This window comes from Aegilops tauschii, chromosome 7 (genome assembly GCF_002575655.3).
Source record: "Aegilops tauschii subsp. strangulata cultivar AL8/78 chromosome 7, Aet v6.0, whole genome shotgun sequence".
In the NCBI taxonomy this organism is placed as follows: Eukaryota; Viridiplantae; Streptophyta; class Magnoliopsida; order Poales; family Poaceae; genus Aegilops; species Aegilops tauschii.
Genome location: NC_053041.3, coordinates 536,842,588 through 536,914,122, shown reverse-complemented (window position 1 = coordinate 536,914,122; position 71,535 = coordinate 536,842,588). Strand labels below are relative to the sequence as shown.

General features: G+C 48.0%; 5 protein-coding genes across 5 annotated transcripts; 2 read left to right on the top strand and 3 right to left on the bottom strand.

Moving 5' to 3' along the window:
- The first annotated feature begins 35,613 nt into the window (after positions 1 to 35,613).
- Positions 35,614 to 36,693, top strand: LOC109774746 (L-lactate dehydrogenase B-like). Its single transcript, XM_020333509.2, has one exon. The coding sequence runs from the start codon at positions 35,614 to 35,616 to the stop codon at positions 36,691 to 36,693; it is 1,080 nt and encodes a 359-aa protein (XP_020189098.2).
- Positions 36,694 to 36,783: 90 nt separating this feature from the next.
- LOC109774745 (lipid transfer protein EARLI 1) lies at positions 36,784 to 37,362 on the bottom strand. Its single transcript, XM_020333507.3, has one exon. The coding sequence runs from the start codon at positions 37,300 to 37,302 to the stop codon at positions 36,919 to 36,921; it is 384 nt and encodes a 127-aa protein (XP_020189096.1). The 5' UTR covers positions 37,303 to 37,362; the 3' UTR covers positions 36,784 to 36,918.
- A 1,331-nt stretch (positions 37,363 to 38,693) lies between these two features.
- LOC141027352 (uncharacterized) lies at positions 38,694 to 44,105 on the bottom strand. The gene is made up of 6 exons (XM_073504352.1): positions 43,829 to 44,105; positions 42,888 to 43,042; positions 40,957 to 41,555; positions 40,536 to 40,742; positions 39,883 to 39,901; positions 38,694 to 39,770 (listed from the first exon to the last, which is right to left on the bottom strand). Exons 1-6 carry the CDS (start codon positions 44,103 to 44,105, stop codon positions 38,694 to 38,696), a joined length of 2,334 nt encoding a protein of 777 aa, XP_073360453.1.
- A 1,944-nt stretch (positions 44,106 to 46,049) lies between these two features.
- On the bottom strand, positions 46,050 to 46,541 carry LOC109774737 (uncharacterized). Its single transcript, XM_020333501.1, has one exon. The coding sequence runs from the start codon at positions 46,539 to 46,541 to the stop codon at positions 46,050 to 46,052; it is 492 nt and encodes a 163-aa protein (XP_020189090.1).
- Positions 46,542 to 63,423: 16,882 nt separating this feature from the next.
- On the top strand, positions 63,424 to 64,020 carry LOC109774736 (uncharacterized). Its single transcript, XM_020333500.1, has one exon. It carries the CDS (start codon positions 63,424 to 63,426, stop codon positions 64,018 to 64,020), a length of 597 nt encoding a protein of 198 aa, XP_020189089.1.
- Positions 64,021 to 71,535: the final 7,515 nt, after the last annotated feature.

Genomic DNA, 71,535 nt, shown 5'->3' with positions numbered 1-71,535 from the left:
ATATATATATATATATATATATATTATCATATCATCATCATCATTTTGCATATCATATCATCTAGTTTGGGGTGGCCTCGAGAGTTTGTCGGGTAGGGGCGGGAGGGGGTAGGAGATTGACAACGCTTTTTTCTAGGGTTTGGGTGGCCTCGAGAGATCATCATGATGAAGTAACCACATTGGTCATTTGGTCACCCAACTCCTCATTTTATTATTTTGTTATTTGGTTATTTTAACATTTTAACCACATTTTAAAATTTCTCTAAAACAATGTCTTTGGTGAACTTTGATAATAACCAATGATCATCTGTGAACACAAAATTTCATCATATAATATGAACAAAAAAATTATGAAAAATTATGTAAAAATACATCATATGATCATGTAGCTAGACATACATATCATCATATACACCACATGTACATACATATCATCTATATATGAACAAAAAGAAACATGCATATATGAAAAAAAATAGGGGCACAGGAGGGAGGAGGACACGGAGGGTGCGGGCCGGAACAAGGTGAGGAGCGGCAGGGGCGCGGGGTCGGCGGCGAGGACGGCGACGACAACGACGTCGACGGGGCAGGGGAGACTGCGACGATGGGGGCGGTGCAGGGGCGCGGGCTCGGGGCAGGGGCGACGACGACGATGGGGGCGAGCCTCGGCGACGACGGGCGCGGGCGACGGCGTCGGCGACGGCGGTGGTGGCGGGCGGCGTCGGGGCATCCTGGCGGCGTCGACGTCGTCGGCGTCGTTGGGGGCTACTGCGAGATGAGAACTGAAAATTTCTAAGTGCTATCTTATATACCCAGAGCATTGGTCCCGGTTCGTGGCACCAACTGGGACCAATGCCCCCCTTTAGTCCCGGTTGGCGCCACCAACCGGGACCAAAGGTCTCTGTTTCCCGCCCTTTACCAAAGGTGGGATTTGGTCCCGGCTGGTGGCACGAACCGGGACCAAATGGGGGTATTCATCCCGGTTTGTGCCACCAACCAGGACGAAAGGTTGGTGCTGCCCGGGGCCAAATGTTTAGTCCCACCTCGCTAGCTGAGAGAGCTCGAGAGTGGTTTATAAGCGCTGCTGCGCCCACCTTCTCGAGCTCCTCTCAACTGCAAGCTTGCGGGCCTAATCTGACACTCCTTTGCCTGTGGGCCTACTGGGCCTGCTGCGGGCCTGAATCCTGGCCCAACAAGCTGGTTGGGTTTCTAGTCGTATTCTGGCCGTGGTGGCCTAGTAGGCGGCATTTTTTTATTTTTGTTCCAGTTTTTTTGTTTTGTTTTCTTTCTTTATTTTATTTTGTTTTTACTTACTATTTTTTAGTGATTCTTTTTGCTTTTAGGTCACAAAAATTATAAACTTTCTGTTAGTGCCATTAGTTTTCAAATTTGAATTCTTTGAAATTTGTGTGAATCACTAGTTTCTGAATAACTTTACTATAAAAAAATATTTTTCTAGTGATTCTTTTTCCTGCTATTTAATATTACTGAGTTTTATCATTAGACTCAATTTGGTAATTTTTAGGTTATTTTAAATGTCTATTTTAATCAAAAACATATTTTGTTATTTTAGTTTGCTATTAAAGTTTCTAACAAAAAATTCTTTATGAAAATTCTTTTTGCTATTAATATTTTGAACAAAAAAATACTTTGATAATTTTAGTTGCATAAATCTTATATAATTTTAGTTTCAAAAATACTAGAGGTTTATAAAATCTTCTTCGTTGATTCCTTTTGCTATTAGAGTTTTTATATAAGTTTTTTAGTTGATTCTTTTTGCTATTGAAGAATATTATAGTTTTGTTTTAGTTGATCATAACAGAATATTTTAATTGATTATTTTTATTTCATTCATTTTGATATTAGAGTTTCATAAAAGTTTTCTTGTTCATTCTTTTTGCTATTAGTTCATTCTTTCAGCTAAATGACCCTGAAATTGAAAAGCGCTACAAATGAACTCTGAAAAGGTTGAAAGTTGGAATGGTATCATCATTTCACCCACATAGCATGTTCTAAAAAGTTGAGAGGGTTACGGCAAAAACTGGATGCACTTCTTGTACAAAATGGACAATCTCTTTCGAAGTATTAGGGTTTCGGACAAAAAAACTCATGTGTTACAAAGGGATTTCATTTTTTGAACTTATTTGAACTCCAGACTTTTTGTGCATTCAAAATGCACCATTCAAAGCCACATCATCAATTTTCAACCATTTCTGACTTCATTTGGTATTTTTCATGCATTTACTGATTTTTTGAGCTAAATGACCCTGAAATTGAAAAGCACTACAAATGAACTCTGAAAAGGTTGAAAATTGGCATGGTATCATCATTTCAGCCATATAGCTTGCTCTAAAAAGTTGAGAGGGTTACGACAAAAACTGGATGCACATCGTGTACAAAATGGAGAATCTCTTTCGAGGTATCAGGATTTCGGACGGAAACTTATCTTTTACAAAGGGATTTCATTTTTTGAACTTATTTGAACTCCAGAATTTTTGTGTGTTCAAAATGTTACAAAAGGCATTTCATTTCTTCACATGTAACTGCAGTGACAGTCTTCACTTTTTCTTCGCTTGTGTCCTTTGCTTATTCCGCCGTAACCATGGATAATCTTCATCGTTTAACACGGTGCTTGAGTCAGCCTTGAATTTGAAGGGAGGAATTTCATGAAACTTTTCATAATCTTCAGACATGTCTATCTTGCCCTCCACTCCCATGATGTCTCTTTTTCCTGAAAGAATGATGTGGCGCTTTGGCTCATCGTATGATGTATTCGCTTCCTTATCTTTTCTTTTTCTCGGTTTGGTAGACATGTCCTTCACATAGAAAACATGCGCCACATCATTGGCTAGGACGAATGGTTCGTCTGTGTACCCAAGATTGTTCAGATCCACTGTTTTCATTCCGTGCTATGGGTCTACCTGTACCCCGCCTCCTGACAGATTGACCCATTTGCACTGAAACAAAGGGACCTTAAAATCATGTCCATAGTCAAGTTCCCATATGTCCAATATGTAGCTGTCGAGGAATTGTCACGACAGATGTCCTCGTGCAAGGACTTAGTCATGGAGCCATTGCAGCTAGGAAGCTTAAAGGGGTTAAACGGGATAAAGGACACGAGGATTATACTGGTTCGGCCCCTTACGCTGAAGGTGAAAGCCTACTCCAGTTGAGGTGGAATTACTTAGGGTTTCGATGACCAGGAGCTAAACCGCTCTACCTGGCTATCGATCTGATCTTACTTGTCCTGAACCGCCGCCGGGTCGTCTCTTTATATAGAAAGGTTAACGCCCAGCGGCTCTCAGAGTCCCGGCCGGCTCATAAACTGTGTCTGGCTCGGACTCTTAACTATTCTTGCCTTACACTACAAGTCATGCCACAACGGCGGTTTACCACTATGGGCCTTAAGCCGCCTCTGGGCCTTAGACCTATTACTAAACCGCCATCCTTAACCTGTCCTTGGGCTTCTGAACGAAGAGCTGTCGCAATGTAACCCGGCTCATCGAGACGGCGGGTTACACCAGTAGCTATATCCTCAACATTAGGCCCCAGATCGATTTGAACCGGTTCATGTCAATCTTCAATACCTTAAGAAAAAATCTTCCGGCTTCTGTTTGCGCGAAGGTTATAACCCGCCATGACGTCATCTTCTGGATTCTTGGTAACCCGCCATGACGTCATCTTCTGGATTCTTGGTAACCCGCTGTGACGTCATCCGCCATTAATGCACGTTCTGTCCAACATATCTCAATGGATCCTTATCTTAATAACTATCCCGAAAATCGAGGCGCCTCTGCAGCTGGATAATCATGTCTTCAGCCTCCTCGTTTCTCGCGCCCACTTAACAGCCGTCCCTTATAAATAGGCCCGGCCCTCAGGTCTTCATCACTCTTCCCTTTCCGTCGTCTTCCTCCTCTCGACACCCCAGAGCCTGACCTCCGCCGCCGCCGCCGTGCATCCCGTCTGCACCAACCAAGGCCGCTGCATCAACCTGTCTTGACCAGAGAAACGCGACGCATCTCCGCTGCTCATCAGCACTAGTAAGTCCTCGCCGTCCCGTATACTAGATCCACATTAGGGTTCGCAAGTTCTTCTGTGTTCTTCGTGGTTCCTCGCGATTCCTTCGCAGTTCTTCCACAACGGCCCCCTTTGATCCAAGAGTAATGCATAACTTCGGCGGTAGTCATTTCACGCCCATTTTCAATACTAGCAGATCCCTTTTGCTTGCAAAAAGACCTCATTTAGAGCTTATGAACTTCTCCGTATCAGTTTTTAGGTCTAGAAATTTTTCTTTTCTAGATGATCGTTTGATCCAAAATAATCCCTGTAATCTGTGAAACTTGTTTGTGCAACACTTACGCAAAAACTGCATCTGTCAACCATGGCGGGTCATATCGCCGGCTTAAAAGAGGCCATGCTTTGTGAAATTTCTGGATCATTCATAATAGAATTAAATAACTTAATTGCTCATGATATCCACGGCAGCTTAAATAACCTGACACAGTTAACCATATATCATTAGGCCCTTTCATAAGCCGCCATCTTGAATACTGAACTGAAATTTTCCTCTGGCTTAAATTTGAACCGGAAACTTTATTTTGTCATAGGCTTCTATCTTTCACAATGCCGCCTAAGGCTCCCAAAGCACCCATCACATGCAACTGGGTTAGATCCAACGTCACCGACAACATCTTAGCTGATTTCGTGAAAACGGGTTACCTGCCAAAGAAAGAGGTCATGTCCTATCGTGCTCCTGACCAGTCAGAAGAGAGGCCTCAACCCAAGGATGGGGAAGTTGTCATATTTACTGATCACATGAACCGGGGCTTTGCTCCTCCCGGCTCAAAATTCTTCAGAGATGTCCTGCACTTCTTTGATCTGCGACCTCAAGACATCGGACCCAATTCCGTGTCAAACATCTGCAACTTCCAAGTGTTCTGTGAGGTGTACCTAGGAGAAGAACCCAGCTTGCTGCTCTTTAGGGAGTTATTTTACCTGAACCGCCAGAATGAATGTGCCAACGGGCCTAGCTTGGAACTTGGTGGAATTTCAATCCAACGACGGAGAGATTGTCTCTTCCCTTATGCTGAGCCGCCAAGCCACCCAAAAGATTGGAACCAAACATGGTTCTACTGCCAAGATACTTTTCCGGCTGATGAGAACCCTCTGCCCGGCTTTCGCGCCCTGCGTCTGGAGTCAAATCACCCCCTGCCAGAAAAACTATCTCAAGCTGAACGTCAACCACTTATTCCTACCATCAACAAAATCAAAGCTCTTATTTTAATCAAGCAGTTGAGCAACCTTATGCATTAGCCCCCAAGTGCCAAGTACCATTGCCTGCAAAGTGCTTGGGACTTATTTTCATGAACCGGTACTGTAAATAGAGCTTTTCAGCATACATTAGCCCCCAAGTGCCAAGTGTCTTTGCTTGCAAAGTGCTTGGGACTTGATGTTGTATTATAATCACCCTAACTGTAACCCGAAATTTGTACAGGCTGCCTGTAAGAAATTTTAATCGGAAATCTCTGATCTGAAGAACCGCCTGAAGACTCAGGAAAGTGAAACTCAAAAGGCCAACTCCAAATTTGAATTCAGTGTATCTGCACAAGAGAAACTGAAGAAAAAGTTTGAAGCAGAAAGAAAAGCCTGGGCGGATGAAAAGACTGCTTTGCTCAGCCGGGCCGAACAAGCGGAGGCCGCTCTTACTGAAAGAACCGCCGAACTATCCGGCTTAAAACGCCATGTATCTCAGATGGTCTCCGCAATCTTTGGTAAGTTACTGTGTAAGTTTCTAACTAGTTTACATCGTTCATTTCCCATAAGTATCGCAATCGCCATCAGCTCACCTGACTTTGTAATGCAGGTCCCAGGAGTTCCAATCTCAACCAGAACGTGCTGACCAAGCTGAAGGCGGTTTACACCTTGGTAGAACAACTTTACACCGGGTCACAACGTGCCTTAGCCGTTGTGGATCTGTCAAACGAAGTTCCCACTCATCTGGCGGATGTACTCAGGCGGCTTGCCGTGCTTCCTCAATGCTTCCAAGAGTTAAGACGAGCTTCTGCAAGAGCCGGACCATAGTCGCTCTAAGCCGGGCCAAGGCGTTTCTACCAGAGCTAGACCCGCCGACATCGCCCTTGGGTATCCTAGCTTGAAGGAAGATGGCACTCCCTTTGACCAGAAAGACTTCGCCGCTTGTGTGAAGAGTGTACGCCCGGTGGCCACCTTGATTGGTAATGACACAGACCTTACCAAATATCAACCGGGCTATGACACGGAGAATCAGAGGATCCCAACACCACACTATGAAGCAGTCAGCCTGATTCCTCTGACTCGTAAGCATACCTTCGCCCCTGAAGTTGACCCGGCCGGGTTAATTGATGATGAAGCTCAATTTGAAGCCTTGAGTGGCATTGACTGGAAATCATCAACCTTCCAGGACATGGAAACAGTTGGAGGAGCGGAGAGGGGTGAGCCGGAAGCTTCAGCCCAACAAGCACCTTTGATTTCTTAGGCGGCTCATGGTTATGTCTCAAAAACAATGCCTCACCTTTTGGACTCGGGGAGTCCTGTGATAGAATAGGACGAACACTTAATTTTGTCGTGCCATCGCACATGTGTGTAGCGCTCAACATTGTTTAAGCTGCCCTTTTATATTCTTCCGGGTTATGCTTGATCCTCTGTTTTCCTTATGTTTAAAGAGCTGTCTTTAATTGTCCTGCATAGAAAACAAATCACAAGTCTCTAGCCGGCTTACCGCATGGAGAGTCATATATTTTACATATAACCCGGAATATGAATCAAAGTCATAGTAAATCGACTCTCAATTATATCTTCGAGATAATCATAAAAGCATACCTGCGAGCATTCAAGTATACTTCCGGTTTATGTAACCCGAATAATGAGGTTGAAAACTCAACTCCGGTTCATCAGCACATATAATGCTTATTATGTGCTATCAACATTATTAATCAAGGTTAAGCCGATGGAATAAGAACCACCCTTAAATACTTTTCATATGATCAAAAGAACTTGTTTGCAACAAAAAGATTTCAAAAATTTAGAGGCTTCTGATTCGAATACGACCAAAGAACCGTCCCAAAGGAGTTAAGCTAAGATTCGAATACGATCATATAGCCCCCAGTGGCTTTGGCGTTGCCGATCAAGAGGGTACCGACAGCTATGTTCTCTTTGGTTCAAATACGACATATGTTTGAACAGGAAGCCCCCAAATGACCTTGAGAGTTGTTTAACAACGCTGATTCGAATACGATCCACGTCGGTTCCCAAAGGGGGTTGAGCTATGATTCAAATATGATCAAGAAACTCCCCAATGAGCTCGGCAATATGCCAATCAAGTGGGTATCGACAGCTATGTTCTCTTTGGTTCGAATACGACCTATGTTTGAACAGGAAGCCCCCAAGTGATCATATTTTTAACGGCTAGATTCGAATGCGATCATAAGCCGGATCAACCTCCAAGTGACCATGTAATATTACATGTAACATTACAATGGAAATAACAATGATATATTTACCTTTGGAGGAAAAAAGGACAGAGGTCCTGCTTTATTATTTATCACAATATATACATGGCTATAGAAATATGTACATTATGAGAGCCGGTGGCTCAAGTGTAATATGGCCGAAGTTGAGCTATGTTCCACGGCCGGCGGGTCTCCTCCTCCGATTTACGTGAATCTTTGTGCTCCCGAACATCGGTAAGGTAGTATGACCCGTTGTGCAAGTTCTTGCTGACCACAAAGGGCCCTTCCCAAGGTGGGGATAGCTTGTGTGCATCTGTTTGATCCTGGATGAGCCGGAGCACCAAATCACCTTCCTGAAAGACCCTGGACTTAACCCGGCGGCTGTGATAGCGGCGTAGGTCTTGTTGGTAAATCGCCGAGCGAGCTGCTGCCATGTCACGCTGTTCATCCAACAAATCAAGAGCATCTTGACGCGCTTGCTCATTATCCGCCTCGACGTAAGCCGCCACTCGAGGTGAATCATGACGGATGTCGCTAGGGAGGACCGCCTCAGCTCCATAAACCATGAAGAAAGGCGTGTAACCAGTAGACCTGTTAGGAGTAGTATTGATGCTCCATAATACGGAGGGTAACTCCTCCACCCAACAACCCGGCGTCCGTTGCAAAGGGACCAAAAGCCGGGGCTTGATGCCCTTCAAGATTTCCTGATTGGCTCTCTCAGCTTGACCATTAAATTGAGGGTGAGCCACTGATGAAACATCAAGCCGAATATGCTTTCGCTGACAAAATTCCTCCATGGCGCCTTTAGACAGATTGGTACCATTGTCAGTTATAATGCTGTGTGGAAAACCAAAGGGAAATATCACCTTTTTCATGAACTGGATGTTGGAAATATGCCCTAGAGGCAATAATAAATGGTTATTATTATATTTCTTTGTTCATGATAATTGTCTATTGTTCATGCTATAATTGTGTTATCCGGAAATCGTAATACATGTGTGAATACATAGACCACAACGTGTCCCTAGTAAGCCTCTAGTTGACTAGCTCGTTGATCAACAGATAGTCATGGTTTCCTGACTATGGACATTGGATGTCGTTGATAACGGGATCACATCATTAGGAGAATGATGTGATGGACAATACCCAATCCTAAGCATAGCACAAAGATCGTGTAGTTCGTTTGCTAGAGCTTTTTCAACGTCAAGTATCATTTCCTTAGACCATGAGATCGTGCAACTCCCGGATGCCGTAGGAGTGCTTTGGGTGTGCCAAACATCACAACGTAACTGGGTGACTATAAAGGTACACTACGGGTATCTCCGAAAGTGTCGTTGAGTTGGCACGGATCGAGACAGGGATTTGTCACTCCGTATGACGGAGAGGTATCTCTGGGCCCACTCGGTAATGCATCATCATAATGAGCTCAATGTGACTAAGGAGTTAGCCACGGGATCATGCATTACGATACGAGTAAAGTGACTTGCCGGTAACGAGATTGAACAAGGTATTGGGATACCGACGATCGAATCTCGGGCAAGTAACGTACCGATTGACAAAGGGAATTGTATACGGGATTGATTGAATCCTCGACATCGTGGTTCATCCGATGAGATCATCGTGGAACATGTGGGAGCCAACATGGGTATCCATATCCCTCTGTTGGTTATTGACCGGAGAGGCGTCTCGGTCATGTCTGCATGTCTCCCGAACCCGTAGGGTCTACACACTTAAGGTTCGGTGACGCTAGGGTTGTAGAGATATTAGTATGCGGAAACCCGAAAGTTGTTCGGAGTCCCGGATGAGATCCCGGACGTCACGAGGAGTTCCGGAATGGTCCGGAGGTGAAGAATTATATAATGGAAGTCCAGTTTCGGCCACCGGGAAAGTTTCGGGGGTTATCGGTATTGTACCGGGACCACCGGAAGGGTCCCGGGGGTCCACCGGGTGGGGCGACCTATCCCGGAGGGCCCCATGGGCTGAATTGGGAAGGGAACCAGCCCTTAGTGGTCTGGGGCACCCCCCCTTGGGCCTCCCCCTGCGCCTAGGGTTGGAAACCCTAGGGGTGGGGGGCGCCCCACTTGCCTTGGGGGGCAAGCCACCCCCTTGGCCGCCGCCCCCCCTCAGATGGGATCTCCAGGGTGGCCAGCACCCCCCCAGGGGCCCTATAAATAGTGGGGGGAGGGAGGGCAGCAACACGACAGCCCCTGGCGCCTCCCTCTCCCCCTGCAACACCTCTCCCTCCCGCTTGTGCTTGGCGAAGCCCTGCCGGGATCCCCGCTACTTCCACCACCACGCTGTCGTGCTGCTGGATCTCCATCAACCTCTCCTTCCCCCTTGCTGGATCAAGAAGGAGGAGACGTCGCTGCTCCATACGTGTGTTGAACGCGGAGGTGCCGTCCGTTCGGCGCTCGGTCATCGGTGATTTGGATCACGACGAGTACGACTCCATCAACCCCGTTCATTAGAACGCTTCCGCTCGCGATCTACAAGGGTATGTAGATACACTCCTTCCCTCTCGTTGCTAGTAGACTCCATAGATGGATCTTGGTGATGCGTAGAAAATTTTAAAATTCTGCTACGATCCCCAACAGTGGCATCATGAGCCAGGCCTATGCGTAGTTACTATGCACGAGTAGAACACAAAGCAGTTGTGGGCGTAGATGTTGTCAATTTTTCTTGCCACTACTAGTCTTATCTTGTTTCGGCGGTATTGCGGGATGAAGCGGCCCGGACTGACCTTACACGTACGCTTACGTGAGACAAGTTCCACCGACTGACATGCACTAGTTGCATAAGGTGGCTAGCGGGTGTGTGTCTCTCCCACTTTAGTCGGAACGGATTCGATGAAAAGGGTCCTTATGAAGGGTAAATAGAAATTTGCATATCACGTTGTGGTTTTACGTAGGTAAGAAACGTTCTTGCTAGAAACCTATAGAAGCCACGTAAAAACTTGCAACAACAATTAGAGGACGTCTAACTTGTTTTTGCAGCATGTGTCTTGTGATGTGATATGGCCAGAAGATGTGATGAATGATATATGTGATGTATGAGATTGATCATATTCTTGTAATAGGAATCACGACTTGCATGTCGATGAGTGTGACAACCGGCAGGAGCCATAGGAGTTGTCTTTATTTTTGTATGACCTGCGTGTCATTGAATAACGCCATGTAAATTACTTTACTTTATTGCTAAACGCGTTAGCCATAGAAGTAGAAGTAATCGTTGGCGTGACAACTTCATGAAGACACAATGATGGAGATCATGATGATGGAGATCAGGGTGTCATGCCGGTGACGAAGATGATCATGACGCCCCAAAGATGGAGATCAAAGGAGCAGAATGATATTGGCCATATCATGTCACTATTTGATTGCATGTGATGTTTATCATGTTTTGCATCTTATTTGCTTAGAATGACGGTAGTAAGTAAGATGATCCCTTATAATAATTTCAAGAAAGTGTTCCCCCTAACTGTGCACCATTGCGAAGGTTCGTTGTTTCGAAGCACCACGTGATGATCGGGTGTGATAGATTCTAACATTCGCATACAACGGGTGTTGACGAGCCTAGCATGTACAGACATGGCCTCGGAACACACGCAATACACTTAGGTTGACTTGACGAGCCTAGCATGTACAGACATGGCCTCGGAACACGGAAGACTGAAAGGTCGAGCATGAGTCGTATAGAAGATACGATCAACATAGAGATGTTCACCGATCTTGACTAGTCCGTCTCACGTGATGATCGGACACGACCTAGTTAAGTCGGATCATGTTTCACTTAGATGACTAGAGGGATGTCTATCTGAGTGGGAGTTCATTGAATAATTTGATTAGATGAACTTAATTATCATGAACTTAGTCTAAAATCTTTACAGTATGTCTTGTAGATCAAATGGCCCACGTTGTCCTCAACTTCTACGCGTTCCTAGAGAAAACCAAGCTGAAAGATGATGGCAGCAACTATACGGACTGGGTCCGGAACCTGAGGATCATCCTCATAGCTGCCAAGAAAGATTATGTCCTAGAAGCACCGCTAGGTGAAGCACCCATCCCAGAGAACCAAGACGTTATGAACACTTGGCAATCACGTGCTGATGATTACTCCCTCGTTCAGTGCGGCATGCTTTACAGCTTAGAACCGGGGCTCCAAAAGCGTTTTGAGAAGCATGGAGCATATGAGATGTTCGAAGAGCTGAAAATGGTTTTCCAAGCTCATGCCCGGGTCGAGAGATATGAAGTCTCCGACAAGTTCTTCAGCTGTAAAATGGAGGAAAATAGTTCTGTTAGCGAGCACATACTCAGAATGTCTGGGTTACACAACCGCTTGTCTCAGCTGGGAGTTAATCTCCCGGATGACGCGGTCATTGACAGAATCCTTCAGTCGCTTCCACCGAGCTACAAGAGCTTTGTGATGAACTTCAATATGCAGGGGATGGAAAAGACCATTCCTGAGGTATATTCGATGCTGAAATCAGCGGAGGTGGAGATCAGAAAGGAACATCAAGTGTTGATGGTGAATAAAACCACTAAGTTCAAGAAAGGCAAGGGTAAGAAGAACTTCAAGAAGGACGGCAAGGGAGTTGCCGCGCCCGGTAAGCCAGTTGCTGTGAAGAAGTCGAAGAATGGACCCAAGCCTGAGACTGAGTGCTTTTATTGCAAGGGAAGTGGTCACTGGAAGCGGAACTGCCCCAAATACTTAGCGGACAAGAAGGCCGGCAAGACCAAAGGTATATGTGATATACATGTAATTGATGTGTACCTTACCAGTACTCGTAGTAGCTCCTGGGTATTTGATACCGGTGCGGTTGCTCATATTTGTAACTCAAAACAGGAACTGCGGAATAAGCGGAGACTGGCAAAGGACGAGGTGACGATGCGCGTCGGGAATGGTTCCAAGGTCGATGTGATCGCCGTCGGCACGCTACCTCTGCATTTACCTACGGGATTAGTTTTAAACCTCAATAATTGTTATTTAGTGCCAGCTTTGAGCATGAACATTGTATCTGGATCTCGTTTAATTCGAGATGGCTACTCATTTAAATCCGAGAATAATGGTTGTTCTATTTATATGAGAGATATGTTTTATGGTCATGCCCCGCTGGTCAATGGTTTATTCTTGATGAATCTCGAACGTGATGTTACACATATTCATAGTGTGAATACCAAAAGATGTAAAGTTGATAACGATAGTCCCACATACTTGTGGCACTACCGCCTTGGTCACATTGGTGTCAAACGCATGAAGAAGCTCCATGCAGATGGAATTTTGGAGTCTCTTGATTATGAATCATTTGACACGTGCGAACCATGCCTCATGGGTAAGATGACCAAGACTCCGTTCTCCGGAACAATGGAGCGAGCAACCAATTTATTGGAAATCATACACACCGATGTGTGCGGTCCAATGAGTGTTGAGGCTCGCGGAGGATATCGTTATGTTCTCACTCTCACTGATGACTTAAGTACATATGGGTATGTCTACCTAATGAAACACAAGTCTGAAACCTTTGAAAAGTTCAAGGAATTTCAGAGTGAGGTTGAGAATCAACGTGACAGGAAAATAAAGTTCTTACGATCAGATCGTGGTGGAGAATATTTAAGTCACGAATTTGGTACGCACTTAAGGAAATGTGGAATCATTTCACAACTCGCGCCGCCTGGAACACCTCAGCGAAACGGTGTGTCCGAACGTCGTAATCGCACTCTATTGGATATGGTGCGATCTATGATGTCTCTTACCGATCTACCGCTCTCATTTTAGGGCTATGCTTTAGAGACTGCCGCATTCACTTTAAATAGGGCTCCGTCGAAATCCGTTGAGACGACACCGTATGAATTATGGTTTGGGAAGAAACCTAAGCTGTCGTTTCTAAAAGTTTGGGGATGTGATGCTTATGTCAAGAAACTTCAACCTGAAAAGCTCGAACCCAAGTCGGAAAAATGCGTCTTCATAGGATACCCTAAGGAAACCATTGGGTATACCTTCTACCTCAGATCCGAAGGCAAGATCTTTGTTGCCAAGAACGGGTCCTTTCTGGAGAAAGAGTTTCTCTCGAAAGAAGTGAGTGGGAGGAAAGTGGAACTTGATGAGGTGATAGTCACCCCTTCCGAACCGGAAAGTAGCGCAGCGCGGGAAGATGTTCCTGTGGTGCCTACACCGACTGGGGAGGAAGTTAATGATGATGATCATGAAGCTTCGGATCAAGTTACTGCTGAACTTCGAAGGTCCACAAGGACACGTTCCGCACCAGAGTGGTACGGCAACCCTGTCCTGGAAATCATGTTGTTAGACAACGGTGAACCTTCGAACTATGAAGAAGCGATGGCGGGCCCGGATTCCGAGAAATGGCTAGAAGCCATGAAATCCGAGATAGGATCCATGTATGAAAACGAAGTATGGAATTTGACTGACTTGCCCGATGATCGGCGAGCCATAGAAAATAAATGGATCTTTAAGAAGAAGACAGACGGGGATGGTAATGTGACCATCTATAAGGCTCGACTTGTCGCTAAGGGTTATCGACAAGTTCAAGGGGTTGACTACGATGAGACTTTCTCACCCGTAGCAAAGCTGAAGTCCGTCCGAATCATGTTAGCAATTGCCGCATTCTATGATTATGAGATATGGCAAATGGACGTCAAAACGGCATTCCTTAACGGCTTTCTTAAGGAAGAATTGTATATGATGCAGCCGGAAAGTTTTGTCGATCCTAAGAATGCTAACAAGGTATGCAAGCTCCAGCGCTCCATCTATGGGCTGGTGCAAGCATCTCGGAGTTGTAACATTCGATTTGATGAGATGATCAAAGTGTTTGGGTTTACACAGACTTATGGAGAAGCCTGTGTTTACAAGAAAGTGAGTGGGAGCTCTGTAGCATTTCTCTTATTATATGTGGATGACATACTATTGATGGGAAATGATATAGAATTCTTGGAAAGTATAAAGGCCTATTTGAATAAGTGTTTTTCAATGAAGGACCTTGGAGAAGCTGCTTATATATTAGGCATCAAGATCTATAGAGATAGATCAAGACGCCTCATTGGTCTTTCACAGAGTACGTACCTTGACAAGATATTGAAGAAGTTCAATATGGATCAGTCCAAGAAGGGGTTCTTGCCTGTATTGCAAGGTGTGCAATTGAGCACGGCTCAATGCCCGACCACGGCAGAAGATATAGAAAAGATGAGTGTCATCCCCTATGCCTCGGCCATAGGGTCTATTATGTATGCCATGCTGTGTACCAGACCTGATGTAAACCTTGCCATAAGTTTGGTAGGAAGGTACCAAAGTAATCTCGGCATGGAACACTGGACAGCGGTCAAGAATATCCTGAAGTACCTAAAGAGGACTAAGGATATGTTTCTCGTTTATGGAGGTGACGAAGAGCTCGTCGTAAAGGGTTACGTCGATGCTAGCTTCGACACAGATCTGGATGACTCTAAGTCACAAACCGGATACGTGTATATTTTGAATGGAGGGGCAGTAAGCTGGTGCAGTTGCAAGCAAAGCGTCGTGGCGGGATCTACATGTGAAGCGGAGTACATGGCAGCCTCAGAGGCAGCGCAAGAAGCAATCTGGATGAAGGAGTTCATTACCGACCTAGGGGTGATTCCCAATGCGTCGGGCCCGATGACTCTCTTCTGTGACAACACTGGAGCCATTGCCCTTGCGAAGGAGCCCAGGTTTCATAGGAAGACCAGGCATATCAAGCGTCGCTTCAACTCCATTCGTGAAAGTGTTCAAAATGGAGACATAGATATTTGTAAAGTACATACGGACCTGAATGTAGCAGATCCATTGACTAAACCTCTCCCTAGAGCAAAACATGATCAACACCAGAACGCTATGGGTGTTCGATTCATCACAATGTAACTAGATTATTGACTCTAGTGCAAGTGGGAGACTATTGGAAATATGCCCTAGAGGCAATAATAAATGGTTATTATTATATTTCTTTGTTCATGATAATTGTCTATTGTTCATGCTATAATTGTGTTATCCGGAAATCGTAATACATGTGTGAATACATAGACCACAACGTGTCCCTAGTAAGCCTCTAGTTGACTAGCTTGTTGATCAACAGATAGTCATGGTTTCCTGACTATGGACATTGGATGTCGTTGATAACGGGATCACATCATTAGGAGAATGATGTGATGGACAAGACCCAATCCTAAGCATAGCACAAAGATCGTGTAGTTCGTTTGCTAGAGCTTTTTCAATGTCAAGTATCATTTACTTAGACCATGAGATCGTGCAACTCCCGGATGCCGTAGGAGTGCTTTGGGTGTGCCAAACATCACAACGTAACTGGGTGACTATAAAGGTACACTACGGGTATCTCCGAAAGTGTCTGTTGAGTTGACACGGATCGAGACTGGGATTTGTCACTCCGTATGACGGAGAGGTATCTCTGGGCCCACTCGGTAATGCATCATCATAATGAGCTCAATGTGACTAAGGAGTTAGCCACGGGATCATGCATTATGATACGAGTAAAGTGACTTGCCGGTAACGAGATTGAACAAGGTATTGGGATACCGACGATCGAATCTCGGGCAAGTAACGTACCGATTGACAAAGGGAATTGTATACGGGATTGATTGAATCCTCGACATCGTGGTTCATCCGATGAGATCATCGTGGAACATGTGGGAGCCAACATGGGTATCCAGATCCCGCTGTTGGTTATTGACCGGAGAGGCGTCTCGGTCATGTCTGCATGTCTCCCGAACCCGTAGGGTCTACACACTTAAGGTTCGGTGATGCTAGGGTTGTAGAGATATTAGTATGCGGAAACCCGAAAGTTGTTCGGAGTCCCGGATGAGATCCCGGACGTCACGAGGAGTTCCGGAATGGTCCGGAGGTGAAGAATTATATATAGGAAGTCCAGTTTCGGCCACCGGGAAAGTTTCGGGGGTTATCGGTATTGTACCGGGACCACCGGAAGGGTCCCGGGGGTCCACCGGGTGGGGCCACCTATCCCGGAGGGCCCCATGGGCTGAAGTGTGAAGGGAACCAGCCCTTAGTGGGCTGGGGCGCCCCCCTTGGGCCTCACCCTGCGCCTAGGGTTGGAAACCCTAGGGGTGGGGGGCGCCCCACTTGCCTTGGGGGGCAAGCCACCCCCTTGGCCGCCGCCCCCCTCAGATGGGATCTCCAGGGTGGCCGGCGCCCCCCCCAGGGCCCCTATAAATAGTGGGGGGGAGGGAGGGCAGCAACACAACAGCCCCTGGCGCCTCCCTCTCCCCCTGCAACACCTCTCCCTCCCGCTTGTGCTTGGCGAAGCCCTGCCGGGATCCCCGCTACTTCCACCACCACGCCGTCGTGCTGCTGGATCTCCATCAACCTCTCCTTCCCCCTTGCTGGATCAAGAAGGAGGAGACGTCGCTGCTCCGTACGTGTGTTGAACGCGGAGGTGCCGTCCGTTCGGCGCTCTATCATCGGTGATTTGGATCACGACGAGTACGACTCCATCAACCCCGTTCATTAGAACGCTTCCGCTCGCGATCTACAAGGGTATGTAGATACACTCCTTCCCTCTCGTTGCTAGTAGACTCCATAGATGGATCTTGGTGATGCGTAGAAAATTTTAAAATTCTACTACCATCCCCAACACTGGACCGCCGTGGCTGCGTCACACTTACTAACTGGCTCTACCTCTACCCACTTTGTGAACTTGTCAACCGCCACCAAGAGGTGGGTCTTCTTATCCTTGGACCTTTTGAAAGGCCCAACCATATCAAGCCCCCAAACTGCAAACAGCCAAGTGATCGGAATCATCCTCAACTCTTGAGCCGGCACGTGACCCCGTCTTGAGAACTTCTGACAACCGTCACATTTACTGACCAAGTCCTCTGCATCAGCATGAGCTGTCAGCCAATAAAAACCATGACAAAAAGCCTTGGCCACAAGGGATTTTGAACCGGCATGATGGCCACAATCCCCCTCGTGAATGTCACGTAAAATTTCTTGACCTTCCTCGGAGGAAACACAACGCTGAAAAGCTCCAGTGACACTGCGATGATGCAGCTCGCCATTGATAATTATCATTGACTTAGACCGCCGGGTTATTTGTCTGGCCAAAGTTTCATCCTCAGGCAATTCTCCCTGGGTCATGTAAGCCAAGTATGGTACTGCCCAATCTGGGATAACGTGGAGAGCCCCCACCAACTGTGCTTCTGGGTCAGGAACAGCCAAGTCTTCCTCTGTAGGCAACTTGAGAGAAGGGTTATGCAGAATATCCAAGAAAGTATTAGGCGGCACCGGCTTTCGCTGAGAGCCCAGCCGGCTTAATGCATCAGCCGCCTTGTTCTTTCTGCGATCAATGTGCTCTACTTGGTAACCCTGAAAATGTCCAGCAATGGCATCAACTTCACGGTGATAAGCCGCCACGAGGGGGTCCTTGGAATCCCACTTGCCTGATACTTGTTGGGCCACTAAATCTGAGTCGCCAAAGCACCTTACCCGGCTTAAGCTCATCTCCTTATCCATCCGAAGACCATGGAGCAAGGTCTCGTACTCAGCTGCATTGTTGGTACAGGGAAACATCAACCGTAGTACATAACAAAACTTGTCACCTCGAGGGGAAGCTAACACAACTCCAGCCCCCGAGCCCTCCAATTGCCTGGACCCGTCAAAGTGAATAGTCCAGTATGTATTATCCGGTTTCTCTTCAGGCACCTGCAGCTCTGTCCAATTGTTGATAAAATCCACCAATGCTTGAGATTTGATAGCAGTGCGTGGCACGTACTTTAAACCATGAGGCCCAAGTTCTATAGCCCACTTAGCAACTCTTCCTGTGGCTTCTCTGTTTTGGATGATATCTCCTAGGGGAGCAGAACTGACCACAATGATAGGGTGGCCTTGGAAATAATGCTTAAGCTTCCGGCTTGCCATGAATACCCCATAAACAAGCTTCTGCCAATGTGGATACCGTTGTTTGGACTCAATGAGTACTTCGCTGACATAGTAAACTGGCCGCTGAACCGGATGTTCCTTACCCGCTTCCTTACGCTCCACCACCACAGCCACACTGACGGCTCGTGTGTTAGCGGCTACGTACAACAATAAAGGCTCCTTGTCGACAGGAGCAGCAAGGACTGGCGGCTCAGCTAGCTATCTTTTCAAATCCTCAAAAGCAGCATTAGCAGCATCATTCCAGACAAAGTCATCTGTTTTCTTCATCATTTGATACAGTGGCATGGCCTTTTCACCCAACCGGCTTATAAACCGACTCAAAGCAGCGATGCGACCCGCCAGACGCTGGACGTCATTTATGCACGCCGGCTTAGCCAGAGAGGTGATTGCCTTGATCTTCTCCGGGTTAGCTTCAATGCCTCTGTGAGAAACCAGGAAACCCAAGAGCTTGCCTGCAGGAACACCAAAAACACACTTGGCCGGGTTAAGCATCATCTTGTTGACCCGGAGATTATCAAAGGTCTGTCTCAGATCATCTATCAAGGTCTCCTTCTCTCTGGATTTGACCACGATATCATCCACATAGGCATGAATGTTGCGCCCAATCTGATTATGAAGACAATTCTGCACGCAACGCTGGTAAGTCGCCTGTGCACTCTTGAGCCCAAAAGGCATAGACACATAACAGAAGGCTCCAAAAGGAGTAATGAACGCCGTCTTCTCTTGGTCCTTAACAACCATTTTGATCTGATGGTAACCAGAGTACGCATCCAAAAAACTCAAACGCTCACAACCCGTCGTAGCATCAATAATTTGATCAATACGAGGGAGAGCGAAAGGATCAGCCGGACAAGCCTTGTTTAAATCCGTATAATCCACGCACATACGCCAGGTGCCGTTCTTCTTGAGCACGAGCACCGGGTTAGCCAACCACTCTGGATGAAAGACTTCAACGATAAACCCGACAGCCAAGAGCCGGGCTACCTCCTCACCAATGGCTTTCCGCCTCTCCTCATTAAACCGCCGGAGGAATTGCCTGACTGGCTTAAATTTTGGATCAATATTAAGAGTGTGCTCAGCGAGTTCTCTTGGTACACCCGGCATGTCAGAAGGTTTCCATGCAAAGATGTCCCTGTTCTCACGGATGAACTCGATGAGCGTGCCTTCCTATTTCGGATCCAGATTGGCACTGATGCTGAACTGCTTAGATGAGTCACCTGGAACAAAGTCAACAAGTTTAGTCTTATCAGCTGACTTAAATATCATTACCGGCTCATGCTCCGTGGTTGGCTTTTTCAAAGACGTCATATCTGCCGGGTCAACATTATCCTTGTAAAACTTCAATTCCTCTGTCGCACAAACAGATTCAGCGTAAGCAGCGTCACCTTCCTCACACTCCAAGGCTATCTTTCAGCTGCCATGAACCATAATGGTCCCATTGTGACCCGGCATCTTGAGCTGCAAATACACGTAACACGGCCGTGCCATGAACTTGGCGTAAGCCGGCCGCCCAAATAAAGCATGGTACGGGCTTCTTATTTTAACCACCTCAAAGGTCAGTTTTTCCGCCCTGTAGTTGTACTCATCTCCAAAGGCTACTTCCAGCTCGATCTTACCGACTGGATATGCCGACTTACCGGGCACCACCCCATGGAAAACAGTGTTGGACTGGCTGAGGTTTTTATCAGTTAACCCCATACGACGGAAGGTCTCATAATAAAGGATGTTGATGCTACTGCCTCCGTCCATGAGCACCTTAGTGAATTTATACCCCCCCGACCTGAGGAGCCACCACCAAGGCCAGGTGACCCGGATTATCAACCCGGGGAGGATGATCTTCCCTAATCCATACAATAGGCTGCTCAGACCATCTTAAATAGCGTGGAACCGCCGGCTCAACAGCATTCACAGCCCTTTTATGAAGCTTCTGATCTCGCTTGCACAGGCTGGTAGTAAACACATGATACTGTCCACCATTGAGCTGCTTTGGATTGGTCTGGTATCCCCCTGCTGCTGCTGCTGATTACCCTGGCCAGATTGCTGATTAAAACCTCCTTGATTACTTTGAAAATTCTGAGAATTGGAATTTGAGCCACCGCCCGGGCCATGAAAGCTGTCGCCGCCTGAGCCGCCGCCCTGCCCATTGTTGCCATTAAAAGCGTTGGAATTCTTGAAGGCTTTCATGATTGCGTAGTCTTTCCATAGATGAGTGGCCGGCTTCTCCCTAGAGCCATGCCTTGGACAGGGCTCATTCAACAACTGCTCAAGCGTCGGGCCTGACCCACCGGCTCGGGGCGGTGGTCTCCCCTTACGTCGGTGGTTGTTACCCTGCGCATTGGCATTGGCCACAAACTCCATACTGCCATCAGCCTTACGTTTGTTACCTCCCTGGTTCGCCGGGTTACGCTGAGGGCCCTTGCCAATGCCATTCTTCTTTCCCTTCCCTGTCCTTTCATCATCAGACACGGGATCCTTGGTACTATCAGAGTCGGCGTACTTGACCAGAGCCGCCATCAGCGTACCCATATCATTGCAATCGCGCTTGAGCCACCCGAGCTTCATCTTCAGGGGCGCAAAACGACAATTTTGCTCCAACATTAAGACTGCAGAGCCGGCATCCATCTTATCAGACGAATGTATTATCTCTTTGACCCGACAAACCCAATGGGTTGTAGACTCGCCCTCTTGCTGCTTGCAGTTAGTCAAATCCACAATTGACATAGATTGCCTACATGTATCTTTGAAGTTTTGGATGAACCGGGCTTTTAGCTCTGCCCATGACCCGATAGAATTAGGCGGCAGTCCTTTCAACCAAGTGCGGGCGGTCCCATCCAACATCATGGTGAAGTATTTGGCCATTGCCGCTTCGCTGACCTCTAGCAACTCCATAGCCATCTCGTAGCTCTCGATCCATGCTCCGGGTTGTAAATCAGCCGTGTAATTAGGTACCTTCCTAGGTCCTTTGAAATCCTTGGGCAGGCGTTCATTACGGAGAGCCGGCACCAGACAAGGGACACCTCCGGTCCTCGTAGGTATACCCGCCTCGATAGAAGCCGTCGGATAAACCGGGAGGGGCTGGTAAGCCGTCAACTGAGGCGCCTGCTCCGCCTCTTGCCGTGCTCTGTCTTGGTCTACCACGTTAAAGGCTCCATTATGTGCCGGGCCGTGGCCAGCTGGCAAGTCACGGCGCCGGACGTTGCTTGAGCCGGTCGCTGAAACCATGTGTCTGCTATAACTTGGGCTCCGGCCTGGATGAGGGGTTGAATGAATCCTGTCCCGGCTATATGAATATGCCTCCTGTTGCGCCAGAGCCGTCTGAAGAAGTTCTCTGACCCGGCGGGTTTCGACCGCCGTTGGAGAGTCGCCCTTGATTGGGAGAGCCGCCAGTCGCGCCGCTGCGGCGACCATGTTTTCCAATGGGTTGGCATAATGACCCGGTGGTATTGGCACGTACTGAGGCGGGGTAGTGTTCACACGGGGAGGCCCCATCACTTGCGGCTGAATCGGTGTTCCAGCCCCGGGTGCCGTGATCTCTGGCGGGTTACTGGGCCCTGCACCAGGCGTGTTGAAGAGGTTTCGAGGATCGTAAACCGGAGGGAGTCGAGATTGAGCCTTCTGATGCCTCCTTCTCATGATCTCATTGGATGCGTTCTGATCCATCGTGAGCCGGAAAGACTGCGCCTGAATCAGCTGAGTCTGGGCGTCGAGAGCCGCCCGCTCTGCAGCCATCCTGATCCCTTCCGCTGCCAGATCTTCCTTGGCTCTTGCTATATCCAGCTTTAACTGTGCCACCTTCGCATCATGTTGAGCTTGATCCGCTGGGACGGCCGTAGCGGTTAACAGGGCCGTCATCTTATCTGTGAGATCCATTAGCACCTGAGCCGGTGAGTGCGCAGGGCCCCCTGCCCCAGCGGCGGGGTTTTGAACAGGTTGTGCGCCGGCCATGAAGATTCCAACCCGGCTGGGCGGCTCAAAGGGGTCCGGAATACTGTCGCCATCGGGACAACCCCTGAGCCTGCCATCTTGAAGCTGATATAACGAGTTGGTCTCATCTGTGGACGACTCGCCGTCAGAGCAAGCGGCCGTCTCATCGCCAGATCCAGATCCTTCAGAGAGTCCTCCATGGACGCATCCCACGAAAGCATGCTTCAAGGCAGACAGAGTCCGGGCGGGTCTCGCACGCTGAACCGTCTCGATGAGGTCGGCGCAGAGGTCCGGCTCAGGGCCCGGCTCGCCAATCTTGCCAATGAAAACGTGGATTCCACCGAAGGGGACCCGGTACCCGTACTCGATTGAGCCGGCGTCGGGGCCCCAGCTTGCATCGTCGATGTAGAGCTTGCCGCGACGACTCTTGGTCATCCGGCCCACAGCGTATCCCTTGAGCCCTTCGAAGCTGCCCTTCAAGAACTCAAATCCACCGTGCGCTGGCCCCACGGTGGCGCCAGCTGTCGAGGAATTGTCACGGCAGATGTCCTCTTGCAAGGACTTAGTCGTGGAGCCATCGCAGCTAGGAAGCTTAAAGGGGTTAAACGGGACAAAGGACACGATGATTATACTGGTTCGGCCCCTTACGCTGAAGGTGAAAGCCTACTCCAGCTGAGGTGGAATTACTTAGGGTTTCGATGACCAGGAGCTAAACCGCTCTGCCTGGCTATCGATCTGATCTTACTTGTCCTAAACCGCCGCCGGGTCGTCTCTTTATATAGAAAGGTTAACGCCCAGCGGCTCTCAGAGTCCCGGCCGGCTCATAAACTGTGTCCGGCTCGGACTCTTAACTATTCTTGCCTTACACTACAAGTCATGCCACAACGGCGGTTTACCACTACGGGCCTTAAGCCGCCTCTGGGCCTTAGACCTATTACTAAACCGCCATCCTTAACATGTCCTTGGGCTTCTGAACGAAGAGCTGTCGCAACGTAACCCAGCTCATCGAGACGGCGGGTTACACCAGTAGCTATATCCTCAACAGTAACCATAATATGTGTCCTTTCCCCTCTTGGTTGCTGCATCAAAGCGGACACCACTGTTTTGGTTGGTGCTCTTTTGATATTGGGTGATCGTGTAAAATGTATTCCGATTTATCTCATACCCTTTGTAAGTCAATACAGTCGAAGATGGTCCCCTGGCCAACGAGTACAACTCATCAGAAAAAGTGTTGTCACCCATGAGACGTGTTTGCAACCAATTGCCGAAAGTCCTTATGTGTTCACATGTAATCCAGTCGTCACACTGCTCCAGGTGTTTGGAGCGCAGAATATTCTTGTGTTCATTGACATACGGGTCCAGGTGTTTGGAGCGTAGAATATTCTTGTGTTCATTGACATACGGGGCCACCAAGGTAGACTTATGTAGAACTGTGTAGTGTGCTTGAGACCAAGAATGCCCGTCCCTACATATTATTGAGTCTGCTCCTAGCGTGCCTTTTCCAGTCAGTCTCCCCTCATACCGCGATTGAGGGAGACCAATCTTCTTAAGGTCAGGAATGAAGTCAACACAAAACCCAATGACCTCCTCTGTTTGATGGCCCGTGGAGATGCTTCCTTCTGGCCTAGCACGGTTATTGTCGTGGAAATGTCACGGCAGATGTCCTTAGTGTCAGGACTTAGTCACGAGGCCAACGCATCTATGCAGTAGCTTGAGAGGAGTTGGGCGGAATCGAGAGACACAAGACAGGGATTTAGACAGCTTCTTGCCCCGGGAAACATCATCCGGTAATAACCCTACATGCTGTTTGAGGCTAGGTCTCATTATGATCATGAGTGAATCGTCGGCTCGGCCGGCTCTTTCTGTCTAGCCCTAAAGATTGTTTCTTGTTGCTTTTCCCTTTTTGGGGAGCCCTGCCCCTCCTTATATAAGTTGGAGAGGCGGCTTACATGTAGAGTCCTAGTAGGATTAAAACTAACTTATTCTCTATTACAAGTCGGATACAAGTACGGGTCTTGCTTCCTCGTAAAGGAAATATTCCTCATGCCTTCTGTCTTAAGCTTGCCCATAATAACATGAGCCGGCCTACTGGGCCTTGGGCCCTTGTCATCCGTCTGACCCGCCGTCGGGGCCATCATTAAGTCGCCAGGCTCATGAGTCGCCAATCCTCCGTCGGGTTACGATGAAGCGCCAAGTCCGGCCGGGTCATAATTCCGGCCGAGTCATACCACGGGGTATATCCCCGACATTAGCCCCTAGTTTAATTTGAATTTATCCATGTTAAACTGATCCTGCAAAATAAACACCAGAACAACTTTGACAGGTTGTGCTCCGGGTTAAAAATTCTTGTAAGCCGGCACCTGATCATTTTTAAGTCCTTCTCATTTCTTTCTTGATATATGCCCTATGAGTTCATAGCAAATCTCCTTAGCAGATATGTTTCAACTTTATCAATGCAAAAAATCCAGATACTTCTTCTGAAAAAATCCGGGTCAATAGACCAGCTTCATAATCAATTTGCTGACATTAGTTTCTTGTAGAGAAATATTATAAGAAATAATCCATTTGAGTCGGTTTCCAAAGCTCCGGCTTAATAAACATATTGGACTCAAGATTCATCTGGTGATCCGCCGGTTTAAAGATGTAGAGGCTGGCGAGTTATAATTATCAAAATTGCCGGCTTGTAAACATTGATAGCATCGGGTCATAACTGTTGCCGACGCCGGGTCATAATTATTGGTGACACCGGATCATGATTGTTGCAAACACTGGGTCAATCTGATCTGCTCAAAACTGAGAATTTGAAGATTTTCCCCCTTATATGTATATCACCTGTAGCCCCCAAGTGCCGGGTTGTCATGCTTGCAGCAACCTGGGACTTGTAATTACCTTATGCTCATAAAACTTCAACCAGTGTAGCCCCCAAGGGCCGGGTCATTATGCAATAATGAGCAGGGACTTTGTAAATATGATCATGTAAACTGAAGCAGCAACGTGCAGCCCCCAAGGGCCGGCTCAGTAAGATATTACTGAGCTGGGACTTTGTATATAATTCATTGATAATAACATCATATGATGTAATCTCCACCATGGGGCTTGAACCCATGTCCATAAGGTTAAGAGCTTTGTACTCTACCAACTGAGTAGTGGATCTTTCAATGTAATGGACTGAGGCTTGTGTACCTTGAATTTTTGACAGGAGCAATTGGTAGCCCCCAAGGGCCGGCTCATTTAGAATGTGATGAGTCGGGTCTTCAATAAGTTGAGTAAAAATGACTTTCCATTAGCCCCCAAGTGCCATGGTATATGCTGGCAGTAACATGGGACTTGCATATTCGATATAATATCAATTTGAATAATGTAGCCCCCAAGTGCCGGGTCGTAAGCCTGCAGCGACTCGGGACTATTCCTTCCATTGTATAATAAATCATATCCATTGATAAAATAATAGCCAGTGCGCCAAAGCGACTTTGAATACCTCATCTGTTGATAAGTAAATCCGGAGTTTAAATACCCGGTGGCTCTTGGCCGATGGCAATTTAATACGCCTCCATTGTAAGCCGGAACTTTTATAACCCAGCGGCTTATAGCCTTTGAGAAAATCAAGAATTGATAACCCTTTTGAGACACCAATTTCAATCTTTGATGATGGGCTTGAACTTAATCATTTATATAAGTCATAGCTCTGTAAATCCTGCACAGAGATTAAACAAGATATGCCCTGGCGACTTAACGTCAAAAGCCAGGACGGGTAACCACCCAAATGTAGTCTTATCCTGCACACAAGTAGATCACAAAATCCCTTGACGGTTTACCGCAGGGCGGGTCATAATATCTCACATATAACAATTGTGATATTGAATTTGCACTGCCGGTTTACATGACCTGTGAAGTAAGGGTGATAACCCAATCTTTAGAAATCAAGACTTCCAAATGTTTATGATTGTCATATGATGGCGACTTATCATCCAAAGTCAAACCGGGTTAAATAGCAACCACTCATATACACTTTAGATATGATCAAAAGAGCTTCAAATAAAATCCAAAAACTGTTTGCAAAAAGAGACTTCAAAATTTTGAGGCTTCTGATTCGAATACGATCAGAAAACCGTCCCAAAGGGGTTAAGCTAAGATTCGAATACGATCATATAGCCCCCAGTGGCTTTGGCGTTGCCGATCAAGAGGGTACCGACAGCCATGTTCTCTTTGGTTCGAATACGACCTATGTTTGAACAGGAAGCCCCCAAATGACCTTGAGAGTTGTTTAACGACGCTGATTCGAATACGATCCACGTCGGTTCCCAAAAGTGGTTGAGCTATGATTCAAATACGATCAAGAAGCCCCCTAGTGAGCTCGGCAGTGTGCCGATCAAGAGGGTACCGACAGCTATGTTCTCTTTGGTTCGAATACGACCTATGTTTGAACAGGAAGCCCCCTAGTGATCATGAGAATATTTAACGACTCTGATTCGAATACGATCAGGGTCACACCGAAAGGGTTTAAGCTAAATTCGAATACGATCAGCTCCCAATGGTCATTAAAGTAGGGTACCTATGTTTGGGTTGTGCTTTGTAACAGACTCTTTTTGGTCCCTTTAATTTTTCCTGAGAACTCGAACTTTGCGAGAGATAAATTCTTTTTGAACCGGAAAAACCGGATATTGAGAGTTTCAAAGCTTTGTGATAGACAAATTTACCTTGAACCGGATTTTGAACCGGATTTGAGAGCTTCAGAACTTTGTGGCAGATAAATTTCCCTTAAACCGGATTTTAAACCGGATATTAAGAGCTTCAATGCTTTGTGGGAGACATCTTTCCCTTGAACCGGATTGTAAACCGGATGTTTGAGATCTTCAATGAGACTGACTTCCCTTGAGCCGGATTTTAAACCGGAATCCTTTCTGATGACCTGGAACTTCTTCATTGAGCCGGGATTTTGTAACTGTTATATACTTTCTAAGCCGAAAATTTTCTGACAGCCTTTAGATTTTCATCAATATAACAGTAGCCTCCGGGACCGGGTTATCTTTCCCTCCATCGACCTGGGGTTCTTAAATTTGCTGAAACTGGCAAGATTTGCTGAATCATGTCATCGTAGCCCCCGAGTCTCAAAGGTGACTCGAGGAGTCGGCTTGAGACTCTCAATATTTGACCGTGATATAAACCGGCATAACTTGTATATTATTGGTGTTGATAGCACGATGTGAATCCACAGAAGGTTGAGGTGACTGCGGCGGGTTATAAATGATCCGTATGAGCCGTGTCAGCAACTCGGCCAATGGTTCCTTCCAACTGGCTATTTGAAATTAACCAAACTGTAGTGGCGGCGACTTGCGTGCCTGCCCATTGATCCATCCAGTGCAGACGGCAGTTGATGATAATTTGCCTCCAATTTGAAAGAAAACCGGGTTACCCAAGCTGTGACTTGCTTTATACTCAATAAACACCTCATGCAGACAGGTGCGGCCCGGTGTGTTGATGTAGACCAGGCCGCGAGAGGAGGATGGAAAAGATGTCCTCAGCATCAGAGGTGGCTCAAACAGATGAACTGGCCGCGGTGTTGTAAACCGGCGCGGACGGGCGAGTTAACCACATCGTTTTGATGTAGTGAACAATTGTCCTGCATCAACAATATTGCAGACCAAGACAAAGATAAACTGCTCTTTGACAAAAAATAATATGTACCAATAAAATATATTTTAGATGGATATCACCTGATGTGCCAGGCCGAAAATAATCCGCCATGAAATTGATGATCGCTACGTGAAGTTGAAGTCGCTCACGGGTGAACCGGCCGCGGCGTGGTAAACCGGTGCGGACGGGTGAGTCGGCCGCGACGTTTGTAAGCCGGCGCGGACAGCAAATCGGCCACGGTGTTGTAAGCTGGCGCGGACACGTGAACCGGCGGTGAAGACGGACGAGCGAGTCATCCGTGACGTTGTAAGGTGGTGCGGACGGCGAGTCGGCCGCGGCGTTGTAAGCCAATGCGGTCAAGAGAGTCGGCCGCGGCGTTGTAAGCTAGTGCAGTCGAGAGAGTCGGCCGCCGCGTTGGAAACGGCACGGACGCGGGCGCGGTCTTGGTGAGTTGATGTAGATCGAGCTGTACGGGCGGCGGCTCGCGCACACACGTTCAACATCAAGTGGGTGCGGATACCCGTTCATGATGATGCTTAACACGTACTTCATACACACAGCATGGCACCACCTTTATAACGAATATTGCCCTGCACATAAAAATGTACATACCAAAGTAATTGTTCTTTGATTAAAAATATGTACTAGAAATAGATAAACACAATAGCACCTGATATATTTTGTCAGATGAACACGGATGCTGGCATTAGTCAATGCTGGACAGCGTCAGACGAACGCCTAGACGTAGGTCTGATAAACAGTAGCACCCACGTGGCACAATGCATCTGCTGAATACAGCCGGCAGGCAAACTTCTCGGGCGTGTCATTTAATTTGTGATGTGATGGCTTGCCCCTTGTGACCACGTGAGAGCTTCCTTGGAGGTCTCGTTGACAGCGTACTCTGGTAGATCGCTTCCTTTCCTTTGGATTGTACTGCGAAAACTAGGTTCTTTCTCCCACAGGAGGCGACGGGAGAACGGGGCGATTCGGCCGTGGTATATGCAGCGGGTGTTTCAGCGCCTCGACGCGACGACCTATGCGGGAGCGAGTCAGAAGCGGACAGGCGGGCGACGTGCGGTATGAGCGTCCCGGCGCGGAGACTCGCACAGAAGCGGAGGGGCGTCGGCTGCGACGACGGCACCAGCGGGTCGACAGATGCCGGTTGATGTTTAAACGCTGATTGAGACGCCTGTTAATGTTTGTAGCGCCTGGCCACCACAGGTGTGGATGTAGTAGCTTCCATAAAGCGGCGTGGTGGTACTTTGAAGTAATACTTTCCCTTCGGATCCCACATGGAGTATTTGATGTCTGTCGGTTCCTCAACGGCTTAACTGATTTGACTATTGTCAAGATACCATATTACTTAGCTTGATGGAAGTTGAATTGCCAGGTTCCTGGTCGCTTTTGCGTGTGACTGCTGCTGCCCTCTTTTTTCTTTTTAGTCTGATCTGGTAGTATTCCTGGTGTTTACGTAGCCATTGTACGGAGAACAAAAAACTGAACTAGCAGACTACTTTCCCGTGGAGACAATACTAGTTGTCAAATCAGCCTTGAATTTTACGTAGTGGGAACCGCACTGCTGGTTGGTAGTAGTATATCTAGCAATCAATCAAATCACTTTGGAATTGCTTCCGCGGTCGCTGACGGCCTGGTTGATCTGGGGGCCCCAGCAGTAACTAGGCGGTTTGAAGCAGTAACACAGGAAACAACGGACGATGTGACAGCGATAGCAGCTTCAGAGTCCAAGTCGGAAACAGAGTCCTTGGACGATTCAGAGGGGATGCAGTGACTCATGGCACCAAGGCGGATTCGAAGACGAGGTGAAGATAGCCACGGAGACGGCGCTCGAGCCCGTGGTTGAGGTGGCAAAGAACGAGGAACGTGCCCGCAAGGCAGCTGTCGGCGGCGGCGGGCCTTTCCCATGGAGAGCCGATGGCGGCTCATAGTAAAAGTGATTCACGGCAGAAACTACTAGTAGCGCTTGGAATCCCTTGGCCATCTTGCTAACCGACCGGATGAACATCATAAAAAATTTCTGATCTTGATAAAAGCTGATGTAGATCCTTCCAAAACTGATTTTTCTTCATCCGGAAAAATTGTGGACCTCTCAAAACCTTAGCTAAGATCCCTCCAAGAACTCAACACCACCGTGTGCAGGCCCCACGATGGGCGCCAACTGTCGTGGAATTGTCACGGCAGATGTCCTTAGTGTCAGGACTTAGTCGCGAGGCCAACGCATCTATGCGGTAGCTTGAGAGGGGTTGGGCAGAATCGAGAGACACAACACAAGACAGGGATTTAGACAGCTTCGGGCCTCGGGAAACATCATCCGGTAATAACCCTACATGCTGTTTGAGGCTAGGTCTCATTATGATCATGAGTGAATCGCTGGCTCGGCCGGCTCTTTGTGTCTAGCCCTAAAGATTGTTTCTTGTTGCTTGTCCCTTTTGGGGGAGCCCTGCCCCTCCTTATATAAGTTGGAGAGGCGGCTTACATGTAGAGTCCTAGTAGGATTAAAACTAACTTATTCTCTATTACAAGTCGGATACAAGTACGGGTCTTGCTTCCTCGTAAAGGAAATATTCCTCATGCCTTCTGTCTTAAGTCGGCCCATAATAACATGAGCCGGCCTACTGGGCCTTGGGCCCTTGTCATCCGTCTGACCCGCCATCGGGGCCATCATTAAGTCGCCAGGCTCATGAGTCGCCAATCCTCCGTCGGGTTACGATGAAGCGCCAAGTCCGGCCGGGTCATAATTCCGGCCGGGTCATACCACGGAGTATATCCCCGACAGTTATGAACATATTTCTTTAAGACTCCCATGAACCTCTCAAAGGGGATCATATTGTGTAGAAATACAGGGCCCAGAATGATAATCTCGTCGACTAGATGAACTAGGACGTGCGTCATGATATTGAAGAAGGATGGTGAGAACACCAGCTCGAAACTAACAAGATATTGCGCCATCACTCCTTAACCTTGGTAGGATTTCTGGATCGATCACCTTCTGAGAGATTGCATTGAGGAATGCACATAGCTTCACAATGGCTAATCGAACGTTTTCCGGTAGAAGCCCCCTCAATGCTACCGGAAGCAGTTGCGTCATAATTCTTCTTCACGTGCATCACGTTGATTGCAGAGCGGACCTCTAGGTCTTTCCAATAGGGTAGGTCCCAAAATATAGAATTCTTCTTCCACATGGGTGCGCGTCCCTCAGCTTCATTCGGAACAGATAGTCCGCCGGGACCTTTTCCAAAGATTACTTGTAAATCATTGACCATAGCAAGTATGTGATCACCAGTACGGACGGTGGGCTTCTTCCGGTGATCTGCCTCGCCTTTGAAATGCTTTCCTTTCTTTCGAGATTGATGGTTGGTCGGAAGAAATCGACGATGCCCCGGGTACACATTCTTGCTGCATTTGACCAAATATATACTTTCGGTGTCATCTAAACAGTGCGTGCATGCGTGGTATCCCTTGTTTGTCTGTCCTGAAAGGTTAATGAGAGCAGGCCAATCATTGATGGTTACAAACAACAATGCATGTAGGTCAAATTCCTGCTGGTCTTGCTCATCCCACACACGTACACCTTTTCCATTCCACAGCTGTAAAAGTTCTTCAACTAATGGCCTTAGGTACACATCAATGTCGTTGCCGGGTTGCTTAGGGCCTTGGATGAGAACTGGCATCATAATGAACTTCCGCTTCATGCACAGCCAAGGAGGAAGGTTATAGATACATAGAGTCACGGGCCAGGTGCTATGATTGCTGCTCTTCTCCCCAAAAGGATAAATGCCATCCGCGCTTAAACCAAACCATACGTTCCTTACATCACCTGCAAAGTCCCCTCACTTTCTCTCGATTTTTCTCCACTGCGACCCGTCAGCGGGTGCTCTCAACTTCCCGTCTTTCTTACGGTCCTCTTTATGCCATCGCATCAACTTGGCATGCCCTTTGTTTCTAAACAGATGTTTCAACCGTGGTATTATAGGAGCATACCACATCACCTTGGCAGGAACCCTCTTCCTGGGCCGCTCGCCCTCAACATTACCAGGGTCATCTCGTCTGATCTTATACCGCAATGCACTGCATACAGGGCATTCGTTCAAATCCTCGTATGCACCGCGGTAGAGGATGCAGTCATTAGGGCATGCATGTATCTTCTGCACCTCCAATCCTAGAGGGCATAGAACCTTCTTTGCTCCGTACGTACTGTCGGGCAATTCGTTATCATTTGGAAGCTTCTTCTTCAATATTTTCAGTAGCTTCTCAAATCCGTTGTCAGATACACCATTGTCTGTCTTCCACTGCAGCAATTCCAGTGTGGTACCGAGCTTTGTGTTGCCATCTTCGCAATTTGGGTACAACCCTTTTTTGTGATCCTCTAACATGTGATCGAACTTCAACTTCTCCTTTTCACTTTTGCATTGTCTCTTTGCATCAACAATGACCCGGAGAAGATCATCATCGGGCACATCGTCTGGTTCCTCTTGATATTCCGCTTCCCCCGTTGCAGCATCACCGTATTCAGGGGGCACATAGTTGTCATCATCCTCTTCTTCTTCGTTGTCTTCCATCATAACCCCTCTTTCTCCGTGCTTGGTCCAAGCATTATAGTGTGGCATGAAACCCTTCTCAAGTAGGTGGGTGTGAAGGGTTTTCCGGTTAGAGTAAGACTCTGTATTCTCACATCTAGGGCATGGCCAACACATAAAACCATTCTGCTTGTTTGCCTCAGCCACTTCGAGAAAATTATTGATACATAAAGTTCATACATATATAGTTCTCATTGAACAACATATAGCTCTCTAGAGCATCTAATTAAACCATACATTGAAACTATGTAAAACATTTCAATGCAACAACAAATGCGATCATAATCGCAGCTAAGGTAACAATTGATCCAACGGCATAATGATACCAAGCTTCGGTATGAATGGCATATTTTCTAATCTTTCTAATCTTCAAACGCATTGCATCCATCTTGATCTTGTGATCATCGACGACATCCGCAACATGCAACTCCAATCTCATGTTCTCCTCCTTAATTCTTTTCAATTTTTTCTTCCAGTAATTGTTTTCTTCTTCAACTAAATTTAACCTCTTGACAATAGGGTCGGTTGGAATTTCTGGTTCACACACCTCCTAGATAAAAACATCTATGTCACGTTGGTCGGCATAATTGTCATAAACACTAAATGAACCAAATAGTTATAAAAGATAATATATATACCACATCGAATCATAGACAGGACGAGGGTCGACGGAGGCGGATACCAAAACCATCGCACGATATAATAACAAACAATAATAAAAGTAAGAAAATTATACAAGTATCTATCTAAATCATACAAGTAAGAACTTTTTTCTTTTAGAAAGAAGATAGGAACAAGAGGCTCACCACGGTGGTGCCGGCGACGAGATCGCCGCGGGCGATCGACCGCTGTGAGGACGGGGACGGGACAGGACGGACCGCCAAACCTAGACAAATCTTGAGAAAAATAGAGTTTGGACAAGGAGCTTCGAGAGGAGAAAGCTTAATTGTGGCTCGGGCATTTCATCGAACACCTCATGTCCATAGGAGGTGAGATAGAGCACCACAAAGCTCTCCCACGGCCGGCCAAAAAACAGAGCAGTGGCTCTGCTCGCGGGCAGGGGCGGGGGTATATATAGGCCACTCTTTAGTCCCGGTTGGTGGCTAAAACCGGGACTAAAGGACCACATTTGGTCCCGGTTCCAGCCATCAACCGGGACTAAAGGTGGTGGGCCAGGAGCGAGGGCCATTGGTCCCGGTTCTTGTCTGGAACCGGGACCAAAGGGGTCAGAAGAACCGGGACCAATGGCCACCGAGGCCCGGCTGGCGCCCTGGCCTCACGAACCGGGACTGATGCCCCCTTTGGTCACGGTTCGTGAGAGAACCGGGATTAATGCCCTTTTCTGGCCTGGACCAAAGCCCTGTTTTTTACTAGTGGGCGAGGACGGCGTTCATAGAACGTGTGCTTCGGCGAGACGAAGGGATCGACAAGATGGGGAGGACCCCTCATACAGATGCGCGAAGAAGACGTACTCCATCGAACGGTTATGATCCACGAATCGGACGACTGCGGGCTGACCGGCCCAACTATCAGCACTGCCCTTTCCTAAAAGTGTTACTCCCTCGGTTCACAAATATAAGATGTTTTAACTTTTTTCAGAATTGTTAAGAAAAACATTTTTCAGAATCGAATATATATAGACACATTTTAGTTGATATGCAGTCCATATTAAAATATTCAAAACATCTTATATTTGTGAACCAAGGAAGTACTTGTTTTGAAAGGTGTTAACTGCCAAACCAACAAATGAAACAAGAGAAACAGAAAGCAGGCCCCTAGTATTGACTCGTGAATTCAACTATATTTTCCTGTGGTCAGCAAAAGTCGACCCACTATCAGCTGAGTTTGCGTCGACTTTCCTTCGCTTGAAAACCAAAACTAGTTGCATGGATAAGCAGATCTCAAATTTTCTGATACTCTCCCTGTCCTCCTCGACTATCTCAAGCCACTCAACTCCCTTTGTACATGCTCCAACCAACGAACCGCGGGTCAAAACCAGCAGGAACTTCTCCGGTATTGTAAAAAGTCACTTTATTTATTCAATTTGATTTAACTAATTCACATCTAGATGTTTTTTAAGGATGTCACATCTAAGGCTTAGTTTGGCAGCTCTGTTTTTGAAAAACCATAGTAATCCAAAACCTCAGTTTCTAAATGTGTGGGCAATGAATACTTCGGTTTCTACAAACCATAGTTTTTCTCAGTTTTGACAAAACCACCGATGAGTTTGGCAAGTGTTGTTTTGACTCGCTGCGCCCTGCTCAACTATACTCATGGAGCTGATCTGCACGTAGAAACGACGCCCAATGCATGCAGCATTATATGCACGTAGAATCGATTGGGTAGTTAGCTTTTAGCCTGCTGCATACAAGTGCTCCAACGACCAATGGATATACTCAAGAGCGTGCCGTCTCTGTAGAGAAACTAACTACCAAACCTGAAGCACCTAATAATCAGACGCACTTCGTATCTCATTTTATCAACTTTGGACGTAGACCAGGCGACGCGTTCTCTCAGTTCAGTTTATAAAAAAGAGGTCCTGACCTCTTTCTTAAATACAGCAAAAAAGCCACAGTATGATAGATACCTTGGTATGGGAAACTACAGTATTTGTTTTATCCAAACACCTCAAAGTATTTAATACATACCAAAGTTATTTCAAAAACCACAGTATTTTCAGAAAACTGCAAAAATACTTTGGATCCAAACGCACCCTAAGCTCCCACAAATACATAATGCAGCAACAAGAAACAAAAAATACTAGGACAAAATAAATCACAAACAAAGTGGACATCAGCTTAAATTATTTATTTCCGTCAACATAGACTTCGGTTTCTTTCCTAGGCTCGCTTTCCCGACAGACAAAAAGAAGACGGAGAAAAACAGATACACTTATGATCTAGAGAGATAGGCCTCGCAGCAACCCCTCCTTTTTGCCCACTACTTACTGTGGTACAAGTATAAGTAGGAGAGCTCTCAGCTACGTACGTACCATGCATTGCACCCAAAGTTCCAAACCCAACTGCTCGAGCAAGCACAATATCATGAGCCTGATGAAGGAGGCGTCCTCGCTGTCCGAGCTAGGCTTCGACGTCGACAAGGGCGCGGGCTTCTTCCGGCAGGTTCCGTCGTCCGGCCACGACGGGGAAATGACCCCGCTGCAGCCGTGTGAGCGGCTCACCAAGGTCTCTGTCATCGGCGCGGGCAACGTGGGCATGGCCATCGCGCAGACCATCCTCACGCAGGGCCTCGCCGACGAGATCGCGCTCGTGGACGCCGAGGCCGACAGGGTCCGCGGCGAGATGCTGGACCTGCAGCACGCCGCGGCGTTTCTCCCGCGCTTCCGCATCGTCGCCGGCACCGACGTCCTCGCGCTCACCAGGGGCTCCGACCTGGTCATCATCACGGTGCCCAGGGAGACGACGGCGGCGTCACGGATGGACCAGCTGAGGAGGAACGTGGCGCTGCTGAGGGAGGTCGTGCCGGCCGTGGCGGAGGGGTCGCCGGAGTCGCTGCTGGTGGTGGTGTCGAACCCGGTGGACGTGCTGGCGTACGCGGCGTGGAAGCTGTCGGGGTTCCCGTCCAGCCGCGTGATCGGCTCCGGCACGGACCTCGACTCCGCCAGGCTCCGGTGCCTCCTGGCCGAGCACCTCGGCGTGGGCGCGCAGGACGTGCAGGCGTACATGGTCGGCGAGCACGGAGACGGCGCGCTGGCGCTGTGGTCGAGCGTCCGCGTCGGCGGCATGCCGGTGCTGAGCTACCTCCAGAAGACCCACTCGTCGTTCGACGCGGAGGCCCTGGAGGGGATCCGGCGGGCAGTGGTGGGCGGCGCGCGCGAGGTGATCGGGCTCAAGGGGTACACGTCGTGGGCCATCGGCTACTCGGTGGCCAGCCTCGCCCGGTCGCTCCTCCGCGACCAGCGGCGCGTCTATCCGGTGTCGGTGCTCGCCAAGGGGTTCGTCCCCGGCGATGCCCACGAGGTCTTCCTTAGCCTCCCGGCCAGGCTCGGGCGCCGCGGCGTGCTCGGGGTCGCCGCGGAGCTGGAGCTCACCGGCCACGAAGAGAGCACCCTCCGCAGGTCCGCGGAGACGCTCTGGGGCTACTGTCAGGCGCTCGGCCTATAATTAAACGTGCATGCATGCTTCCAGAGACTGCGAATAAACTGACCGTGACCATAAAATATACGTACAAGATACAGTGATTTTTATTCGAGAAAAATGTTGCTTTTACAACGTGCACAAGCTGGGAATTACAGATGTTGATAACCAAAACACACGTCCTGACACGTACACGCACATGCAGACGCATGCATGCACGATGGCTGATGCCTCGATGGATGGATGGATGGATCAGGCGCAGCGGAAGCCCTTGGGCACCTTGCATCCGCAGTAGTTGAGCAGCAGCGTGAGGTCAACGTCGACGTCGAGGTTGATGCCGAGGACGTTGGCGTTGATGGCGAGGCAGACGCAGGCGGCGGCGTCCAGGTCCACCAGGCCGGAGATGAGGGAGCAGCACGGCTGCTTGGGCGGCGACTGCCCCACCACCACGTGGATCAGCCCGTCCAGCACGTCCGCGCACACCGCCAGCTTCACCGCGTTCACGGGGCAATTGCCCGCCGGCGACGGGCACGGGTGGCCGTTGCACGCCTCCGCCGGCCGCACGCCCGCGCACAGGAGCACGGCCACGACCGCCACCATTGCTACGGCCATGCTGCTCGTCCTGGATGCCGCCATTGCTTGCTCTAGTTCGTGAGTGGGCCGGTGATGTAGCTGTGCTAGCTCAAGTTTGCTTTAGCTTTGTGACAGTGAGTGAGTATATGGCACTGATCTGGAGGGTATTTATAGGTGATCAAAACTGTGTGGCCGGGGCAGTATGGTCATCGATCTGATACTGACCGATTGGCCTTTTTCTGGAAGCTAGCTAGCTCAGGGCAATCGACCAATGATTTGCACACTGAAGTGACATGTTGTACGATCCAACCAGAAAGACAAAGGATATGTTGATGGAAAAAGTGTCGATTTGTGAAATTGCGTGTACAAATTCTTGTAATCGGCCGGCCATCCGAGGAGCTCCAGCTGACTAGTTGCAGAAAAACAACTTCCTAGAGCAAACATACAAACACCCGTGAACCATCAGCCGGCCGGCCGATGTCGAAATCAGATGACAAGCGCAGCGCAAGCAGATCTACAAAATTATCGATTAAAATTTCATTAATTCCTCTGTTTCTTTTTAGTCTGCATATAAAATTTGGTCTAAGTCAAACTTTGTAGAGTTTGACTAACTTTATAAGAAAAAATATCAACATCCACAATACTAAAGCTATATGGTGTGAAAATTAATTTCCTGATGCATCTAACACTTTTGATTTCATATTATGAATGTGATATATTTTTCTATAAAGTTAGTCAAACTTTGCCAAATTTGATTTTGACCAAATTTTATATGCAGACTAAAAAGAAATGTAGGAAGTACTTAGTTATAACAATATTTAAATACACCAACGCTATACTTACATTTTTAAAAACAGGGTTAATCCTTTATTCATTAACGGAGTAGATGAGATTTAGCTATGTCTCATTTAAGTCTCACACAAGACAATTAAAGATGCTACAATTTTCGTGCAATGTTTCTCCCGCTTGTCTCGTCACGGGCCTGTGTTGTGGTTTCTGTTGACTTTTTTTGAGAGAACGTCGGCCTTTATTAATCATGCAAACACATTACAGAGAGTCTCGGATACAATCCGGAGCAGAGTGATAAAAACAAAGACTCACAGAGTTCAAACTAGACCTAGCTAAAACATGAGCTAAGACATTACGGTGCCGACGAACATGCTTGAAAGATGCAGAGGACAGAGCTCCACAGGCCGTCCTGATGTCAGAAATGATCTGAGCCCACCACGGATCGGTCCCGGGTTGAAGAGTGCAGCCTTTGAATCACCAAGAGGCAGTCAGACTGGAAGATCACATGCACGTAGTTCTCCTGACGAGCCAAAACAGCAGCACGGCGAAGAGCCAGTGCTTCAGCCAACTCCGGGGACGAGACTCCCGGCAGAGGCTCTGAGGCCGCCGCCCCCCGTACACTGGCTGGTGTCATCCTGCACCACAACGCCCACAGCCGAAGCATTCTACTCGATGTCGACCGCGGCATCTGCAAAAACAAGCAGCGTACCATGTGGAGGAGGAGTCCAGCTGGAGCTAGACGCCGGTGTCACCTGGGGGTCAGCAACAGCAGACTTGAAAAGATTCTGAAAAATCATGTCAATGTAACCACGCGCCCTCGCCGCTGTACGTTTCGGAGGAGGAGCTTCAGGCTCATTCCGGGCAGCGTTCCTGGCTTCCCAAATATGCCACAAGGTGACCGTTATGACGGAAATGTCTCGATCGGAGCCACGCTCCAGCAGGTTGAAAAGCCACTGCTTGGGAGAGGTGAAAGACGAGCAACATAACTTGATCCCGAACGCAACTTTGATCTCATCCCAGACTGCTTGGGCATGAACATACAACAGAAGCGCATGCTCAATACCTTCCGGACGACCACAGAAGAAGCAGTCTGTTCTCGTGGGGACCTGACGCCGCTGCAATTGCTCGCCGGAAGGCATGCAGTCATGAGCAAGCCTCCACAGCATAATTTTCATCTTGTTTGGAGCCTGAACCTTCCACAGCTTCTTCCACATTCGCTCTTCCATAGACCAGTTCGAAGAAAGGCCCCTGCCGCTTGCACTTCGGTCACACAAGAAACGAGACGTCCGAGCCATGTTGTAGACAGATCGGACAGTATACTCACCAAACCTTGTTAAAGGCCACCGCGCAAAATCCGACCCCCCCTCCAGGTTGATAGGTATTTGAAGAATATCATTCGCCACTTCGTCGGAGAAGAAAGCCCTCACAGTTTCCTCATTCCAGCAACCATTATCCTCATCAATCAAACAGTGTACAGTTGCAGAAACTGGAATCGGATAAAGGGGCTGCAGCAAATCCGGAGTAGAAGGGATCCAGTGATCTTTGAGGATATATGTATTTCTCCCATCCCCAATCCCCCATTGCACACCCTTCTTGAGCAGATCCCTACCATGCAGGATGGCCCGCCAAGTGGCCGAGGCCGAGCCAGGAGCAGTAGCACTCCAAAAATCAGTAAAAGGAAAATACCTCCCTTTTAAGACCTGCGCACATAGCGATCTGGGGTCAGTCCGAAGGCTCCATCCCTGTTTGCCGAGCATCGCATGGTTAAAAAGTGCCATATCCCGTAACCCATGCCTCCGAGGGATTTCGGTGTAGTCAGCCACTCCCATGAGCGCCAATGCATCTTCTTCTTACCATCCTCTCGTCCCCACCACTGATCAGACACAATTTGCCGGAACCTCGCACAGATAGCTACCGGCAAGCGAAAGCAACTGGAGATGAAGGTGGGAATAGCTTGAGTCTTGGATTTAAGTAAGGTTTCAGTCCCTGCCCTGGACATAGGCCGGCCCGACCAGACATGAATATTCTGCCATGCTCTATCCGGGAGAAAGTTGAAAGTACTTGTGGGAGATCTACCCACCTCCGTGGGCATACCCAGGTAAGAGCCATGAAACGACTCATTCGATATTCCCAACTGATTTTTCACACGATTCTTGACATCCGCAGGACAATGGTTACCAAAGAACACCGTAGACTTGTCTTTATTGATTGCTTGCCCCGAACCCGCACAATATGAACTGAGAGTTGCCTCCAAAGAAGCCACACTGTGAGGATCACTCTTAGCAAAGAAAATGCTATCATCTGTGAACAGGAGGTGTGAGATAGACGGGCCATGATGGCCGTTTCGAATCCCATATAGCTTGCCACAAGCCTCCTTTTGGAATAGCAGACCAGATAGACCTTCGATGCATAAGAGAAAGAGATACGGGTTGATTGGGTCCCCTTGCCGAATACCACGAGATGGAATCACCGGTTGTGTAAGCTCTCCATTGACTCTGACAGCATACCGAATGTTTGTCACACATCTCATTACTATCTCGATCCAGGAAGGAGCAAAACCCAGCTTGGTCAGGCATTGATGGAGGTAGCTCCATTCCACACGATCATAGGCCTTCATCATGTCGATCTTGAGTGCAAAGAAGGGTTTCTTCACTCGTTGTTTCCTGATAGTGTGTAGGCACTCATACGCAATCAGGGTAGTATCCGTAATCAACCTGCCAGGAACAAAAGCACTCTGAGTCTCAAACACCACCACAGGCAGAATGGACTTCAACCGGTTTGCTAAGACTTTGGACACAATTTTATAGAGCACATTGCATAGGCTGATAGGACGGGAATTCTTCAAATGTTTTGGCCTAACCGTCTTTGGTATAAGAACTATAACTGAATCGCAAAAACCCTCTGGAATCGGTCTCCCCTGCAAGAAACCTCGAATAGCTAGCCTGACATATGTCCTCCCCCAAGAAATTCCAATGGTGCTGGTAAAACAGAGCAGGGAACCCGTCAGGACCGGGGGCCTTAGTTAGTCCCATCTGAAACAACGCCGCCTTGATCTCCTCATCCGAATAAGGCTTACAAAGATCAGCATTCATCTCAGCAGTCACCTTGTGAGGAATAGCTTCTAAGACCTCATCAGCAGTCGGGCGAGGTTCCGACGTGAAAAGCTTTTCATAGTAGGACTGCACTAAGCCCTTGATCTGCCCTTGAGAATTACAAGTTGAACCATCCTCCCGGAGAAGCGAGTGGATTCTGTTTCTTCTCCGTCTAGCCGACGCCCTAGCTTGGAAGAACTCAGTGTTATGGTCACCTGCTTTTAGCCAATCCACCCGTGAACGTTGACATTCCATGATTTCCTCACGCTCAAACAATTCACAAAGCTGACTCTCAATGTGCTTTTCTTCAGAAAGAGATGCGGGGGAAGGCGGGGAAGCCCTAATAGAGGCCAGTTGGCGCTCCATCTTACCAATCTTCTTGTGAATAGAACCAAACGCTTCCTTACTCCAAGAACGCAGAGAGCCCGCCACACCCTTCAAATTTTCCCAAGTCGAACTCAAAGATGAAAGGCCAGCTCTACCAGCGGACCATGCTTGTTCGAGGGTCTCTTTATAATCAGATGCTCTCAGCTACATCGCTTCAAATCTAAAACCCTGTTGCACCGGCAGGGCTGGCCCTGGCATTCCAGAGGCCCTTGTGCAAACTGAGAGAATGGACCCTTAAACTATATAATAGACAAAAAAACTTCCAAGCCTATCATGTACAGTGAAAAGTCATTATAAAATAAGTGTAAATTTCATTAGCAAATATGGTCTTGATACACCATGGTCCACGGATATATCAGATGATTACTCGACTAAGTTTTCATCAGATTGTTGTTCTTCAACACTATGAACAGCTAATGCCTCTGGATTCTCGACAGTGGATTTTTTCAAAATATGAATAGCACCATTTTGAGTTCCAATGAATTCATCTACAAGTTTCTTCTTTTTTCCATTTCGCACAACCAGATAAATGCTTTTTTTGCAACATGGTTACAGAAAAATGGAGAGAGAACACCTGAAATCTTGTCTTCTTGATTCCTGTTCTTGGTCTCTTGGAGTAAATAGAAGAAATCCCAGTATCCCACGCTGCCCCCACACTGCTCTAGATTGCCATGGTCAACCCTAGAATCAAGCAGGTTAAACATCAGCACATCAATTCATGATAAGCATAAAATAGACAAGGGAAAAATTGAGATGCAAAAAATTAGGACGACGCGCCTGGACTCCACATCTCCACTCTTCACCGCCGGACAGTCGGATCCTGGCCGGTTCGACTCGGTGGATTCGAGTTCCTGCCAGGGCACAGAGTGTGTCGCCGCTGGCCGGCTCGCCTCCGTGGATCCGTTCGCTGGGGCCCTTGCCCCTTGGGATATTTGTAGGATGCAAAGAAATCCAGTGACGTGTGATACTAATGGAAAATTCATTGAATAGCTTGGGGAGTTGGGGTCGTGGCCTCTTAGGAACTCGGGCAAGGGGCACTCAATTGTTGGGGAAGAGGAAGAAGATGAGAATGGGAAGGAGTCAAGGAGACGATTCGTTTGCGGCTGGCGGCGTGTTTATGGGGACCGGGAGAGAACGAAGGAAAGGAGAGATCGCTGACTTTGTTCGTGCGTGGGCTGCTCGCTTCTTCATGGGATGGGCTATTTCACTTGCGTACTACTATTTTTATTTTTATGAATATACTATATATACTATACATGCACAGGGTATGGGCCCCTGCTCGGGCTGGGCCCTAGGCCGCCGCACTCGCCGCCATGGCCCAGGGCCGGTCCTGTGCACCGGGGTAGAGCGGCGCTGTCGGGAACCGCGATCCAGGCAAACCAAAATTGGGTAATGATCAGAAGTAGTGGCAATGACATTCTCCACGCTGCACTCATCAAACAGACTGGTGAAGGCACTGTTAGCCACTGCACGGTCTAGACGACATCTGACATTGCTGTTGGGGTCTTCTCTGTTACACCAAGTGAACTTCGGACCTGAAAAACCCAAATCAGACAGCCCACAGTCCATCAAACAATTCCGGAAAGCAGCCATCTACGAGTCAAGACGGTCCCTAGGACCACAATGTTCATCCTGAATGTGTACCTTGTTAAAATCCCCACAACAAATCCAAGGACCCGACCAGGATGGTTGCATGCGTCGAAGGAGTTCCCAAAAGTGAGATCTATCCGCTTTTCTTGGTTCTCCATAGAAAAAAGAGGCCCGCCAGGGTAGGCCCTCATCCAACTGGACTGTGACATCAATACACCTCTTGTTGGCAGCCCTGACCGTCACCGCCGCGGCATGCGACCAGAAAAGAACAAGGCCACCACTAAGTCCCTCACAGCTGACAGCAGAACAGCCAGAATATCCAAAGACCACATGAAATTCTTAACTCTCGAATCCCTCATCTTTGTCTCTGAAAGAAAGAGGAGGGAGGGTCGGTGGAGCTTCACAAGCCAGCGAAGCTCGCCAACTGTCGAGTCCGACCCCATGCCTCGACAGTTCCAGCAAATGATATTCATTGCGTCTGGCGGGGCTGCATCGTAGCCGCCGCAGGATCCGCCGATCGAGGGTCTGATGTACGTTGTTTCTTGTCGGACTCCGTATCAGTGACCTGCTCCACACCAGAAGTCAAGACCAGGGCAAGAGCATTGGAATAAGCCGGTTCCTGCTCACTGATCGGCGCCGATGGGAGAGACTTGGCCGATTTTCTCTTCTGTCTCGATGTGCCATTTTTATCCTGACCACTCGAGAACAACTCCCTGGTTGTAGAAACCGACCTTCCCCTCCCTTGCCCACGGGAGGAGGGAGCACGACCGCGGCCCCGACCAGCCCGCTTGAGAGGAGAGGAAACCTCGCCGTCCACTGCAGTAGAGGCCCCAGGCACGCCTGCTGCAGCCCGACCAGATGGGCCGAACGGGAGCCACCTGCCTTGTCAGCCACCCCAGCAGAGGAAGAAGTAGTAGATGATCGCGAACCACCAGACTTTTTGTGACTCTCATCAGCAATGCAGAGCTTCTTCGCCACATACGGTAGGTCGCCATTCGCATCCCTCATGCCGGGGTTAGGGCACAACACCGAACAGTGACCGATAAGCCCAAAGGAAAAGCAGTGAAAAGGCAGCCTCTCATACATCACGGAGTAGGTGTCAGTGGATTGAAGCCTCACCGAAGTCACAGCAAACAAGTGGCTCCTGGACCGCTATCTCAACTCTAACCCTCATGTATCCGCCCCAACAGCGACCATCAGAATCAGCATCCACTTTAACAATGTTACCAATGGGCTTGGCAAATTCCATACCGAGCTTGGCCTTCATCAACCTTGGCGGCAAATTCATAATACGGGCCCAAATAGCCAACCGATCAAATTTGACATGAAGAGGTTGGATGTTCATATCAAAGACTTTGAGCAAAACAGCATGCTTGCCCACCATCCAAGGCGAGCCGTCGATCACCCTGGCTCTGTCTGCCTGGGAACCAAATTCAGCAACAAAAACGTTGTCACCGGAGGGGTGGAGCAACAAGCCCCTGGGATTGCCCCAAGCCGGCCTCATAGCCGAGGAAATCATCTGGATGTGGAGGGTGTTGGGGGAAAGCACCTTCCCTACCAGTGCACAATCCGGAGCCACCATATCAGCCTCATCCTCATCATCCAACACCACAGGCCGCGCCTCGATCGCCGTAAGCCGAAGCCTTTCCATCATCTCCTCAACATGATCCGCCGAGCGATCTGCCGAGGACGAAACACCAGCAGTGGGGGACGGGCCAGAAACCGCCACCGCCCCTCCGTCTTCTGGGAGCGCCCGACCCAGAGGGCAATCACCACCGGCCGGCGCAATCTGCTTGCCCCCAAGGGCACCGAAACCTCCCGCCTCACTAGTCCCCGCCATGGGCGTCGGCAGAACCCAAATCCCGCCCCTGCCAAGGGTGGGTAGCGATACAGAGAAAGCCCCGTAGTCACCCCGAACAGAGACAGGATCGAGGAAACGCGAGCACCGTGGATCGGCGAAGGGACAGCCGGAATTGGGAGGGAGAAGGATGAATCCGCGATTCAAATCGGGGATCCAGAGTTCGTTTAATCCCTAGGAAGCGCTCGTCGCCTTAGCGTCGCGGGAGCCTAGGAGAGAGGACATATTTTCACGTGTCTCGGTTTCTGTTGACTTGGTATCTGGGCCTGGCCGCATGGGTATGTGAGAGCGTGGTCCTTTTTTTCACCATCTTTTCCCCACTGTCTCCTCTCACTCCCGCTCTCTCTATCGATTTATTTTTGACAGTTCTTATTTGGATTTTTATTTGTTTTTCTATTTTTTATTTGTTTCCTTTTTTGTTTTCAATTTATTTTTTGTCGGTGTCTACTGATATTCATCACCAAATCCATAGCTTCATGTCTTCAACACGAATGTAATTTTTTGGGAAACGACGAAGTGTTTATTCTTTTTGAAAGATCCAGCAATTGCTGGCTTTTCATTGCATTAGCAGGAAGCAGTGGGAGAAAAACATGAGGGGGTTCAGGTCCTAGGACCAAATACAGGAAAAGGTGTACATCATACAGCAACGGACCGGATTTTCCGGCCGTGAAAAGAGAGGCAAAACTTTTTTCTCACGGTGGATCCCAGAAGGGGCTCTGCAGGCCAATGGCTCCGGCCTGGCGCCAGAGTTGGACGGAGTTGTCGATGGCCCTGAAGATGTCACCTGGCTCTGGTTGCTTGCCCTTGAAAATGCAGTCATTTTGCTCCTTCCAGATTTCCCAGCAAGTTAGGAGGATGATGGTTTTTGCCCCTTTCCTGGAAGCCATCGGCGTTGCCTGAACCATCTTCTGCACGATCTGAATCGGACTGGAGGTCATCCATGAGTCGGTCGGGAGGAGGTTTGAGCATCCTCCCCTGCACCCCACCGATCGCCAGACGGCAAGGGCGGCGGGGCAGTCCCATATGAGGTGGTGTGCCGACTCAAGGCCGCGAACACACAGTTGGCAGAAATAGTTGTTTGGCCAACCCCGTCGCTAGAGGCGGTCGTTTGTCCACAGACGATCCATCATCAGCAGCCAGGCGAAAAATTTGATGTTTCCCGATGCCCATGTCTTCCAGACTAGATCATCCATGGTTGATCGTAGCCTGCCCTGAAATTGCATCGCGTAGGCCGATCTTGCTGTGTATTGTCCCTTTGCTTCCTGGTTCCATCGAATGGTATCCTGGGTTCCATCGCTGAACACCGTTGCAGCTGTGGTGATCTGGCGATTTAGTCGAATGAAATCCGGCAACAAAGTCAGTGTGTCCCCGTGCCTAAGGTCCTTTATCCAGGTATCATCCCTGATCGCCTCACGCACGGTCCGCTTCTTCCTCTTGGAGTGGTTGTAGAGGCCCGGGTATGCCGCAGCAAGGGTGCAGGCTCCAAGCCACCGGGAGTGCCAGAACAGAGCCGTCGAACCATCGCCAATTGTCACTGTTGTTGCAGCCGCAAACAGGGCCATGTCCTCACTGTTGCATGGCGGCATGGTGCCACGCCAAGGGCGGCTAGGGTCTGTCCAAGCAATCCAGAGCCATCTCAGTCTCAAGGCGCGACTGAAATGCTCTAGATCAGGGATTCCCAAGCCTCCATGCATGGTCGGCGTGCACACTGTCGGCCAGTTCACCTTGCAACTAGCTCTGGTGATCTCCTCCTCCTGCGTACACAAGAATCTCCTCCTACACTTATAAATATCTTTCAGTAGCTTCTTGGGGATCCGCAGAACTGTGAGTGCAAAAGTTGGCATGGCACTGAGCACACATCTAACAAGAATCCTCCGGCTAGCTATAGGTAGCAGTCTGCCTTTCCATTCCGCTAGTCTTGCCTTAAGCCTATCTATGATGAATTGTAGGTGCACTAGCCTTAATCTAGAAGTGGTGATATGGAGGCCTAGGTAGGTGGCTGGGAAGGTGCCTATTGCACCTCCAAAATTCTGCAACACGACCTCGAGGTCGACGTTGTCACATCTAATGGGTAGGGTTGATGACTTTGCGGGGTTTATATGAAGGCCCGTGGATTCGCCGAAACTTCGAAGAATATCTAGTAGTGCATCAATCTCCTGCTGTATTGGATTTGCAAAAATGACAGCGTCGTCAGCGTATAAACTGACTCTAATCTTGAGCTCTTTGCCGGGAAGGGGGGCAAGAACCTGTCGATGCGTGGCTTCTTCTAAGAGATGATGGAGCGGGTCAATCGCTAAAATGAACAGGAAGGGCGATAGGGGGTCTCCTTGCCGGAGTCCTCGACGGTGGATGATCTTTCGGCCCAGCGAGCCGTTGAGGAGGAAGGATGAGGATGAGGTAGCGAGGAGTAGAGCGATCTAGTCTCTCCACCGGGCACTAAACCCCAACTTTTGCATCAGCTCAAGGATATACTCCCAGGACACATTATCGAAAGCTTTGTCAATGTCTAGCTTAAGTAGTAGTGCAGGGGTCTTTTTTTTGTGGAGAGCTTTGACGCAATTCTAGACGTACAGGAAACTATCGTGGATGCATTTGGTGCGAAGGAAAGCCGACTGAGTTGGGGAGACGAGGGTGTGTATGACCATGGCCAGCCTCATCGACAGGACTTTGGAAATAAGCTTGGCGATGGAGTGGATCTGACTAATAGGCCTATAATCACTAATGGTGGATGCCCCATCTTTTTTAGGTAGGAGAGCTACTAGGGCTGTGTTGAGCATGGCGAAGTTTCTGCCAGCAAGATTGTAAAATTGAGAGAAGGCCGCCATGATGTCGCTTTTGATCAGCGCCCAACAGGATCTGAAGAAGGTGCCGGAGAAACCATCTGGCCCCGGCGATCGCTCGGCCAGGGAGGACTTGATCGCAAGCCACACTTCTTCTTCTGTGAAAGGGTTGTCGAGGCCAGCACCGTGGATTTGTGGTAATTGGAGTGCGGTCCAGTTGATGGTGGCACTCCGTGGCGCCGTCGAGCCCGGCAAGGAGTAGAAATGATCATGGATCAGCTTCTCCTTGTCCTCCTGTGTAGTGACTGTCCCCGCTGGCCCGTGCAACGCATGGATGAAGTTTTTGCGGGCTCTGGAGCTAATCTTCGCCTGAAACAAGGCAGTCGGTGCATCGCCAGCCCGGAGCCAAGTTATTCGGGACGCCTGCCTTTTTCGGGCCCTCTCTACTGCAGCCAGGCCTAAAATTCGTAGCTTAAGGGCTTTTCACAGATGGAATTCATCATCAGAGAGGGGCCTAGATTCCTGTGCTATGCCTAATCTCAGGATGATTTCCGAAGCAAGGTGCAACTGGAGGCGCGCGTCACTGAACAGCGACTTGCTCCAAATCTTCAGATCCTTAGCCACTCGAGTCATCTTAGTGTTAAGTCTAGCAAAAGCACAACGCTCTGTCGTGGGTCGATTCCATGCCCTATCTACTGTTTCATGGAAGTGTGGGTGCCGAGGCCAGAAGGACTCGAATCTGAACCTTGCCCATCGTCGAGGGGCTGCCGCAGCAGCAAGCAGCAATGGGCAGTGGTCGGAGCAGGAGGTGGATGCGGCGTGCAGCAGGTGTGTTGGGAAGAGGCTTTCCCATGCAATCGTGCAGAAGAACTTATCAATGCTGACCTCGGGTTTCTCCGCTCGTTGCTCCAAGTGAAGCGGCGATTCTTGCATTTGATTTCATGTAGACCCCCTGCATCGATGGCCGCTCTAAACTTGCCGATGATCCTACGATTGATGTTGCTACTGTTTTTGTCCCTAGCCTCATATATAATGTTGAAATCGCCATTGATCAGCCAGGCCTCTCTTGGCTGAGGAGCCACCCTAGCGATTTCGGCAAGGAAATCATCCTTGCGTATCTCATCTGCTGGCCCGTAGACCGTTGTCAGCCAGAAGTATTCCTGGGCTCCAATTATACTAACTTTAGCCGTGATGGAGAACTGGCCTATCGCGTGGGTTTGAACGAAGACAGTGTCGGAGTTCCAGAAAATGGCGACTCCTCCTCGTGTTCCCATGGCAGGTAGCACGACGCAATCATCTAGTCTACTCCCTCCGATTTCCTTTGCTATCGTTGGCGACCAGTTCTCGATCTTTGTCTCCTGGAGACATAGAATAGCTAGACTATGCGTGCTCACAGCCTCACAAACTACAGAGCGTCGAGCCGGCGTGTTTAAGCCTCTAACGTTCCAACTCATTATAGGGCAGGGCGTGCTATCCATTGGCAGACGAAAGGGTGCTCATGAGATAAACTATAGGTGTAAAGCGCAAGTAAAACCATCGGCGACTGGGGACCATTGAAGGGAAAAACGAGTACACCATCCATCTATCCTGGGGTTGCCGGCGGCCACCCATAGGCCCAAAACCCCGCCGGCAAACACTAAGCCTCCTACTGCAGCTACTGTTACAAGGTTGCAGATACATAACTGAAGTTAACTTCACCAGGCACACGGCTGGCCGTCGTCGACGACACTAGTGGAGACTACTGGCATGGTGCAGCGGATGGTCCTGGGGCCTCACCGTCTTGGGCCCCTGCAATGACTTTGAGAGCGCGGGCGTTGAGGCAGGTGAGTTTGGAAATGGCAGCGATGTCGGTGTCCGAGAGCGGCTCGTCGAAATGGCGGATGAGAGCTTCGGCCGCCTGAGCCGTCATCTTCTCCTTTGGGCCAAGGATCCCCAGCCCGTGCACGATGCGTAGCGTGGCCCTCTGCGAGACCGGCACCGTTGAGGGGTTGCTGGCCTGCCTAGCACTCTGCCTGGTTGGCTTCGGGGTGATTCGAGTCCTAGCTGGCGTCTTGTCACAGGCCGGCGGCTTGCCGATCATCGCGCGGGGCAAGGGGGTGAAGAGGGGTTGTGTCTCCGGTTCTTCTTCTTCACCGAGCAGCTGCATCTCCGTGACCTTCTGGGTGACCTCGCCCAGCTGCAGCTCGTGCGTGCATGCCACCTGGGGGTGTGGCATGCAAGAGAGAGGGCAGGCCCCAGGTCCAGGGATTCATCAGTGCCCTCGCCATCTTCCTGGGTGAAGGTGAGCAGCCTGTCGAGCTTGGCGGCAATGATCTTGTTAATCTTTGAGGCTTGGTCGTCGGTTCGGGGCGGGGCGTCAGGGTCTTCTTTCCGCCTTCAAAAAATTCAGCCACCGGGTCTGCTTCAGGGGCCGGCGCTGGAGGCGGGGCGAGCTTGCGTGGCGGAGCGGACAGGGAGATGCCATTGGAGGCCCCCTCCCCCGCTCTAGACGGCTTGTGTCCGACTGGCTCCTTGCTCCTGGTCTTGGATGGGCGGGCGGGCGCGCCGGGCTCCGTCTCGCTGCACCTAGCAGGGGCGTGTGGTAGCTCTTTGTCATGGCACAAGTGCCTACCACGAGGCGCGCCCTGGCGGTGGCGGGAGATGGGGGTGCGGCTGCGCTGGCGGTCCCTGGGCGTCGGGGCGGCCGCTGGAGCAGGGTCCCTTGCGCGCCCCATGCCCAGGAGCGTATCCTTCCATGATCGCCGCCGGTACCCAAAGTCATCTCCGTCGTGGTCGCGTCTGGCACCGCCCGAAGACATGTCCCGGCAGCCCCCAGTCACCGCACGGGGCTGCGAGCGCATGGACAATGCAGGCTCAGTGGCGCGCCGGCCGTCCTCCACCCGCGGCGTCCAGACGCCAGGCTCGACACGGGGATACGGGTGCTCGTCAGGCTCATCATCGTCGGAAGGAATGCCGCTCTGGGGGGAGCGGGACGACCGCGGCGAGAGCGGTGTCCAGTCCTCAACACGATCAAGGTGGAGCAGGAGATCGTACTGCAGCAGCTCGGGGGGTGGCGCCACCGCACGGCTCGGGGGGTGGCGCCACCGCACGGCTCGGGGGAGAGTAGCCTAGCATCTCGTCGACGCGGCCCGCCCCCTGGGGTGCTTCCAGATGGTGCACCTGGTAGGGATGTGGGCAGTGTCCCAGCACCAGACCCAGCAGGCGAAGAGCTTGGTGTCGGCGCGCTCGTGCGTGCGGCTGTCGAGGCGATCCACGATCACCTTGTCCCCGATGGCCTCCACCACGCCATCCAGCGTCCAGAGGGTCATGGGAAGCTTCTCGATGACCACACGCACGTGCAGCATCCACTTGAGGCGAACGGCGTGGGCGTCCTCCCGCCATGGCTCGAGCAGAAATGGCACACCGTCCACAGACAGTGAGCCGCGCTGCACCACGAGATCCTTGTGGGCAGGCATGGTGAGGAAGACGAAGAAGTCCTCGGGGTCATGGTTGGTGACGCGCAGCAGGTGGGGCGGGATCTTGAACTCCTTCTCGAGCGCGCGGCCAATGGAGTGGGGGCTGGCCACGTGCGTGGTAGTGCCTACCGCCGTGATCACCACGGCATGCTGGTGGAGAAGGAACGCCTGGTGCTCCAGTGCCAGGGAGGAGGCGATGACCTTGTGGCTGTTACGCGGTCGGCGAGAGTGGTCGATGAGGGCCGCAGGCTCCATGGGCACGCTGCCGGCGACCGGAAGCGCCGGCCACTGGTGCGCGGGAGGGGGGAAGGTGAGGCGCTCGTGGACTGGTCGACGATAAACACTGCCGCCCCTACCCTTGTTTCGTGGATTTTGTGGGCACTCACGGCCGTAGTGGCCTTGCAGCTTGCAGATAATGCAGCGGAGGGGATCTCTACAGTCTACTCTACGATGGCGGGTGCTGAGGCAACGGAGACAGAGGCCTTTGAATCTGCTTAAGAAGGCATCTCTACCCGGCGACGGGCGGTGGTCGGGGCGTGGATGAGTCCGTTTGCCCTGCAGGCGCGACCCAGATGCCACCGGATCGAGGCCGGCCTTCCTATTTTTACGGGATTTGTAGATCGACCAACCCTCATCAATGGCGTCGGTGGCCGGATTTGGCAAAGGGGAGTCACATACCACGATGGATTTGAGGCGTGGTCGCTCGCAGGGAGGGGGCGGCACTATCCATCGGTCCAAAGGCCTCCGCACCCAGATCCTCGCCAGATCTGTGCGGGGAGCGAGGTGGGCTCCTGAGAATCCACGGCGACGGGATCAACGGGGTCTCCGGCACCCCCGACGGACCGTAGGGGACGGCCAAGGGAGTCGCCGGCACCTCGGACGGACCGCTGGGCGAGGCTAGGATCTCCCCCCCAACCGGAGAGCTCCATGGAAGGCTCACAGCCGGCGAGGCCGGGGCAGGCGCAGGGGGGCAGCACGGCATGGCCTGCCGCGGGCGCCCGGAGGGGCGGCTGATGGAGTTAAAGCGGCGTTGAGGGGTGGTGGGTGGCCGCCGCGGCCGGAGTGGCCAGCGGCGCGGGGGAGAGGGTGGGGAGCCGGTGGGAAGTGTTTATCGGGTATGAGTTGTATGTTCACCATCAAACACACAACTGCAAAATGTCACCACCGCCCCACAACTACATGATTTTTAACGTAACTACAACTTTGAGGGCAAAAGTGTTTATGAAGACGGCAGTTGCATGTGAAAACTTGATATGCAACTCCACCCTTGTCCAGTTGCATGTACACCTTCTACGCACTAGTAAGCATGCACGTGCAACGCACGTCTCAAACAAAACAAGTTAACATAGTATAATACTAAAATATTTTAAAAAAAATCAGATCATTACAAAATGTTATCATGTCACTCAAATTGTATTTTCAATAAGTGTGGCATATTTCTAATCCAACACATAGTAAAAACATCTATTCTGGATCTAATTTTTATTTAGTGAGTTCTTTTACCGAGCCATTTAAATGTGTCTTATGCACAACCATATGGGCGCGTGTGTAACACACGATCCGGAAACATGTCTCCGCGTAAAATTCACTGTCACATAATAAATGTATTATAATTGTTACAAAAAATATATTTTAAAAACCGCAACTAAGCATGTCTTGAAGGTCCATCTTTTAAAGCAATGAAGGTCCATCTATGGATGCGATCAATAATGCTTCGTTCAATGTATGGAATGTTGTTTTGAGCTTCATTCTCTTCGTACTTTAAGATATGCACCAAAAATTGCTTCCTCAGCTGAAAATAATCCTACATATGCATTATACAACATTGTTATAACAAGTTGCATGTGCAATGTGTATAGAAATAAGCATGGTGTAAATACTCACCTTGGGTATGGGAAAATATAGTTTTCCATCGCATAATGAGTGCATGTAATTAAAAACCAAATAACCGGACAGGGCACTGCATGTATGGAATAAACACATAATGTGCGTTGAATTAATCAATTAATATTGTAATGCGTTTAAAAGATTCATACCAGTGTGATTTTGTTGGAGCAACAGGAACTAAGCATTCCCATTTAGAGATATCATCCTTGAATGCAGGGTTTGCAACTTCACGCGCAAGGTTTAGGTTGTCGGCCACAATTTTAAGTACATTATTCCCCAAAGTAGGTATTGGTAACGGATCGAAAATTGAGACAACCTTTTTATGTTGATCCAACACAAACAATAAAAATAGCCCAAACATACACCAAGGCAATAAAATCTGCAATGATGAAATAGTTTAGAAATACATGTGATATTAATTAAGACCAAATAAAGCACTGTTAGAGATGAAAAATTAAAATCTTACCATATCACATTGTGAGATGTGGTAATCATTACTGTCAGGCCAGCTATGAAACAACCGTCTCAATGTAGCAATTCCCATATTTTCACGATGAGTTCATGCATAGTGGAACATCGACTAAAATAAGAATGAGAAAATATTAGTGCAATGAGAAAAAACATGTAATACATGATTATAGTAACTTACACAAAAGTTCAGATCCATATAGTGAGATGGAATGTCTCTGACAAGCTGGACTTCGTGGCGCGCTAGTATCCGCACAGCCATATTAAAGCAATGGATATCCATGTATTCATCATTGTTTAATATGTTTTTTATTTGTCTCAAATTTAAGCTAATAGGGCACGGATCAGAGCTTTTCACCCATTCGCCCCAACACTGAACAGTTGCATTACCTTCCTCGACACTAGGCGGAAGTCTATATTGTACTGTAGAATGAAAAGTCAGTCCTTATTTTTCTACCTTTTCTACACTCCCATTCGGCACCCTATATTTTTTTTCCTTTTCCTTTTTATTTTTTGTTTCATTATTTGTGTTAAAATCATGATTTTTTGTTTTTATTTTCCTTTTGTATTTTTTATTTTCACTTTTCCTATTTCCTTTTTCTTTTCTCTTTTTATTTATTTATTTATCTATTTTCAATTCATGAACTTATTTCACTTTGTTGTTTGTTCACTTTAAATGTCGTGCAAATCTTGATGGCGGGTTGTTTTTGTCGTGCACGCCCCGTGGCGCGTCGTGCGTCCGGTGTCTACTTTTCACCCCGTTCACGTGTACGTGTTTTATTGGGCCTTTTTCGCTGCGCGATCTTGGGGTCCCGTTTTGGTTTGGTTTTGCTAATTCTCATCTTGATGAGAGTTAACAATGTCTCATCTAACTCATGTACAATTGGATATATGCGTCAAGATTCGTGCTTCTGAGTTGTGTTTGTTGTGCTTGTTGTCATGGTATCGTGTCTTCTAGTTGTCCCTCATGAAGCAGCAAGGGCCGATAGGACTACTTTTATTGGGCCGTTTTATGTTTTGTGTATCGGGTTTATTTTGTGGGACGTTGCTTTCCTGTTGAGGGCCATGTGTCTTTTTATTCCATGTTTTTGTTTCTTTTAGTTCGACTGTGTTTTTTTTGTTCTTGCAAAATGACACTATCACTTTTGGGGTTTCGGGTGTTTGGCGAATATCGTTCAAATTTGTCAACAATAATTCAAAATGTGTGAATATTTCTTAAAATTTATGAGGAGTTTTAATTGTTGAAAATTTATTCAACCATTTTTGTGAAACAATGAAAATTGTTTAAATAACCTTCATAAATAACGTAAATATTTGAACTAACTTTTTGGAAATAGTGAATTATTTCTGGTAGCACTTTGTGAAATAATAAAAATACCTGAAAACAATTATTTGATATACTGAAATAAATGAAATCATTTTATCGAAATCATGATATCTTTCTGAAATAATTTTAACATATCGAGAATAGTTGAAATCATTTTCTGAAAATTGAAATATTCATGAAATAACTAAAATGACATTTTTGAAATAATGCGTATAGTTGGAATCACTTCTTTGAATTAGTGTTTTTTTCTTTGGTAGTTTTATTCAGCGAACATTCGCTAGGGGGTACATGGCAATACAAATGTTTTATGCGGCAATTTTATGTGTTGGAGCATGGCAATTCTTTCAAGTGAACAAGGCACTACGACTGAAATTGCCAGCAAAATCCTCTCTTTGCTAGAAGTTGCCATGCGTTTCTGAAGAAACTGCCATGTGTTTCAAAAGAATTTGCCATACAAACGTTTACAATAGCATGCCCCGTAGCGAACGCTCGCAAGCTATTGGGGTTCTTTTTTTTCTTATACCACTTTTTGTATAAATTGGAATAACAAGAATAAGAGGTGACATTTTAGGGAATACGACTGAAATAAGTAAATGGAACATCTGAAATAATGAGTGACATGTGTGGAATTTGATTAAAATAAGTGATATTAGACAACAAAAATAACTGAAAGTGAAAAATGATTGGAAAAAGGAAATTTAACTAGTCAAAATGTAAGCAAGATTAGTCTTGTTTTAAAGGAGTTACTGCAAGGGATTCACATATTAAAAATTATATCAAAATTGAATTTTAATTTGAAAAATATACATCATCTATATTATTACAATGAAACTGAAATGAAGTAATTTTATAAGGGAAAGTCATAGCAGATTATTTTCCAAAAGTACATGAATTTTGTAAATGTTAAAGAATTTGAAAATATGTTCATTCCAATTAACAAAATGTCCACCAATTTGAAAAGATTTAACTTAAAAAAATGGAAAGTAGAAAAGAATAAATAAAAAGAGATAAAAAGGAAAAAAACAAAAAACCTGAAACAAAACCAAATAGAAACCATTAAAAAATCAAAGAAAAACACACCAAAAAAACTCAGAGGAACCTTCCCAAACTGATGAATAAGAAACATATGAGCCGGCCCGTTCAGGAACTACTGTACCAACAGACCTGTCTATTTGGCGCCTAGGATTTTCTGATATTTTGAGGGTGTGTGTTTAGAAATTCGTTAGAGTTGCTTTGACAATTTACCGTGTTTGTTGTAGGTCACGTCAATTTTTTAATGATAATATGTGTCTCAATCATATAAAGTTCAAGTTACAATCACATAATTGGGGGCCTAACAAAACTGAAAAAACAGTTAAACTCTAGTCTTTGCACAAAAGAACCACCAGCCAAGAAAGAAAAATGCAATAAAGGCCGACCCCCCCCCCCCTATTTTCTGATCCAAACCCTATTTCATTGATTTTCTGACTGGAATTCCTTGATAGTCTTCAATCCAGACGGTCTCGAGAGTACCTTGACCCATAACATAGGGCTTGATGTGGCTTTGGGGCTTCCCAAAAGGTGGTTAGAAAGATGGCACATCGATCTTCTGTACACCCTGTTCGTGCTGCGGAACGCAGAAAATCCGCCTTCCTTGGAAAAAAAAATCCTGACTCCGAAGTATCAAAGGAGACTTGGGTGGAGAGCAAATAGGATCACACCTACACGTAAGTTCGTTCGTTGGGTTGCAAACTCCAGCTTCGAAGCTGGAGTGCTTTAGCCCTTTTTTAAGCAAGAATCACCGGGAGGTTGGTCTATGGGAAAGTCACCCTCGTTAGGAGCATTGGTCATGACGATAACATTGAGATCCGCGACATTCTCATTCCCCCCTTCCGGGCTTGACACCAACGCTCGACACTGCCTCTGACACCACGACAACAGCCACCAAAATAAGATATGACGGATCACCTCTTTAGCCAAGCTCGACGCGGCTCCATCATTGATATGCAGCTTTTTAGGCCTCCAAATTAGCTTACCAAATGCGAAGTCATTACTGTTGAAACAATCAAATCAGGGCAGTACCCCGGACGCCATCGAACTCCAGATCTAGCACCCCTGCTCGATGATGATGTTGGAGGTGGAAACCATACCTATCAATCGTCAACCACGAACCCAACATATGATCCACTGTCTTCCAGTTGCATCGACACAGACTACTATCTGCATACACTCTTGCACTACCCTCTGAGCTCTGCCGACGCTAAAGCAAACACCGTCTCAACGGCGGAGTCGGAGGACACAAGTCCACCATAGGGATGCCACCACCACCACACCATTTCCACTTGAACAGACTAGCAATCAGATCCATCATCCACCAACAAGCAAAATGCCATGTCGAGGAATTGAAACTTTATTATTCAGCGTCGTCGTGGCCCTTGCTGAAGCCATGATATCGAACTACCAAAAACCTAAGCTACTAAGCCCTAAACCTAAAGCTACATGATTTGTACGTGCGGGATCTGGCACCCTACCTCACCACCAACGACCAAGAGGGTTGTCGGTGGGGGGGGGGAGCCATCGGAGGATGTTCCCCCTCGAAAACCTAGTCTGCTTAGCCGCCGCCACATATTTTCAGGTTTTGGTGGGCCGTGCCCATAGGCATGGCTCCTTGCCAGCTTGCAGGTTTGTACTAAAAAAATTGTCGTTTCGTATTTCTTCAAAATATGAGAGAACTAGAGTCGTCATTGCATCATTTGTAATAGGAGAAGTGTGTTTTTTTAGGATTATTTTTTCACAACTCAAAATAAAGCATCAATACCAACACACATACAAAGAAACACACGAGCAAATAGTGAAGTCATACAAGAACAAAGCTGTGTATGTGAAGGAATTCATGTGGCAAAAGTGAGAAGCAATTAAAACTCGATGAGAAAAATGTATGTGGAAGGAAAAAAACTCTGAAGCGATCAAAATAACGATGGACGAACTGCAACAAGGATCATATTTGCATCAGTTATATCTTACTAGTAAAAGTGCCCGTGCGTTGCACCGGGTTAAATGTCAATTTCCGGATCATGAATTCTATATTTGAAAAGCCCCTCACCCCTCCTTATCATCTTTCGGGAACATGTAGTTTATGTCTGCACTGGATTTTTGCAGGAGAGATGTCAATTACGATGGTCTTTTTTTTGAATATATTTTTTTATAAGATTTAACATCCACATACCAAGATGACCATCATGATTATGAAATTTTAATATATTCATCAGAGACTCTCTACCATATGTCTAAAAATAAACATACCATATGTAGCGCACAGTCATTGTTGTCTAAAAGTCTATTTTGAGATGGTGTTATTGTCATCTTCTCTTTGGTAGGACGTATAGACGAAAAGGCCACAGACCAAAAGGCCACAATTATCCCCGAACCAACCTCCCAGGTGCGCTCTCGCGAGCTCAACCGCGACGGGTGAGCGGACGGCGCCGCCGGTCGGATCTCCCTCCAGCGACCTCCTCCTCCTCTTCCTCGCTCAGATCCGGAATCCCCATCGCGCCTTTTCTGTTTGCCCTCCGCCTGCCGGCCTCCCCTGCCGCCGCTCCCCGGCCGGTCGGTCATGTTCTCCAGCGATGTCCTCTCGCTCCAGCATCCGCCGGCGGCTCCGGAACACTTGACTGGCCGGCATGTGATTCACTTTGCTCCTGTGTCTGTCCCTTCGGGGAAATGTCACGTGGTGATATCCGGAGTCCTGCCTAGCCTGCTACAGCCCAGTTCACCGGAGTCCTGTTAGCCCAGTGCTACAGCCTGGATTCGCACGCTGCTGACTGACATGCTCGATGTTGATTCATGTATGCCTGTCCCCGCAAGTTAGTGCCACTTTGGGTTCACGACTAGTCGTGTCGGCCCGGGTTCTCTGTCATATAGATGCTAGCGACACTATCATATACGTGAGCCAAAAGGCGCAAACGGTCCCGGGCCATGGTAAGGCGACACCCGTGGGAATACCGTGCGTGAGGCCGCAAAGTGATATGATGTGTTACATGCTAGATCGGTGTGACTTAGAATCGTGGTCCTGACAGCTGCGACCACGGCGCCTCGCCCGCAGCCGATCCCCCGGCATGGAGTTTTAGGAAGGAGAATGGGGAAATGATGGCATAATGTAACGCCCACGATGCGGCTATATCTCCCACGTGTCGAGGCACGACTTAGAGGCATAACCGCATTGTGGTTTTGTCGCAAGAAGGGTCATCTTCACACAATCCCATGTAATGAACAAGAATGGGATAAAGAGTTGGCTTACAATCGCCACTTCACACAATACATAAATGAATCATACATCATTCAAGATACACACATAGGTCCGACTACGGAACCAAAATAAAAGAAGACAACCCAACTGCTAGATCCCCGATCGTCCCAACTGGGCTCCACTACTGATCAACATGAAAAGAAACAACACAACGAACAAGATCTTCATCGAGCTCCCACTTGAGCTCAGTTGCGTCACCTGCACTGGTATCCCTGGCACCTGCAACTGTTTTGGAAGTATCTGTGAGTCACGAGGACTCAGCAATCTCACACCCGCGAGATCAAGACTATTTAAGCTTATAGGAAAGATGAGGTAATGAGGTGGAGCTGCAGCAAGCACTAAGCATATATGGTGGCTAACATACGCAAATAAGAGCGAGAAGAGAAGCAACGGAATGGTCGTGAACTAGCAATGATCAAGAAGTGATCCTGAACTCCTACTTACGTCAAACATAACCCAGAAACCGTGTTCACTTCCCGGACTCCGCCGAGAAGAGACCATCACGGCTACACACGCAGTTGATGCGTTTTAATTAAGGTCAAGTGTCAAGTTCTCTACAACCGGATATTAACAAATTCCCATCTGCCACATAACCGCGGGCACGGCTTTCGAAAGATAATACCCTGCAGGGGTGTCCCAACTTAGCCCATTATAATCTCTCACGGTCAACGAAGGATATTCCTTCTCCCAGGAAGACCCGATCAGTCTCGGAATCCCGGTTACAAGACATTTCGACAATGGTAAAACAAGACCAGCAAAGCCGCCCGAATGTGCCGACAAATCCCGATAGGAGCTGCACATATCTCGTTCTCAGGGCACACCGGATTGTCCAAGCTTCCGATAGGCGAGCCCAGAGTTGCCCCTGGTGGCCACCGGCGACTGACAGGTTGGACCAACACTCAGAGGAGCACTGGCCCGGGGGTTTAAAATAAAGATGACCCTTGAGTCTGCAGAACCCAAGGGAAAAAGGCTTAGGTAGGCAAATGGTAAAACCAAGGTTGGGCCTTGCTGGAGGAGTTTTATTCAAAGCGAACTGTCAAGGGGGTCCCATAAATCACCCAACCGCGTAAGGAACGCAAAATCAAGGAACATAACACCGGTATAACGGAAACTAGGGCGGCAAGAGTGGAACAAACACCAGGCATAAGGCCGAGCCTTCCACCCTTTACCAAGTATATAGATGCATTAATTAAATAAGAGATATTATGATATCCCAACATAAACATAATCCAACATGGAGCAATCTTCATCTTCACCTGCAATTAACAACGCTATAAGAGGGGCTGAGCAAAAGCGGTAACATAGCCAAACAACGGTTTGCTAGGAACAAGGTGGGTTAGAGGCTTGACATGGCAATATGGGAGGCATGATATGGCAAGTGGTAGGTAGCGCGGCATGGCAATAGAACGGACAACTAGCAAGCAAAGATAGAAGTGATTTCGAGGGTATGGTCATCTTGCCTGAAATTCCGCAAGGAAGAAGAACGAGTCCATGAAGAAGACAAACGGATGTAGTCGAACAAATCCTCACAACTCTGGAACGAAACCGAAGCTAACGAGAGAAGCAACCCGGAAAGAAACAAACAACATAGTAAACAACCATCACAGAAACATGGCATGATGCACAATCAAGTATGATGCATGTCCGGTTTAATGAGGCATGGCATGGCAAAGTGCAACAAACAACACTACAAATTAAGTGGAGCTCAATATGCAACGAGTTGCATATTGACGAAACACCACATTTAATTATTTAGTTCTCTCTCGTTTATGGACCCAACAATATTAAATGTTATTAAACATGGCAAGAGGTGAGGCATATGAAAACTACCTAGCTAGGCAAGTTTAAATGAGGCCGGAACAACAAACAACAATTCCGGAAAATCCTCATGTCCATATTTTAGATTTGGTACTGTTCTGCCTATCACATAATTTTATAGTTGTAAAACAGTAAAACAAAGTGCACCATGTTAAACTAGGCATTTTTCTACCCCATTTACATATATAATTTATTTAAATCCGAGTTACGGTTAATTAGTTATGAATTAAACCATTTTAACATGGCATTTAAGCAAATTTAAACAAACAGCATTTTAAACATTTTAAACATGGATGAGAGTGACATATGATTAAACTACACAAATTTCTGAGCATTTTATATGTTTAAATCATTTTAATCCGATGCACGGTTTGTGAGATATTATATGCATGATGTGCAAGGGGTTTTCTGTAAAACTGGCAGTCTCTGGATAATTAGGAAATTTGCAGCAGCGAAAAAAAAACACTGCGGGCCTAAACTGGCTGGCCCACTGGTGCACAGGAGCGGGCACTGGGGGGGTTGCTCACCCATGGGCCAAGGCCCAGTCGGTGGAGAGGCTGAGGCGAGGCGCTGGGCCTTGAGGCTGCTGGGCCACGCGGCGACGACGCGACCCAGGCGCAGTCAAAGCGAGGCGAGGCGAGCGAGCTGATGCTCGTTACTGAAGAATAGAGGCAGCAGCAGCAGGTAAAGCAGGGGAGCGGCAGCGCGATGCAGGGGCTCCGGCGAGGCGGCCTCGGCGGGGACCGGCCGGAACGGGACTGGGGCGACGGAATCCGACGGAGGGGTCGGATCTGGAGCGAACGGCAGCGCGGACGGAGGATCTTGGACGCGGCGGACGAGGAGCCTCTCAGGCGACGGCTCTGTTACAGAGGAGACAGAGGGAGTCCGGTGAGAGAGAGATATGAAGGAGGGGACGGAGAAGAGGTGCGGCGACCTGCTGGTGGCGGACGTGGCGCGAGGGGAACCGGGCGGAGGCGACCCGATCCGGCGGCAGGGAGCTCCTGCGGGGTAGTCAGAACGGCGGCGGCGGCCATGGCCTCCACCTGCGAGAAAGAGAAAGGCGGGGTGAGGGAGAGGGGGGAGAACCAGAGTTGGAAGGGAAGGAAGAGGGGCGGCGGTGCTCATCTGCCGGTCACCGGCCACGCGAGGCGGAGCAAGGCAGGGGTTCGGGCATGCGGCACACGGGCGCTTCTGGCATCCATGGAGGAGACCTACTGGAGTTGCCGTCGGTGAGGAGGATCGGGCGGCGCGGCTACCGGCGGCACTAGTGTTGCGAGAACCGACGAGGACGAACAGCAGAAGGCCGGCCCTGGAGCGCTGGTGCTCGACGCGAGGAGAAGGAGGGATCCATGGGAGAAGAGACCGGGGTAGAGGAGGCCATCGGGGCGGGTGCAGAGGCGAGGCGCTTGGAGCTGCAGTAGCTCGGGGCTCCGGTGGCGCGTGCTGACAGAGTGGAGGCAAGGCAGCGGCTTGGGGAGGCCTCGGATCCGAGGAGGCTGGCGCTCGGTGGTTGGCTGGGCGAGGGGACCCAAAGAGATTGGGCGAGGGGATCCCGAGGTGGGAGATGAGTGCGGCGGCGGCGGCAGGGACAAATCCCCTAGAATTTAGGGTTGGTCTATTTAAATAGGTAGGGGATTAGGGTAGGGATTAACTCGGTCCGTCCGATCGTAATCGGGCGGTCGAGAAAAATAGATAGGGAGTCCAAATAAGAAAACGGAGATGTTTTGTAGATGTTAGGGGATGATCCGGACCCAACGGTAACGATAGTCCGGTTCGGGTTCGGGGAAGTTTCGGACGCGCGAGAGGGGTCGAAGCACTGTGCAGAGAGGTTCAAATGGCCGGACAACAAAAGAACAGTTGGACTGAGAAAGGTCAACGGAGGCGACAGGGAGAAGCGGGAACTACGAATGGATGCAAGTTTTAAAAACAATGACGGCAACGAATGCCGAAGCAATGCGGATGATGCCATGATGAGATGCAACAAACAAATAAAAAACAGAACTGACTCGCAAAACAAGGAAAGCATCTGAAGCGTCAGTCTCGGGGCGTTACACATAAGTCGTACGGCGTTCGTGGCACAGCGCCGGCAAGGTATGCTGATTATGTAAAATTAGTGGCTGTTAGAGCATCTCCAACAGCCGCCCCAAAAGGCGCGCGCGCGGTAAACCGAGTTTTTAGCGCGCGCGGGACGTTTCGGTGCGCTTCAGCGGTGGCGGGAAACTCGCGCGCGGGGGAACCGATTGGGCGCGCGCGGGAAAAGGCGGCAGCTCGCGCGCTATTTTTGGCGCACCGCTTCCGGCACGCCTTTAAATTGCGGCGCTCGCCACGCGCCTATTTCACACACTTCTCTTCCTCTTCCGCTGCCACGCGCGCCTCCATCGCTTCCTCGTTGCTTCCGCTGCCACGCGCACCTCCACCGCTCCAGCGCCCCGCCACCGACGCGCCACCATGCTGCCGCGCCGCCGAGGAGCGTCGGGCTACCGCGGCGTCTGCCAGCGCCCCAACGGCGGGTACTACTCCGAGATATGGTCCGGCGAACTCCGGCTCAGCCTCGGCACCTTCGAGACGGCGCACGAGGCCGCCCGCGCGTACGACGCGGCGGCGTGGCGCCTAGGCAGGCCGCGCCCGCAGATGAACTTCCAAGACGTGGACACGCTCCAGCAGGCGCTGGACGTCGCCCCGCCGCGTCATCTTAACACGGCACAAGACCGTGCGGAGCACGCTGAGCGGCAGCGCCGCCTCCTCGTCGCCCAGGAGGACGAGCGGGTCATGGCAGAGTGGCGCCGGCGCCACCCGGAGGACGTTACCCACGAGCAAGCCTACTGGGCAAGGCGCCGCGAGGAGGAAATGCAAAGGCGCCGCGATGAGCGGTTGGACAGGCGTCGGCGGAAGGCCTTGGCGATATCGCAGTGCGAAATCGTTCAGAATGGTGGGCAGACGATCTTTACGTCTGATGATGATCGTTGGGAGGACATGTGGCTCGATACCTCGGACCAGACCAACGAGGATGGCGATGATGATGGTGGTGACGACGACTGGGAGTAGGCTGTAGTTGCACTATCTAGTAGTTTATGTCGTTGCACCGTAGTTTTTTATCTATCTATGCTATGGAACTATGTAAAATATCTATGTATCGTTTTTTTAATCTATGAATTTTATTTATCGTTTTATTAAAAAATGTACGTAATGTTTAGCGCGCACTGCATTTTAGCACGGCCGCTGGAGCTACGCGCGCGCTCAATTTTGACGCGGCTGCTGGAGCCAGCGCTGCCGGCTGCGCCAAACCAGGCGAACGGCGCGCGGCAAATGAATTTTTAGCGCGCGGCGCGTTGCGCGGCCGTTGAAGATGCTCTTAGGATGTAAAGAGCAAGTGCTTTCTAAACCAATATTCTGAAGCAAAGCTAATAATGTTTAATTGAAAAAGCTATACCTTGAATACTTTGCTTGACACTGTGACAGTAGCAACAGTCCAGGTATTAGAACACCTTGATAAACTTATGTCCAAATCTGCAGGCTCTCTGCTCGAAATGTATGCTGAGCATGTTCTGTCATTGAGTCAAATTCTATTGCTTGGTGCAGTTCCAGTTTGTTCATACTATCCAAGATGAATTTATAAGAGGCTACATCTGAAGTAGGTACACATTTCCTTGCTATCAATTTCTGCAGCCCGTTTTCCTGTGTGGAGCACAGTTATTTCTTTTCATGTTGTACCTCTCATCTTAAGGTTCATTGTTAATTAGTTTTTGCCCCCTCCACTTTTTTCCGGGGCTTGGTACCGGCATTGGCAGTGTCAGGCCGTCTACCTCTTTTAACAGTGAACCATTTTAAGCACATTTGATTAGATGTAGTTTTAATATTTCCTTGATAATAATTAATATATAAATTTGAAAACAGATTTGATTGCATTGTACATATGTAATATAACAATGTGAATATTAGCTATTGGTTTGCATTTAATAATATGCTTTAAGAATGATGTAATTGGAGAAAAATAATCACAGATGAGATTCTGCATGTTACTGGACACATAATTAAAAATATCCATGAATGATTTGGTGATTCAGATCTTTATAAATGAAAATTATACCATCAATAATTTTGTATATACACAAATGTTTCTGTCTCCTTCCAAGACGATCAAGTTTTTAATTCTAACTGCGAGTTTGTCACTTGGCTGCTGTGTTCCTGCATAATCCAAGTAATATGTTTAATGTTAGATAACAACACTTGAATATGTAGAACTGAATTTTTGAAGAAGAAATCGAAAGGTTGTATTACCTATTTTGTTAGGACTTCCCTGTAGACAATATTTTTCGTATATGTCTCGCATGTATTGGTCTTCCTTTTCCTTTTTTTTCTTCTCTCCCTTTGTGTATGTGTCGTCTGTAGTGGTCTTTTTATTCTTTTGCTTGCTCACATCATGTGTACCTGTTAGCGCCTTTATGTTTGATGTTGCAGTTGCTCTTGATAGCGCAACATATAGCTGACCATGTGAGAAAATCGGTTCAGGCAGGTAGATGCCAACATTTGGTATTGTTTGGCCTTGTGATTTATTTATTGTCATTGCAAAACTGAGTTTGACTGGAAACTGTTTCCTCTTGAAACTGAACGGAAACATGTCATCGTCTGAGCGGCATAATGGTATCCTAGGTAGGAAAACTCGTGTTCCAGAGTACTGTCCCACCACAATCTCTGCATCAATTGCATTTTTTTGGAATCCACGTACGACCAACCTCGTGTCGTTACATAGTCCATTAGCAGGGTCGATGTTCCTGAGTAGTATGATTGGGCAATTTATTTTTAGCTTCAACATATGGGGAGGCAGTCCATTTGGTGTGAGAGTGTTCAGGAATTCTGGTGGATAGTAGTTATGTGGGTCGTCTTCTACCGAATTGAAGCTGTGGTACACCATCTCCTCCCCTGGAAACGATCAATCATTTTTAGGTTTATTTTGTCCACGGAGTCATTCCTTGCGGATAAAATTGCTGACGTGATGTACTTTGGATCTTTTAGTGAAGCTTTGTCCGTTTGGTAGACATTGTTGATTAGTCTATCCAGGCCATTGTCATCCTTACTTGACACACATATACTTGTAGGTAGTTGTATTTCACCATCATCATTTGTCTCCTCGGTTCCGTTTCCAATGTGTAGTAGGTATTCTGGGAACCACAGGTCGTTTTGAGCCCTCATGTTGTGCACAAGCTTCAATTGACGCATTGAATTCCAGAGGACCGACCTGCGTAGTGATGCATCTACTATCTAGGCTCTTGTTCCCTTTGGGACAACATGTAGTACTTGCCTAAAATCTCCTCCAAATACAACTATTTTTTCCACCGAATGGAAGGTACGATTTGTCCATTATGTCCCGCATGCTTTTATCTAGCGCCTCCACTGTCTGCCTCTTGGTCATAGATGCTTCATCCCAGATTATTAGTGATGCTGCTTGGAGTAGCTTGGATGTCCCACTTTGTTTTGTGAAGCCACAAATATCCCCATCGTCTATTTTAAGTGGAATCTTGAACCACGAGTGCGCGGTTCTCCCTTCGGGCATTATGGAAGCAGCCACACCAGAAGTGGCGGTTGCCACAACAATCTTGCCTTGTCTGCGTATTGTTGCCAAGAGCGCCCTATAAAGAAAAGTTTTTCATGTGCCTCCAGGTCCATCCACAAAGAATATACCTCCTTTTTGGCTGTCAATTGTCGCTAGGATTTCGTCGTATGCCTTTCTCTGCTCGTAGTTTAGGTTTTTATGCAACGTTGTGTCCTCGGGGTCCACCTCGATGGAGGTCTCCTCGGTGATCTCCCTCGGTATGTCATCTGTCGTCTCATGCTGTTGGTCGATTTTTGGAAGAGGAAACGATTCTATGTCTTTTCCCATCGAGTGCAACATGTCTCTGATATTTTTTAGAACCATCTGTTCGACTGTGTGTTTGCATTTGCAATTTCTGCTGTAGTCCTCTGACATTGCCTCAAGGTGTTTGTTCCAGAGGCTGCGTACGTCGTTAGGCTCGCAAAAAACCAAGATCGTCGCGAATAGCCTTCGTAGCGATGATGGCATTCTAAACAACTCCGCTTCTGTCATGCAGTCATCCAATGTGCTATCTGCCTCAATGAGACCTCTTTTTTCTGCAGCTTCTCGAAAGGTTGGCATTACTTATCCATTGACTGTTCGTAGGTCTTCGAAGCTGGTGGCTCCAGTCACATGGTTTAGGAGGACTCGAAGATAGTATCGTTCTCCTTCAGCCGGGTGTGTTGAGACGATCCTGCCAACCTGGAACACCGAGGCTCGCTTCCTCTGTTGCCAAAACTTCCCTTGACTTTGCCAATGTTCCGGAAACTCTCTGTATAGTATGCCTCGTGCTTTTGGATATGTGATGTTTGCTTCAAAGCACGCAGTCAACATTGATCTTGATGTGCCTTCACGGTCGATAACATTTTGTATGGTTTCCATGCTATGATATGAAACCATGTGCTTATTTGGGAGATGTAGTTGCAATTGCAACTGGTGGGTGCATTTTGCTTAGTTCAAAGCCATATATTCTCCATAGTGCTTCAGGAGGTGTCACCCACCGTGCGTCTCTGTACTGCTTAATCTCGTCGATTTCTACTTCGTCCACTTTGTCTGTTACAGATACAGACGCCCGGTCATGACCCTTGTAGATGTACTTGAAGAGGTACTTTATGGCTTTAATGCTTGCGCATATCTCAACATTTATGTGGCAGTTGAACATCCTTAACAGATAGGGATTGTAAGGAACCACCCACCTGTTATCTAGTTCGCAATTTCGGACCGTTTCAGTCCGACCGTCATTGCATCTCCTATATATCGGGTAGGAGTCCTTGCCTTGAATCGTAGTTTCGTTAAATGGCCTTGGATAATTGTTCTTGCATGATGGACGATTCTTTGTGCATGGACAAAGTTTATTCAATGCACCGCAAGGACCATGCATCATATGTTTGATTACCATTCTGTATAGCTATGGGTACTTGTGCTTGTTAGGGAGCTCGGCGGAGATGATTCTGTCATACTGTTCTGGACATGTGTACTTGTATTTTCCAGTCATGATGAGGAAAAAGTGAGCATGGGGTAATCCCCTCTTTTGGAACTCTACGACATATGTATATGCCTGAACCTTTCCAATAATTCCCTTCTCAAATAGTTCCTTCTTCATTTCTTGTAGCTTTGCCCTGAAAACACGAACGACAATGTCTGGGCGATCTTGTGGTGTTTGTCCAGTCTCTAGTTCACGTGTGATCTCTTCCCAGTTGGGGTTGCAGGTCATTGTTAGGAATACGTCTGGCTTTCCATATTTTCTAACTAAAGCCATAGCATCGAGATACCGACGAAGTCTATCTCGTGGCCCTCCAATAAATGATGAGGCAAGCACTCTTCTTTTTCTGACTGCATCTCCATTTTGCTCTCTAGCTTAAATCCTGTCTAGAAGGCCTTGGTATAGCTCCGCCCTTATTTTCTTTTGATTGTGCCAGATGTAATCCAGTCTGGAACTTTCAATCTTGATGTATGTATCTACAACAAATTGCTGGAAAAGCCGTCCGCCGTGCAAAATTGGGTTGAATATGCCTGGTCGTGTATGGAATTTATAGCAGTAGTATTCTCTCATGGTTACCCACAGGCCACTGACTGAATCTGTGCAAATATCGCAAGATAAAAAGTTAGTTGCATAGGTATTAGTATATGAAAATTGTATTTTAAATATATAATAGTATATGTTTTTTACCTGGGTCATCGTCATTAATGATATTATCAGTAGCAATATGTGCCTCTTGTGTTTCCCTCTTTGGTATTTTCCTATGCCAACCGAGTTCAGCTCTTGGAAAGAATAGAGGATATGACAACGGATCATAGCACCCACAATATGATCGAATGTGCTCTTTTTCGTTGTTGTTCCCATGTAATATTACATTTCTGTCATAAGTATCCCTTCTTTCATTTCCTTCAATCCACACTGCAGCTACCTCCGAATTGATTGGCTCGTTGTATGTTCTTTGGTCCAATCTCTGGTCAAGGTTCAAGATGAGTCTGTAGTCCTCAATGTTTTCGGCTTGTCCCAAACTTCTGAACTGTTGAGAGTATGGGTTACCGCGTAGGATGTCTGTTATAATTCGAATGACATTCTTGTCTTGCTTGTACATTTCCTCACGGCAAAGGCGGTATCGATGCTCTAAGCTTGGATCATCGTCGTAGAAGTATAGCTCGAGATGCTTTGGATTTGATTGGCTGTTACCAAATGAGTGTATGTTGTGATATAGCTGACCATGTGCTGGAAAGGTGTAAATACCGGCCGTTCGCATGTCTGTCGTGTCTCTGTCGAGGTGACAGTATAGAGTAGTAAATGAGAAGTGCCCATTGAAAAATCTTATGTTTTGGCGAAAATGTCTTGCATCAGGGTTGTTGCTTGTCCAAAGTCTCATTAGCTCAGGAGGCGTATCTGGAGTGGCTAGTCTTATTTGTCCTTTTTTGCAGCATAATCCCTCAGTTTCATACTTGAATTTGGTTGCATGGCATAATGAGCAATCTTCTTCTTCTTCGAGCATGTTTGTGCTTGTTGGTATGTTGTTGTAGACGAAATCATATGGATCGGGGTTGAGAGCTTCCTCGTCTTCTATGATTTCAATTTCCACTTCTCTGTCCCACTCTGGTTTGATATGCAACATATTAAATTTAGTAAGCAGTGTTATAATGTTGCAAATTTATTTTAATTGTATTAAGCATACCTTCACCGGTGAACATGTATTCATCTTCGTCTGTGTCTTCTTCAAATATGACTTCATCATTACCTGTGTTGCAATTTTTGATTGTATATATGTGTGTGTGTTGTGTGTGTGTGTGTGTATATATATGATTGTATTGAGTAAGAACATTTATGAAATTGATAACCTTACCGTGATCCTCGTTGTAGATTGTTTTTGCTGCCGTATCTATTTCCTTAATCGTTGCTTCTTGCTCATATATGATTGCATCATTACCTGTTTATTTTTTGTTGTTGTTATGTATATAAAATGTTTTTATATAAAAGTATTGATATGTAATTTATGAACTTACCGTGATCATCATTGCAGAATGATTGTATTCGTCCATGCACTTCTTTGATTGTTTGAAGCATTGTGGAGGGGATGTCTGGCCACAGACCCACTTTATTGTCTAATGATTGTGTTGGTGCATCGCTTTCTTTGATGCTTGGAAACATTGAGGAGGGGATGCCTGTCCAGAATAGATGGTTAGTTGTACAGACGGATTTACATTTACTTGGAATGCGAGTATAAAATCGAGATTATTACCGTAAGTCATGACTTGTGGCTGCTCTAGAGTTTGATTGTTTTTGTCGCAGGTTTCCATGATGGATGCATCTTTTGTGATGATACGTCAACAGTTTGCCTCCGTCTTCTCGAGAATTCTTCGTTACGATGGTGTAGTAATGTTTGCCTTTTTCCTGCTGCCACATGATTCCTGTGTTTTACAGTAGATTCAGAAGTCCCAACCTCCTGTTCGGTTGCGACATATTCAGGGTTTTCCATTGCAATTGAATCTTTGCATGGTGTGCTGCGATTCAATTGACAACTAGCTATAATTTGTTCCTTTCTTGCTTTATTCTGTTCTGGTTGCATACTTGCATATTTTTGTTTTTGTTGTGCACTTTTGGCTGCCTTTTGTTCTGGTGTCTTTTCTGAATCTTTCTTTCGATGATAGGCTTCACGGCGTTTTTTGAGTTTCTCCTGCGACTTCATCTGTCATGCGTGCATACCGCTCTCTATCTCTCTTTCTTCTTTTTTCCTTAGCATCCATGATTTAAGATTATGGCCCAAATGTTTTCCTGCATGTGGGAAAGAAATATTTGTAATGCCATACATCATAATTTGTTGTTAGTGCACTGGATGTTAAAGTAAAACTGGATGTGGTCAAGTTATATATATTACTTAAACAAGAAAAATGTAATGAAAATCCATATGGAGTATTGTTATTTAGATGCGTCAAACATGTACCAATTGATTTGCTATTGTGAGAAAAAAATTCATTCGACTGCTCTAATTATCTGTTATTATCATCGCAGGTACCAGTGTTCATAGACATGTTGAATGATGTCGTATATTGAAACAGATATAAAAATACCTGATGTATAGCTGACTTGCCAAACAACTTAATCGAGCTGAAGGCAGTTTGCACAAGGCGACAAGGCGACGTCTGAAACTGACTCGTTGATTGCGCCAAATACTTGGGGTTTGTGTAAGATAAAATCACTTGGAGGTAGTATTTGTAGCACCAACGGTGCCTGCCTCAGAGTAGGTTTTTTTTTTTCGAAACGGAGGCAAAGATTGCCTCATCTATTAATTAAGCAGGAGAGAATTGCCCAATTGATTACGGAAAGCCGGGCAAAAACCGAAACAACAAGGGCCAAGCCCACACCCGAAGACTGAAACACACAGGGCAAAGCCCACCCTAATCGACAACATGTCGACCAACGGCCAGACAACGCAGCTCCAACTCTGCCGGAGAACTCAGAAGAACAGAACCAAGCACGGCTGGCGCCACAGAAGATCGCC

Coding starts and splice junctions, on each gene's coding strand:
- LOC109774737 (XM_020333501.1), bottom strand. CDS start 46,541: ATGCCGCCATGCAACAGTGAGGACATGGCCCTGTTTGCGGCTGCAACA.
- LOC141027352 (XM_073504352.1), bottom strand. CDS start 44,105: ATGAGGGATGCGAATGGCGACCTACCGTATGTGGCGAAGAAGCTCTGC. Junction 41,556..42,887: donor CTGATCATTACCCAATTTTG/GTTTGCCTGGAT, acceptor GAAAATTTGAAG/GGTGTGGCGGGCTCTCTGCG. Junction 40,743..40,956: donor TGTCAGGCTAGCTATTCGAG/GTTTCTTGCAGG, acceptor TGTTCCTGGCAG/GTTGATTACGGATACTACCC.
- LOC109774745 (XM_020333507.3), bottom strand. CDS start 37,302: ATGGCGGCATCCAGGACGAGCAGCATGGCCGTAGCAATGGTGGCGGTC.
- LOC109774736 (XM_020333500.1), top strand. CDS start 63,424: ATGCTGCCGCGCCGCCGAGGAGCGTCGGGCTACCGCGGCGTCTGCCAG.
- LOC109774746 (XM_020333509.2), top strand. CDS start 35,614: ATGAGCCTGATGAAGGAGGCGTCCTCGCTGTCCGAGCTAGGCTTCGAC.